Source organism: Asterias rubens, chromosome 7 (assembly GCF_902459465.1).
Source record: "Asterias rubens chromosome 7, eAstRub1.3, whole genome shotgun sequence".
In the NCBI taxonomy this organism is placed as follows: Eukaryota; Metazoa; Echinodermata; class Asteroidea; order Forcipulatida; family Asteriidae; genus Asterias; species Asterias rubens.
Window position 1 is genome coordinate 423,096 of NC_047068.1, and position 72,089 is coordinate 495,184.

At 40.2% G+C, this 72,089-nt stretch overlaps 2 protein-coding genes and 1 long non-coding RNA gene across 4 annotated transcripts in view; 1 reads left to right on the top strand and 2 right to left on the bottom strand.

Moving 5' to 3' along the window:
• LOC117292092 overlaps positions 1-2,348 on the bottom strand; it is an 8,865-nt gene extending 6,517 nt beyond the window's left edge. Inside the window, exon 1 of the long non-coding RNA XR_004519251.1 lies at positions 2,210-2,348. This is a non-coding gene — a long non-coding RNA (uncharacterized LOC117292092). The remainder of the gene's footprint in view (positions 1-2,209) is intronic.
• Positions 2,349-4,582: 2,234 nt separating this feature from the next.
• LOC117292956 (centromere protein P-like) lies at positions 4,583-38,811 on the bottom strand. Of its 2 annotated transcripts, XM_033775136.1 has the most exons (11): positions 38,647-38,811; positions 30,754-30,842; positions 20,045-20,225; positions 14,326-14,414; positions 11,824-12,018; positions 10,864-10,915; positions 9,503-9,658; positions 8,739-8,960; positions 7,276-7,349; positions 6,311-6,402; positions 4,583-5,144 (listed from the first exon to the last, which is right to left on the bottom strand). In XM_033775136.1, exons 4-11 carry the CDS (start codon positions 14,379-14,381, stop codon positions 5,023-5,025), a joined length of 969 nt encoding a protein of 322 aa, XP_033631027.1. In that variant the 5' UTR covers positions 14,382-14,414; positions 20,045-20,225; positions 30,754-30,842; positions 38,647-38,811; the 3' UTR covers positions 4,583-5,022. The 2 variants fall into 2 exon arrangements, with proteins under 2 accessions (XP_033631027.1, XP_033631028.1); XM_033775137.1 differs by lacking the exons at positions 20,045-20,225; positions 30,754-30,842; positions 38,647-38,811 and having other exon boundaries at positions 14,326-14,462.
• A 32,259-nt stretch (positions 38,812-71,070) lies between these two features.
• The window catches only part of LOC117292957 (transcription factor Sox-10-like), a 6,450-nt gene continuing 5,431 nt past the window's right edge, over positions 71,071-72,089 (top strand). The window contains exon 1 of the mRNA XM_033775139.1: positions 71,071-71,560. Within this exon, the coding sequence (XP_033631030.1) occupies positions 71,172-71,560 (389 nt within the window). The 5' untranslated portion in view covers positions 71,071-71,171. The remainder of the gene's footprint in view (positions 71,561-72,089) is intronic.

Here is a 72,089-nt window from a genome sequence, read left to right on the forward strand (position 1 = left end):
TGGTTTCTTGTGATATATGATGCAATGATTTCCCTGGTGAAGTAATGCAAGTAAGTGAAGAAAATGACTTCCGAGTTTCAATGATGCACCCTGCTGGAAAAGAATTGGAAGTTGGCAAGTCCTAAAGATGACAAAACATTTTGTTTTAGGAATCAGATTATTAGGAAACTGGAGAACTTGCATAGTTAACAATCACATGCACTACAAATTTTGTGATATATGTAGAACAATTAAAATAAATAAATAACAAGAAAGGTGTGTTGACAACACAAATGCCCCGCTGAGATAGGAGTTGCTACACCAAGTCCTTTTTTGAGTTATTGTTTTAGCCAAAATGAGCTTAATATTTATCTGAGGGGGTCCAAAAACAATAGGCTTCGAGGGATCCCATGACCATTCCACAAACCAAGTTTGGAGTTGATACACCAAGTCCTTCTTGAGATATCGCTCGGACAACATTTCTTTTGTTTAAGCCATAACAAGCTTAATATTTATCTGAGGGGATTCAAAAACACTAGGCGTCTAGGGGATCCCATGACCAATCCACAAAACAAGTTTGGAAATGATACGCCTAGTCCTTCTTGAGATATCGCTCGGACAACATTTCTTTTGTTTAAGCCATAACAAGCTTAATATTTATCTGATAGGATTCAAAAACACTAGGCGTCTAGGGGATCCCATGACCAATCCACAAAACAAGTTTGGAAATGATACGCCTAGTCCTTCTTGAGATATCGCTTGGAAAACATTTCTTTTGTTTAAGCCATAACGAGCTTAATATTTATCTGAGGGGGTCCAAAAACAATAGGCTTCGAGGGATCCCGTGACCGATCCACAAACCAATTTTGGAGTTGATTCACCAAGTCCTTCTTAAGATATCGTTTGGACAACATTTCTTTTGTTTTAGCCATAACGAGCTTAATATTTATCTGAGGGGATCCAAAAACAATAGGCTTCGAGGGATCCCAAGACCAATCCACAAACCAAGTCTGGAGTTGATACGCCAAGTCCTTCTTGAGATATCGCTCGGACAACATTTCTTTTGTTTTAGCCATAAACAAGCTTAATATTTATCTGAGGGGGTCCAAAAACAATAGGCGTCTAGGGGATCCCTGACCAACCCACAAACTAAGTTTGGAGTTAATACACCAAGTCCTTCTTAAGATATCGCTCAGACAATATTCCTTTTGTTTTAGCCATAACGAGCTTAATATTTATCTGAGGGGATCCAAAAATAATAGGCGTCTAGGGGATCCCATGACCAATCCACAAACCAAGTTTGGAGTTGATACGCCAAGTCCTTCTTGAGATATCGCTCGGACAATATTTCTTTTGTTTAAGCCATAATGAGCTTAGTATTTATCTGAGGGGATCCAAAAACAATAGGCTTCGAGGGATCCCATGACCAATCCACAAACCAAGTTTGGAGTTGATACGCCAAGTCCTTCTTAAGATATCGCTTGGACAACATTTCTTTTGTTTTAGCCATAATGAGCTTAATATTTATCTGAGGGGATCCAAAAACAATAATAGGCTTCAATTCAAGGGATCCCATGACCAATCCTTGGGACCAAGGAGCAATTTTTTTGACGATTGCGTGATTGTTTGACTTTAAAATTTGTAAAAATATTGGCGGAAGATGTCCTTGGCGGTAAGCAACTTATACAAAATGTCACATTAAAAATTATATTCAAATTATTCAAACAAAAATTGTAATTCATTATGTTTTATAAACTTTTAGGATAACTTCCCGCATGGCACCACCACTTTTTCACTCTTTTTTACTCTTTTTTTACGAAAAGGGATATCTCATTGAGGTAAATTAGATACTATATTATTTCATATCGGATGAAAAAGTGGTGGCGCCATACGGAAACTTTTCCAATTTTTATCTCAACATTCCAAAAAACAATCTAAATTATTGAGGAACAGGGGGCCTACACATTTTAATGAAGGTACGAAGTGACGCGGCTGAGAGTTTGAAGTGACTCAGCTGATTGTCACTTCGTCCCCGCCCACGGTACGAAGTAACCGATTTGGTTACGGTACGAAGTGTCCCGAAGGTACGAAGTGTCCGACATCCACATGTACTGTACATGTAAATAGCTCTATGCTCGGTCCATGCAGAAAAACGCACGTGACAATTTTTTTAATTATTTTATCTTCGGACGGAAAGCCCCCCGAAAACAACAGTAAAATACAACTTTACCTTTTACACTGTGACCTCTTGACAACGATGAAAATGTTCCTGGTTATCCGTTTCACATTCTGAACTGCTCCCTGGACCAACGTGTCCTGAATTCAGCTCATGAAAACGAAAAACGTTTGTCAGCAAACATTTCACACATTTTTAGCCACACGCCATTTTCTTTAAATGCCGTGCCGAAAAAAACCCACAGCGCACGCGCAGTATGCCAGCTCAAACCTCGTCCCCTGGGTTATATCGAGCAGTACGATGTTGACATGTTGGAAATAAAGTTAACGAGGACGAGGTTGCACACACCACTTTTTTCCCCTGTCAAAAGCCCTTTACGAAACTACGGCTTGCAATCAGGCTCTTGCTTGGGCGCGGTATTTTTGGTTGCCTATGTGACGGAATTTAAGCCAGAGCCGGGATGCCTATGCAGCGGTTTCGATAACGCCTTTTAAAGTACTAAAATCTGACTGTCACAAACAATTATTTTGCATCATAAACTTATATTTTATGAATAAGTTAGCGTGAACAAATCTGTTTAAACTTTTAACAAATTGAACTTGTCTGTGCCCAACCCCCCCCCCCCCCCACCCCACATAATACTTTATAGACATCCTCTGTAGTTTTGAGATTTTGATGTGCTGAATGGTTTTTGACCATGGAGGAAATTGTCTTCCTCCATGAACTGACCTGGGGAAAAAGTGCCTTCGCAATTCTCATGAAATGGAAAAGATAATGTCAATACTATCCCCCCCCAAAAAAAAAAAAAAATTAAAAAATAGAATGACATTTACATAACACACAGATATTATTAATTTGGAGGTACTCAATATTTATTTATCATTCACAACTTGAATAACAGTTACAATAACGAAATTACTATTCAGGAACATTTACACCAACGTTATCTAGTTGGATATGTAAACAAAATAAACATACATAATTTACAACAATATTTACATGTTAAAAAAAACCTCTGATTAACTAGATACAAATAAAAGATAAAAACTATCTTCAGTTCATGATGACAGCATACCTCCAAATGCCTTACATGGTAAAGGATAATTATTTGGAAATCCCTCTTAAAATTTATGGCAATAAAAACTTTAGGTTAGAGACCTACATCATCTTTCGATTTAGTATAAAGCATTTTGAGAAACATTTCACTTTGAAGTACTGTGGTTATGTGCAATCAGTATACAATTATTACACGCTGTGACGGGATCCATGGCGTTTTGAACACCCGAAGGGGCCACCGAGGGTTTACAAAACCCATGGACCCCAGTCACACAGCGTGCAACAATTGTTTCGGTATACCTTTGTATAATTGTTATTCCTCTTCTCGAAGTTCTGTTGTCATCTTCAAACATTATTACGACGGACTATTTATTGTTTAATAAGCAGACGAACACGAAACAATTCCATCGAACCCGCGGTTGTTTCGTACACAGCGCTGGAAATCGACTAATGCTGGGAACGATCAAGGTGATGTACACCGGTGTACATCACTTTTCATGTTACCCGGCCCGTCGAGCCATGTAACATGTGTTTTTGTTGCGCGTTACATGATTCGTTCTTGACCAATCAAACTTCCCAATTTGTTACCGAGGTATAACAATTTAATTTGAATCCGAGAAACATTACTGTCAGTAACGTTTCTCTGATTGTGTATTCCTATTACGGATTACTTTACTCTGGATTTCTAGCACCTTTTGCGATTAAGCGCCATTTGTAATAAAATTTTCACTTGATGGTTGTTTTGTAAGCATCTACATTTATATAGGATTAAACAATAGAACGGTTAAAAAACCCAAAGTATACTTTGCCTTTAAAGGATTCACATACTTTTTCAAAATGTCCACAGAATTACATTAAAGGCAGTGGACACTATTGGTAGTTACTCAAAATAATTATTAGCATAACAAAAAACCTTACTTGGTAAGGAGTAATGGGGAGAGGTTGATAGTATAAAACATTGTGAGACTTGGCTCCCTCTGAAGTGACGTATTTTTCGCGAAAGAAGTCATTTTTCTACAAATTTGATTTCATGACTTCAGATTTAGAACTTGAGGTCTCGAAATCAAGCATCTGAAATCACACAACTTCGTGTGACAAGGGTGTTTTTTTTGTTTTATTGTTATCTCGCAACTTCGACGACCAATTGAGCTCAAATTTTCACAGGTTTGTTTTTTATGCATATGTTGAGATACACCAAGTGAGAAGACTGGTCTTTGACAATTTCCAATAGTGACCAGTCTCTTTAAACTTGGGTGTGATCCCTAGCTATATGGCAGATACAGGTTGCATGGCTTCTGACTGGCACCCGTACAAAGATATTGACAAAATAGGGAGACCACCAGCATGTTAATCCGGAGGTTGCAAAATCAAGTCCCCTCCAGTAAATTTTTCTTTGGTCTACCCAATTTTTTTTTTTTTTTCATTACTTGATACACAAAATATATATCTTGTATATATACACAAATTGGTGTGGTGGAAATACCACGGGTGAGAGTCATTACTAACGAAAAAGTATGAAACTTGGCTACAAGTTCAAAGGTATGTTGAAATGATGCAATTTATACCAGTTGGTAACCCCTAGGGTTATAGATTCCAAAGAGCTTTGGGAAACAGTATCCATAGCACTAGAGAAGTAGACCATTGAGCAGGATTTCTTTATTTGTAGAAACAAATATTGTCTGATTTTCTTCACCAGGCCGACATAAAAAGTCTGAATTCAGCCAAAAGTATGAACAATCTCATCCCTGAAATACTGAGGAACAAGACCTGTGGCCGAATGAAGATTTCCTTGAAATAAACACCCTGATTGGTCATGTTGTTGTGATAGCTTGGATGAAGGTGTCAATGCTTTTCTCAATGCCTAACCTCTGAAGCATCTGTTGGAACTTCTCGGGCGCCGTCGTCAAAACCTTCTGTTCGTCTAAACGTCTCACTAGGAGAGTCAGAGAGGAAGGAAAATGATTACTCAAAAAGGTTAAAAATGTTTCAAATAATTAAACAGCAGGTTGGCATGGAACAATTTTCAGACTATGGAAAGGTTTGCGGTGACACCATGAAATGACTAAATTTTAAATGAGTTTGGGTGGTTCTGAAAAGAACCGTTGGTTTCAACTCGACGTTTCGATCAGTATGCTTTGATCGTTTTCTAGAGAAAGCTTTCTCCAGAACAGATAGTCATTACATGGTGTTACCGCAAACCTTTCCATATCATTTCAAATCCTACTTATTTTTCAGAATAACGACCCAAGAGATGAAAAGAGAGAGGGGAAGAAAAGAACAAAGAAAAAGTAAGGGATGAACATTGAAGAAGGAGATGAAAGGGTTGGGGTAGAACAAAAGGGGCTGATTTAGACACAAGGGCTAGAAACACAAAGGACAAAATTAAAAGTGGGGAGAAGGAGAAAAAAGCACCTTGTAAACCCGTTTCACTGTGTTGTGTAACGCATGCAAAAGAACCCAGTGCACTTTTCGAAAAGAGAAGGGGATCGCCCCAGTGTTCCTGGCTGTGGCTGCTGTATGCGCCGTAGCACCTTGTAAACCCTTATAAGGTGCTACATAATTGGGTCTCAAAATTCATTACTGCAATTACCTATCTTTCTGAAAGGTTGTATATACTCAGCGCCTTGAGTACCTTGTTTGGTAGATACGTGCGCTATATAAGACTTCGATATCATATCATATCATATCATACTTAGGCTGGGATTGAGTCTTGTCTAATACACTTTACACAGTAAAAGTAATTCGACGATGACTAGAGCAAGCTAGTCACAACATTGAGACAAACTCAAGAACTGACTCCGTGGTAGTCGGTTAGTTACGATCCTAAAAAACTAAAGTAGTAGTCCCAGCCAATTTTCTATACCTTCCGCCCGGATGGTAGTGCAAAAGCAGGACAGTTCTTTTCAGAACTGAGAAGTCTCCCGAACATCCGATAAGTCTACTCCGCGGTAGTAAAATATAGAAAGACAGTTCTCTAAGAACAAACTCTACCTGGCAAGTAGATACACACATGGTTTTACCGCAAACCAAATTATATACAATACCTCGTCATGCAATGCCTCAAATCCTATCTTAAGTAATAATCTTATCAGGACTTACTTTGTTTGGATGATGTAACCTGCAGCACTATCGGTTGGTCAGCTCTCCCTGTGGTGGATACTGAGATTCCCCAGACCACGGTGTACATCGCTCTGTAATGAATCAAAACCCACATTACATTTGCAGATTAGCAAATTGGCAACAATTATGGAGAGTCTTCTACATCTACGTCTTTGATAATTCTCGTCAAAGCCTTTTCAGCGTCTAGACAAGGTGAGAAGACAATGAAGAAATTTCAGTTTTAGAAGTGGGAGGAAAACCCCAGAGAACTGTTCTAGGAAAAACCCACAAAGTCAAGTAGGGACTGAAAACCCCAATACACATAGTGCCCCCGGTAGGATTCGAACCAGGGTCCAAGGCAAGGCAAGACACCATTGCGCCAACCCGACTTGCACCGATCTCAAAGAGCTGACAACCCCCCTCACCCCAAAGCCACAAATGCAAGTCAGTATGAGTATTAGGTGTCATGGCCGAGCAGTATCGAGCATCAAACTCAAGTCATCAAGTTGATTGGAAGGACCCTGACAATCCCTCAAAGCGCCTCACCCAGGCTTCAATTATGGGGGGAAATCTACAAGGCTGCTGGGCAAGTAGCTCAAAAGATGAACTTCTAAAAATGAGAATCAAAATGAGAAATTCTAAGCACTTTGACATGTAAGAGAAGATTGATCTCAACATCTTAAAGATTCAAGTAAACTTCATTAATCAAAGAAGATGAAAGATAATTTTAATATCAAACTCAAAGTCTACATTTAAATTTAAATTGCTTTGGCTAAAGATACAGAGTGATTTATTTGTTTCTTCAATCAAAAAAACAAGACCATCGGACTTCAGTTTACTGGCACAAACTAAAACCACTGCCCTCGGGCCTGTGATCCAGTGTGGAATTTGAGCCCTGCCCCATCATATCAATGAAAGATAGCCCTGACGACGGTATGCAGGGACACACAGGATCAACAGCTTACCCATTGTGACTGCCAAATTTCATTGAGGAACCAAAGGAACCTTGAGGTAACGTCACTTCTTCTGGATACTGTCTCTGTGACGAGGAGGAAGGAGAGAAGGACATAATGAAACGATCACTTTACAAACACATTGTGAATCATCCTGGCTAAGTGATTTCGTTCACCTCTTTGGACGAACCCCTGTTCGAATCCCACCTCAGATTTTCACTCTCTTCCCGATTGTGTGTGTTTCCTCCATTTCTCACATGTAAATCTTAACATTTCTTCTCATTTCCTACTAATTATGTTCTTGATAAACATTGTGCTTTACTTTCCAGGCCTGATACTTCACAGAGGCAACGAAGGCGATTGCCTCGATGCCCCATGGTCATTGCCTTGGTGCTCTTGAAATGTTCCAGTAGAAATTTACAGTTTCCTCATAGGGTGCCCTTTACCGCGGAGAAAATGCCTTGGTGCCCTTGCCCTTTCAAAAACGAAACATACAGGCCTGAATTTCATATGTATATTGAGTCTCACAAAGAGCAAATGCAGGGGCCAATTTCATAGAGCTGCTTAAGCAAAAAATTTGCATAAGCACGAAAATAGCTCGCTTATTTTACACAGGTTACTGGCAAAAATGCCATGCCATATACATTACTTGTGACTGGTATTTAGCTGTTGTTTGCTTAGCATAACAATTCAGTTGAGTCTTGGCCGGTAGTCTGATTTTACTAAGCAAGGAATTTTTTGTTTCATATGCACCAAAGCTATAGAATGATCTTCCCCATCAGCTCCGTACACTTGACTCCTTTACGATTTTCAAAAGCCAGCTTAAGAGACTCATCTTTTCAAATCTGCTTTACATTTAGTCCATTGCACTCGTCATCTCTACTTCTGTGAACTCTTTTGTCTGAAATGTTTGGGGGGCTAATCATCCTTACTCGCAGCTAAGAGCTGAATTGCCAAGGACGCGGCTACGTGTTCGAGAAGCAGGCATGCAAGGGCGCCTTTGGCTGCCAGCTACATCAACCCATTATGACCACGGAGCACAGCCAAGATCGAGAGTGTTTGATTTTTTCCCGAGGGAGAAAAACCGGATGGTCTGGAAAACCCTTGTGGCACAGCTGAAAACTAACGCACAACTCAACTCACATATGGCCCTGGCCGGGAATCGAACCGGGGTCACCTTGCTAAGGCACCTAAAATGATGGCACTCCAAAAATGCCTGATGATTAGTTGATTAATTGACCACATGCTTTACAAAACACTTCTTATTAGTTCTCTGATAATACCAGTTGCCTAGTTTTTCCACACATACATCACCAAAATTCATTTAGTCAATTGTTAAATGGCATATTCTTAAACAAAAAAAATCCCCTGGAAAGTATACAGAGAATACAAATTAGAAGACAAGTAAAAATTACATAGATGCAAAATGGAGACATCCAAAATTGGTATAGGATTTAGGAAGGGAAACAAATTACCTTAAAGTGTTCAAATGCCTTCTGTCTTGCAACAAATCGCTGTGCGTACTGTCCATAACCCTTTAGGAATGGTTGAAGGGAACGACTCTTTTCCGCTTCTCGGACGAACTCTTCTAGTTCCCACAATGCCCTGTCGTCAATCTTAATAGATAACGATGTGATGCGATTTCTTGTTTCTTGATTGCTTGGTGATGGCAAACTCTCTCTGGCTGTCACTGAAAGCTGTCATTAGATAGAGAGAGATGATTCAATTAGATTAGATTTGATTTTTAATAATTAATAAACCACTAATGGAAACTGACTAGGTAAATTTGTAATAATTTGGGTTAAAACAAAAACAACTTGACTAGAGTGGAACTTAAACCAGCGACCTCCAAAATTAATTTACAGCAGCAATACAGGTTGAATGGATTATGACCGGCATCCCGAACAAAGCTATTGTTACAATCCCTGGGCGCCTAGTGAAATTTATGATTCAACTAGTCGCGCCTCAATCTGTCCTGACTAATTTTTGACTCCCAATATGCATTGCGGAATAGTGTTTGCCACAGGTGCAATATTAAAACAAATGTTTTTTTGTTTTATGCAAGTCGCCAGACACACAAGCCCTGAAGGCCACTTCAAGGTGTGGGCTACAATTTTTTTTTTTCAGAGGTCGTTGCCACCTATTTCTAAGGCTGACACAGGGTTACCCCCTTTTACAGCCCATACGGATGTAGGCTTGGGTATCAATGCTGAAAGGATTGGAGGATTGTTTCACCAACCGTTTGCTCTTCCACCTTGAAGTCAGCCTGGAATGTGAGCCCAGAGCACTCGCCTTGAAGACAGTGTTGCCTGGTGATCTGCTCACTATCCTTCTTGAGGACTTTGACTGTAGCATCTGTGTACTGGATACCAGTGAACGACCCTTGCAGGTGTAACTGCAAGAGGAAGAAAAAAACATCTAAATCATGGCTGCGCATTCTGAACCCAGCAATCTTGGAGTTCCTGACATAAGGACCGTTCGTTTGAAACCTTGCAGGGTCGAGACCGTGCGTTAATAGTACTTGTCTTCCTCTTGGTCTTTTATAATAAAAATAAAAATAATAATAATATCGAAGTCTTATATAGCGCACGAATCTACCGAACAAGGTACTCAAGGCGCAGAGTACAAACTTTCAGAAAGATTGGTTATTGCAGTGACGAATTCTGAGACCCAATTATGTAGCACCTTATAAGGGTTTACAAGGGTTTATCGCACGGCCACGACCCTGCCAGTTTAAACAAAGGTTCATGACTTTATACCACTCTTTTATTTCCCCCTTCACATTGAGCATCATTCTTAGTGAAAAACAATGCTTAAATCTGTTAACTACAACACCAAACTGAACCAGGTTGAACCAGTATTCGATGTAGTCAGGCAGGTCTGGTATTTCATCATTGAGAGGGGAAGGCCATTTATTTTGCAAAGGGCCCTTCCATTGGAAAAAGTCCAAAGAAAACGATTGAAGGGGGCACCAAGGCCAAGACTTGGGGCAACAGAGGCCATGGCCTCCTTGGTCTGTATGTAAATCTGGGCCTGGACAGGGTTCAATAATAAGGGAATCAATGTGTGGTGAAGAGGTTTTCAACTAGTGGTTTAATCCCAACGAGGCCTGGTTCTTGATAATTTTCCGAGACGATAATTTTACCGAGACAAAGTCGAGGTAAATTATCAAGAACCAGGCCTCGGCGGGTTTATACCACTAGTTGAAAACCGATTCAACACACTAGTCAATTCTTTGTTCAACCCCCAAAAAAGTAAAATAAACGCAAAAATTGTAATTGTTCAATGATTTCTTTCAACACAACACTTCTCCAGCTATGAAATGGTAAAGCCCTCCGCCGCCCTCGAGTAAACAACTCCTTATAAGGGAATGCTGTGCGCGTCGCGTGTATCGCGTGATGTGGCACAACTGTTTCAGCCCATGCTCTCGACCATAGGAATGAAGGTACAAGCTCGCGTGTCACGCCCATGTTTCAACACTTTTTACTGGTCATAAACAAAGGTTTACACACACACGTGACGCGCTCTCCACCAATACGAATAGCGAAACTGTCTGAGGTATTTATGAATCTAGAGTTATGTTGGATAGTATTGACTTACATGATCCTGTGTAGATTGATCTGTAACATTGCTTCCAAGTTGAAGTGAAGACCTATTATTTTGAGCAGAAACAAAGAAAAGATTAAAAGTTGATAAAATATCTTTTGAAAAAATATTACCCTCCTGTGCTTAAAGAAGCCTCAAAATCACCTTCCCTCATTATTTTGGCGCTGATACCTCAAACAAATGACAAAGGCAGAGATTTGAGAACCTTAATTCTTTCAACAGTGACCAAAATTCCATTATATTTAATTACTAGTTACATTAAGCTGGTGGTTTCTTCACATAACATGTATGTTAGTGACATATCTTGTCCCCAGCCCTAAACTTGTTTGAAGAAAATCAAATTTGAAGTTGCACTCTTTTTTTAAACTGCTTTTTCGAAGTCTGCTTACTATTTTTATTTTAGATTCAAGTCCTGCCCAAGTAAATTTTTCTTTGTTCAACCCCACTCATGCATTTGGAACAGTTTTAGCTTTAAAGGATTTGGGTACTTTTTCCAAATGTCCAAAGATTTACATTAAACTTATATATACATTGTTTGAAGATAATGAAAGTAGAAAACTTCCCCACAAATATTAATTACTGAGGTGCTGCAATTTTTGAAAAATAAGTAAAACAAGTCACAAAACAATTCTTGTCTCAGTGAGACAAAAATTATTTTAGCATGTAAAACAATATTATCCAGTTATGGTTATAACATACCATAACTGGTTGATACATTTTTACATGCTAAAACTGAGACGAACATTATTTTTGTGACATTGTTTACTCATTTTTGAAAAAAATGCAGCACCTCAGTATAAAGTAATATTTTAAGGGAAGCTTTCTACTATCATAATCTTCATACTGTGTAAGTTTAATGTAAATCTGTGGACATTGTGTTTTGTGTTTGGAAAAAGTACATAGACCCTTTAATCCGATCTCTCTTTTTCCCACAAGAAAATTGTTTTCACATACTGTATCCTATCGAGAGTCGTCATTTGTATCTCCAGCAATCTCTGCTCATCCTCCTCTACCTGCACCTCGAGGTGCGCGACCTCTTCTCGTAGCCTCTCTATCTCAGCGCTGTATCGGTCCTTAGACTCCTTCACTGTTGTCATGGCGGCCAGACAGTTGTCCAGCTGGTCGTCATGGTCACCATCGTCGTTAAATCTATATTGTATTATAATAATAAAACCAATTTGTTTAAATTCATAGCTGAATAATTTCATTTTTAAGTTTCCAAATTAAACAAGTTTTTTTTTCTGAATTGAGTTTCAGCAGCTAACAATTTCACTTTCAAAGAATGGCCAATTCTGATATAATAGGCACAACCAATAAACAAGACATCTGAATAACATTACATGTACTGCTACTGTGCTTTCACTTTTGAAAGTTTTCCAAAATAGTAAACTTAAAGGGAAGGTACACGTTTGGTAATTACTCAAAACAAATATTAACTTAAAAACTGACTTGGTAACGAGCATTGGAGAGCTGTTAGTATAAAACATTGTGGGAAACGACTCCCTCTGAAGTAACGCAGTTTTTTAGAAAGAGGTACTTTCTCACTAAAATAATAAAAGACTTCTAGCTAGAAGTCTTTTATTCCTATCTAAAAGCACACAAATTCGTCCAACAAGGGTGTTTTTTTCTGTCATCATTTTCAATCAACTTTCGGTCAACTTCGATGACCGATTGAGCCCAAATTTTCACAGGCTTGTTATTTTATGCTTATGATGGGATACACCAAATGAGAACACTGGTCTTTGACAATTACCAAACGTGTACACTGCCTTTAACCTGTGCTTGCGATAATCGTAACTCTAATTAGATATGTACATGCAAGTTTTGATCATTCCCCTTGAACCTCAGCAGTGTTTTGACGGATCAATCCTGTGACACAAATGACGCTTACGGTACCTTAGTAATTGGGTGGGTACACTTCAAATGTTAAAACAAAAACTGAGTTTCCCCAATTTTAACCTCAGTTTTGTCATTCTCTTACGTCTTATTATGAAACCCTTAATTTGAATCCATTGAATTTTCAGCCATTTCCGTCAGTTCATAAAAAACCCAGACAAAGTCATCAAGTTGCGCCAATTTTTTTTAAAATAAACTTTGAAGGCCAACTGTTCAGTGTTATAATTATCAATTTTCTGCAGCGTAGCGATACTGTACTATACTATGTAGGCCCTACTTCCAAAAAAAGACGAAAAAAAAGACAACCATTCTGTGAAAGGGGTGTTACTAGGGCTAGGCAGTGCTGCAGTGCTGCAGTGCGTGGGCGCTGTCCGTTTTCAATACCCGTATATAGTTTGCACGCACTGCCGCACTGCCTTGAAACACCCCTTTCACGGAATGGTTAAGTCTAACTCGGCCGCGGCTCGGCAGTTCATCAATCCAAAAACATAAAGCATTATGCATATTGGGAAGTCAAAAAAATGGGCAATGCGGCAGAAAAACAACAGTGAGTAACACGTTTTTTAAATTTCACTCATCAAAACGGCAATGCAAGCATTATGAATGTATAGTTCAAAGGAAACTTCAGTTAGTGGTGGCTAACGGTCGCAAAACTTTCATCTATCAACGCCGGTTTCAAAAACGTATAGCGTTAAAGACAGTGTACACTATTGGTAACTGTCAAAGAGCAGTCTTCTCACTTGGTGTATCTCAACATATGCATAACATAACAAACCTGTGAAAACTTGAGCTCGATCGGTCGTCGGAGTTGCGAGATAACTATGAAAGAAAAAACACCCTTGTCACATGAAGTTGTGTGCTTTCAGATGCTTGATTTCGAGACCTCAAGGCTCAAGTTCTAAACTTGAGGTCTCGAAATCAAATTCGTGGAAAATTACTTCTTTCTCCAAAACTAGGTCACTTCAGAGGGAGCTGTTTCTCACAATGTTTTATACCATCAACCTCTCCCCATTATTACTCGTTACCAAGTAAGGTTTTATGCCAATAATTATTTTGAGTAATTACCAATAGTGTCCAGTGCCTTTAGTAGGCCCACAATATTAGACCCCTAAAGGCTCACGGGGGAGCCTTATAGTTTCTAGAAGTAGAGACTACGGGCATGTGTCAGGCAGGGGGCATCCATTTGCCCTGTCTCTGTCTGTCTGTCTGTTGCCCCAGCTTCTATTGAGTATTGTCAATTGAAATAACTTAGGTTAGGGGGCTTAGCATGCTTAGTTCTATTCTAAATCTAACTTCCAAGTTCTATTATTTTTTAAATAGACAAAACTTAAGTGGCCTATTTGCCCTCTCAGAGATGAATCCTAGGCTTGCTTGAATCGATCAATGCTGGTACGGTAGTGAATAGTGTGTTGTTGTTGGGCGCTGGCAATCCGAAACGGCGACCCCAACCCAGTCACCGTACCCAGTCAGCGAGCATAGCGAGTGTTGAACCCAATTCGTGAAAAAATATTTAGGCTACATTTTATTTGGTATAAATTTCGCCTGTTTTGCAAAACTTACCCCTGAAGGGCTCTATTCGCCTCTTCGAAGATATCGGCATCTGACGAGGCTGCCATCGATTGTTTGGTAGGTCAATTGGGAAGGAAAACCTGTAAATGTAAGTGTAGAAAGAAGGAAAAATTCAGCTAGCGGGTCACCATTTTTGGAAAGGAGCGCTAAATTATCTATCGCCTCTTGAGGGCGCACTGTAATTCAACCGGTGTTTTATTGATCAGACGCTTCCTCGATCAGCAGAGGGGGGTGCTTTTATTATGTTTTATAAAAGTTTCTCAATTTTGTATTGTGTTCAGTAATGACAATCAACCGACTTAAATTATACCTAAGGGACATTTTCAATAATATACAATGGAACCAACCACTTGATGTAGCCTTGGGGTACGTTACACGTGGCAAAAGTTCAAGGATATCTCATGGAAAAATCGAAGAAGAAAAACGAGCAATTTCTTGGCCCATCAACATTTCAAACTCACTTTTCTTGAGTTTGGAACAATATGCTAGTTCCTCTGTTTTGGAAAGTGTTTCTTTTGCACGCAGTGTTCCTGTAACTTGTTGTTATTTAAAAAAAAACTTATGTTAGGCCTATTTGCAACGGCTGTTTAAAGATCGAACATGTTCGTGTGTAGCCCGAACATAGGCCAATCGCCAGGGCAATTCGCAAGTCTATGGCATACCATATTGGCCTGCTGGGTAACTGGTTGTGGGGAAACGTTCCGAACGTGTTCCCTAAACCGTGAGAAATTAATAAAACAATTGGTTTTGATTATCTCAGTCGAAGAAACCTTAGAATAAAACAGAAATAATACCAAATCAATCTGGTTCTGCCAACTAGTGGAAAAGGTGGGAAAATAAGAGTGAACAAAATGTGACCCAACTAAAACATGGTCCGCACTTATATGGGGGGGGGGGTGACTCAACATTGTTCAGGTCTCAGCTCAAACAGCCATCGAAGTCGAGTGTTCAGTGTTTTCAAACATGGGGTATTTCTTTTCTAGAGCTCATGATCATTTTGTAAGTCTGATTCACTTTGGCTCAAAGACTCAGTGCCAGGGCCCACACAGAGCTGCTTAAGTAGAAAATATTGCTTAACGAAACTACTAAGCAGAAATGAGCAATACCAGTCACAAATTGCACATGATTGTGACATGGTAGTTTGGTTGGTAACCTTGGTAAGCATAATGTTGTTCTCAGCTGGTTTTGTGCTATAAAGGAGTTCTTTGAAATTGGCCCCTGATATCATTGGTAAAAATATGGTTCCTTCCTCCATGGTTAATGTTAAACGGTTATTGTCATGGTATTATCCAGCAATTAACGCAACCGCACCACCACCACCTCGCCTTCTTTTGGTCCCAGACTTTCTCTCCCCTCCCCTGCTTAGGTTTCCTCTGTCCATCTACCGCCAAGTCCACTGTTTATTTATTGTGGTCAAGTTCCTAATGGCCTCCGGTGAAGTATGGCTCAACTTTGCTCTCTTTTTACCTTTCCTAAGAAATTTACTAGGACAAGTAAACGGTCCTGCAATGTTTTGAAATACGGGGGTTAACCACGCTGAGTAAATAACGCGTGTTTAATGTATGCCTCATTTGCCTTCATTAAATCAAGAGAGTTTTTTTTTCTCTCGTTATGAAATGGCAGTGCGACTATTGCGTTCGCTGGTGGGAAAATAAACACTTATCTATATAAAAGAGCCGCAGCGCTACCAACGTTTACCTACTGATGGATGACGTATTCATGGACTTTTAATGGACAGTTTCAGTTAAAAAAGTTATACTAGTAGGATAATAGCGTCAGTATGGTTGAGATTTGTGCCTTTGATGATACAAGCATGGTATTTGACACAGTCAGTGTCATGTACATGAGAAAGTTTGACTATGGGCCATCGCAGGTTTGAACTTTGAAAACAAAAAATTAATAGAAAAGAACATGCAACCGGCGGCCATTTTGAAATCTTCGATGTCCCAAATTTTTACAGGTTTGTCAAGTTATGCACTATAATGTAGGGATACGATACACCAAGTGACAATACTGGTCTCTGACAATCACCACTGCCGTTCAACCAACCCTTGTAGGCCTACAAACTTTCTATATGATATCACCTCTATTTCTACCTCCATGTTCTGACACAAAACATTTTTCAAAAGTTCTCCGAAACTTCATTTCAATTGAAATATTTTCCTCTAATTATATTTTTCTGTATAAAAAGGGTGCCAATAACATTGATCTCTCTCATCAGTGCGTCACAGCCGACAGAAACTGAGATAAACTTCTTCAGGTGAAAAACTCGGGTATCAAATTTCATAGACACGGGATTGTCTTGTAAAAACTTCTCGAAAGGTTCTGGGGCGGTTCCCTGTTTCACATGGGGCATTTACTCATCGGCACCTCCCCAAGCCTTAGGCACCAGCCTTAAAGGGGCACGTTCTGCCTTTGGATTGGGCTCCTTTGTAGGCCTATAGGGCTATGAAAAGACTTGTATAATTGAATATTGCATGAAAAAGGGCATTATAGCAAGTTTATTATTGTGATTCACTAAAAAAAAAAACCTTGACATTGTGTGGTTTTGTAACTGCATGACAGAACATGGTACTAATTTTGTTTTTACTCAATTCCGCTGGTTATAATGATTTCAATATGCACATTTTATCTTTCTTTAAAATCATTTTCACCATTTACAACATACTGTACACTGTACTAATTACAACACGTTTCAAGGAACAACGGCAACTAAAGATAAAGGTTTTGTGTACTTTCAGACAACATTATTTTACAGAGTGACCATTGTAACGCGTAAAAGCTTGGGTATCATAGCATCATATTATTGCAATGTAATGTTCCTGTTTGCACGAACATCGCTTCCAGATTTAGCACATGTCGGTTTTACTTTTCTATTGCCAAGTTTGCTCTTCTGCTGAATAGGCCATTAACCGTGCACTATTAACATCTTCAATTACTGTCTAGTTCCCTATCTGTGTATTTTAAAGATTCACATAGTACCAAAAAGGGACCAGCCTATTTTACCTCGCAGCCTCGGTTTAGTTACAATTGAATTGAGTGAGACGACATGACAACAAAGTTCCAATCGCACAATCCCTTTAAGACGGTTGAACAAGAAGGAACTTTTGGACCTGGACGATATACATATCCCGAGGACCTATTTCGATGTGGGGTGACGCATACACCTGGTTTCCCAATTGACCTGTCATACAAAATATTCCCGACACTATATCAGTTGAAATGATCTCTTCCGTAATCAATAATTTCCTGCTCGAGTTCCAACGGCATCCGCCGAGGAAATATTATGGCACAGTCTGAGGGTAAAGACACCGTGTACAGTAGCGTTCCACCACCACACACTCGAAGGGAGGAGGGGGGAGCGGGGTATTAGGGGAACCCCTTCAGGCTAAGCAAGGGTGATGTCATCCTCCACGAGATGTTTGTAGATGGGTCCATACTGGCAGTCGAAACAGGGGGACCGCACCGCACCGCACGGGGCCATCCCGTGGGGGTTGTCCACACTTCAACACCGTTGAACTTGAATCAACAGTCGGGGGGCCGCGGTGGTTGTCGGAGATCGCCAAACCAAAACGCTGCCTGCATGCTCGCATTACCCCCACCAAGCTCGGGTTTGTGTGCTCAGGTTTCTAGCGGTAATTTCTCCAGATTTCCTGACAGAGCCTGGAGTTATTGAGTGATGCCCGGGTAGCTTGTCATCACCTTTCGTTCTGCTGCTCCTCGCGTCTTAAGTCGGGCAGGTTTTTTAGACTCCCCCTTTTTATTTAAGTTAAGAGGAAATCGTATACGGGGGGAAAACTTTGGAGATCTTATAAGATTTATTTCCAAAGAGGAAGATTTCAGATGTAATGAGGCTAATACAACTTAAAGAGTTGATAACTACCTTTAAATCCAGCGGGGATCAAAAGTTCATTTCGGATTGGACGTTTATAAAATGTTGATTTCTGTCCTTCGGCCGGGCCGGGTCGTATAAGTGGGTCGTTGGGTTTTTTATTTTGAGAGCGGGGGAACGAGACAGTCAAAAATAAAATGTAAGGCCTAATGCGGCGACCTCCTGCGATTAGAGTAGAGGTGAACGTTTATACATTATTACATTAGGAAGTCATTGGTGTCGTAACAAAACTTTTCATAGACCTGCTTATTGCTCTAAGAAAAGTTTCTGCTACAAACATCTGAAAAGGTAAGGTCCAATACATAATGGCTATGCGTAGAAATGTGGCAATGTTTTAAAGTGTGACATGCCCCCCGCCCAACCCCACAAAGGATTCCTTGTTGAAATTAATGTCATACTTCTTCGATTATGTATGTCTTAAATTTAATACATTTTCTAGTGTACTAAATTACACCCTCTCAAACTTGACGATGGTGAACACAGATGAACAAGTTCTCTGGGGCGGGGTCTTCCTTGGAGGTCTGGGGTTTTCTACCTCCATGATTTTAACAGCAAATGTTCTTGGAAGCTGATGTAGCGTTAATGACAAGGATATATTTTTGTCTCAAGTACATATACACTATACCCCCTTCCCCACACATGTAGAAATTCCAAGTTTATGAATTATGAGTTGCAATTCAGTACATACGGGTGGTCCGAATCCACCACCACCAGAGTTACAATAGAAACACCATAGAGTGGCACTCAGTAGAAGTTGACGATGAGTAATTATGATTTTGTAAAGTAATGTCCCACCACCGCAACCGATGTAAAGATATGTGATTACAAGACCCATGGCCACAGTCTGGCCCAACGATGTTTTGATAGGTGAGTAGTCAAAGCTTTCGTTGAACAGGTGCCGTGAAGTGATGAATATATCCCCGTGAACTTTCGGGTCTCCACGCGCCTCGAAAGAATAAAACCCGTATAACTTTGCTATTGACTCGATCCATCAAAGTTAATGTTTGAAATATATTTTTTTTATGAACACAAACTTATGGTTTCTTTGGGTTTTTTGTTCTTCTTGCAGAGCTCTTACGGACGCCCGAGTGAGCGGCGTTGACAGAGAACAACCATGGGTTCTGCAGCGCCGTTGTACGGTGGTGTAGTTGTGCGTTATTATAGCAGCCATGAGCCTATTTCATGATTCAGAAATATTTCATCGTGCATTTCAAGATCAACTTTTGCTCTTGATTCCTGGCTGAAGTTCTTGATTCCTGGCTGAAATTATTTCAGGAAGTCTGTAATGGATTAATGAGCAGCGCCCTCTATAGTTAAGAAAACATAAACTTTTCCATCAAGGGATACGAAGGTACTTGCGAAGGGGGGGGGGTGAAGGTATTCCACCCATAGTTACTTATTCCAGTTATTTATTCCACTGTAAGACATTCCATCACTCCCACATTATAAAATTGCATAGAAAACTTCAACTCGTTAATTCAGCTTTCCTAAAATGCATGTTTTACAACCACAGTTTGGGCTTCGGCAAAGTTTAAAAGTATTCCATTTCCACCAATCATGAGAAAGATATTTGGCAATAGGGCCAGTGCAGATTTCATGGCAGATAATAAAAATAAAAAAAAATGCTTGTTATTCTACCCGTCGGAGCTTATATTTTTTCTCTCCAAGATTCAATTAATAGCCAAATGTCTTTTTTATGACATACTCTGACTGTATGCCAAAGTAAATGCTTGTATCAATATCCCCCCCCCCCCGCAATATTTCACCTGCTGTCCAACTATAAGAAAATCACAACTAGAAACAGTATCAACTCATTACCTGCTGAGGATGCTCCTGATCAAACCGACCGCACCATCCACTGAGACCCGAACCATCCAACGGACCACACATGCAATCGTTAATGGGTCGATTGAGCAGATATTACGGGGCGGTTTGTGGAAGAGTAGACTACCAGGTCGTGTGGCGGAACCCGGGACTGCTTGTCAGCTTCATTTACCACCTGTCGGATTATTGAAAGAAAGACGAACAGAAAGAGAGAGAAAAATGGAAATGTGAAACTAAAAATACTTGCAATTTTGTTTCCATGATTCTAAGCAGGTTCTAAGTAAACTTCAGGGTGGCCTAAAATGATACGGGTACCAATAGCCTTTCAGTCATTTTAGCAGTGGGTTCTTTTATCCCCGAATAACCACCTGTGAAATAACGAGGACAATCTTAAACAAACACAAGTGGAAGTTGGACACGTGGCCGTGTTATAAGAATGCAACTCAACCAAAGTTATGGATAGTGTTGTTTCCTTAAATGGGTTTTAGAAATGTCAACATTACTCCTGTTGTGTTGTATTGAGGTACCATGCATTAAAGGTATAGTTTGAGTAATTGTCAAAAACCAGTATCCCCACATGGTGCATCTCAACATGCATAAAATAACATACTTACGAACATTTGGGCTCAATACTAAACTTCTTTTACATGGCCATTGATTTTGGTTTATATACATTTCCTGCAAAAAGAAAAGGGGGGGGGGGCGGGCGTCTAGAACTTTTGCCTGAGATGGAATGAAAATAATTTTTGCCTGCTTTGTAAACATACATTTCTTTTCTTTCGACTGTGCCCAAAATTGTTCCTCAGTGTTATTTTGCCCAAAGTTGAGCCCCTAAACCCTTGGTCATTGGACCAAATGCTATTCAAAGATTATGAGTTTTTTTTTTTCAAAACAAGTTGAAAACCTGCAGATCACAGGCGTCTCACATTATATAAGACACAATGAACGAGAAAGGTTGTCGTTAGAGCAAGGGTTGACTCTAGACTAAGACCCCAGTTTCAACTACACTATCGCTCATACAATCAAAATATTAGCACCAAGTTATTGGCGTACAGCCAAATCAACCCCCTTTTAGTTTGTGTTGTTAATACATTTTCAAAATCGGCAAGTTTTAAGGATTTAGTTGGCAAAAGAGCCAGACACATTTTTGCTAACGGGTGAACTTTATACACATTTTTAACTAATTGGATAACACCGCAAAAAATATCACTCTATTGGCATCCATTGACCGCAATATTGGGCACAGTTTCCTCCAAAACTAAAGCAGAGAGAGAGAAAGAGAAAAAAAAATCAAATTACAAGAGTTTTTTTCCTCTATTTTATGAGGGGAGCGGTCTCTGATGAGCCGCGCGTCTGCGGGAACGATCCGTAAATCAAACTACACCGAGAGTCGCACCGCGCCAGGGAACCAAGGCGGGGACTGGCCGTCAACTGACCCGGCACTGAGCCCCCATGGCTCCGCACCCTCGTGCCGCTACGCTCCCCGTGGAGCCGTTAAAACAAAATATATTTCACTATACAATTCACGGAAGAATCACAACTCGTGAGCTAGGTTGGGGCCTGTCGCTTGTTTTTGCGCTTGGAGGCTTAATTTTGAAACTTCCGTCTGAATGGACAAAATATAAGTATTATAAATATTGAGAGTTTCACAAAAAGATGAGCCTGTTGGGAACAAGAAAAAGCCATTGTTTACAAGCTAAAAAACACAACCTCTACATTTTAATGTCCGTTTTTCACCTCTGTCCTTACTCTATGGTTTGTACTTCAACAAACCAGGGGCTACCTTCGTGAATAAACTTCCAACGAGCTTGAATCAGACAAAATTTTCGGACCTTCGCCATAATGTGTCAGTATCTTTTTAAAAGTAAATTATGACTGATTTTTGTAAAGAGATATCGACATAACACACTTTTCATTGTAGGATATAAGTAACTAAAAGAATAATTTCCAAGGGCTTTATGGGAAGGTTTCAAAAGTATTATTAGGCCTGCATGATTGAAGGAAATAAAAAAAAGATTGTTTTATTTTAGTCTGAAAGCTTATGATTATGAAGCTCAATTAGAACCACTTTTTTTATTTGCAATAAAAATTCCCAACTGAAGTGAAGCCATATTCGAGAAAACTGTATCTCAAACCTAACAATGTAACAGCTGATTTCGGCTTTTACAACCAAAATTTAGGACGATCATGTTTACATGCTGGAAATTGGTCAATACTATGGAAATATTGACTACTCGGAGGGGCACAGTTAAAACTATAATAGGCCCAAGGTGATGTCAAAACCATGACTACGCCCGAAGCGAAGTTCCATTCATTATGGTTGATAAATATTAAAAAAAAACTAAAACAAAAAAAACCACACAATTAAAAACCATTAAAAAAATATGAACACTGTGAGCATTTTCAACAAAAGCCCAAAATAATAAAGACAAACATAGAACTAATCACACAACTATTTTAGCCATATTTTCACAATGTGTAACGGCTCCTCTGATTTCAGTTTTCCTGAATTGACCAGTGGCGTTAACGCTAACAGGCCTGCGCCATACGTCGAATAATTATGAGTTCATAAGATAGATAAAGAAAGATTGGTAAAAGAAGTGGTTATAGAAGGTTAGGATTACCTTCTGGTACTGCAGAGTCATCTGGATTAGTTTACCAGCAGATTGGGTTACCTGCCAAATCATCCAGATAACTGGAATTGGAGTTACAAATCGGTTTAAAGGGGCTGTCGCGTCGTGATTAAACCAGGGCCCAATTTCATAGTGCTGCTAAGCACAACAATGTGCTTAGCATGAAATTAAGTTTGCCTTGATATTAGGATTACCAACCAAAATGTCCACGTAATTTTCAGGGTAAGCAAACGACAGGTGAATACCAGTTACACGCAATATGCAACAAATGAACACTTGGTTGGTAATCCTGTTTTTATATAGGAAGAAATTTCATGCTACGCAATTTTGTTGTGCTAAGCAGCTCTAAGAAGTTGGGCCCTGGCCTGTGGTTGTACATGGAATTATGAACTCTCACCTAGTTACTGCATGTACGTGTATGATACAGGACAGGGTGTACGCATGCAATAACTGGGTGAGAGTTCAATAATCCATGTACAGCCACAGGCCCTCTGCTTTGATCACCAATTTGGTTTTTCCGTTAAAAAAAACCCATGAAATTTCAATAGTGAGTTTTATCGTAGGCCTATGTTGAATATTTTGTAATGTGTTATGATTTTATTATAAAACAATTTAGTTAAACTACCCCTTTAATAGTCGCTGCCTTGAAACAAGATCAAGTGAAAAGGCCCCAAGTTCAAAATGCACCTCTTTTCTTTAGCCTCCGCAGAAAGCACAATATATAGGTTTCCTGTTTACTTATTTCTTATTGGTGGGTTGCATACAAGAGGCTCGGGTTTTTAGGGTTGAAATTTAATCCGACTCCGGTATAGTTTGCCTTGAGATCACAAAAGCCGAAGTAGCAGAGAACATGTAGAATCAAAAAGATTGTGAATTTCTGAATTTTTTTTCGTTTGGTTGTATGTATTTCAACAAAAGAGGCGCCACTTTTGCGTACCACAAACGTTTTGTTTAAAATAAAATAGCATTTATTTTGTGCCTGAATACTTAATTTGTACTTATTTCGCAATATTGCTCGAGTGATCTGCCTAATGTGCCGCTAAAACCCCCAGAATATAATCTAAAGTGGTCGAACATCCTAAAACCACTTTGTAAAAAAGATGGCTTCCGTTTCTGCGGTTATGTTTGTATATTCTTGATTGCTTGTAAACTATAGGTCAACAAAAAACCAAGGGCTCGTATGATACATCTTGTAGATGACTCAAAAGATTGGTACCAAAAGAAGGAATCATCAAAACGAACAAAGGACGAAGGTTAGGACAAAAGAGTTTTCTCAGTTTTACAGCAGTTTCTTTAATTATATTTTTTCTCTGAACGAATTTTGAGAAAACAAAAATGCTATTTCGAAATGAAAAACGGGCAACTGCTTTCGCATAATGCCTAACCCGTATTTACTATCTGTAATTATTAAAATTATTATTTGTTTCATAAGTTCAAGCCCAAAAGTTCATAATTATGCAGCACACAATCTCCAAGTCGCGAAAATTATATTTAACGTCTCCCAAATCACTGCTGCTTATTTCTGACACAGTAACCGAAATAAGCCAGTACAAAATTTTAAAAATCCCAAAACACACATCGTTTTTGTTAGTCTTGCAAAAACATCGTACACACCAACCAGTTTGATTATTTTTTTCGTATTTTGGTTGGGTGCTTTGAATTGAATTGAATTGAATGACGTGTTTATTGGAAACGGGAGGGAAGATAAGAATTGAGTCAAATATCATCAACCCCTCAATGCACGTAGATAAGGTACCGGTTTAGAACACACCTCGCCTATAAAGGCCTCTTAAAAGGTATGCAAATAACAACCCCTTGCCTGATTTATCTGATTTATCTAGGTTTTTATTGAAATCAACTTTGACAACGTGGTCTTTTTCCAAGAACAAACTTTTCAACATGATTCCATTTTTTTATGAAGGAAAACCCCCCATTAAATATTGATTTTCTTTCTTATCCCAAATATTTATGCAAGCAAATCCCAGTGAGCTGGTTGACTTATGAAATGTTTTCATATTTTGCTTGAACTCCGGGGTAACCGATAGACTGGCGGATAACAGGTGATTTCTCCCGGGGCAGTCGAGGTGGCCAACGGTAGGGTAGACACTCAACCGTTACGGAAGAACCATGCAGTCTGAACATGACGCAGTGCTCAAAGACGGCGTGTGACACCAAAAAAAAGGCCCCAAAAGGTAAACACTTTGCCCGGTATTTTGTTTTTCTTAAAACTTAGAAGGGACTCTAAAATATCTATAGCTTCTTTTACGTAGGTTGTGCCGATGCAAGGATGTATTATTTACAAAATAAAGTAATAAACTACTACAGGGAAACTAACTGTGTTAATTGGTAAAAGTATAAAAAAATAAACCCATGAAAAATACAACAACAGTTATTTATCTATATATACATTTGCATTATACTAAAGGACTGTTTTAGATTATTAACGGATATTTGCTAAATGGATTTAACTATAGCATAGAGTAAGGACAGAGACTCTATTGCTCTATGACTATAGTAACTTTACGAGATCTAGGCGCTGTCTGAGGGTGTGTGTGTGTGTGGGTGTGTGTGGGGGGGGGGTCAACCTCAAATTTAGTCTGCGCATCGCCTGGCCGGCCATGAGCGCATGTGTTAACGACTCTGCAAAGGCCAGAACATGGCACTTCTTGAAATGTTTCCAGAGTTCGTTTGACAGTATTCCTGCCACATTTTTGGAGACTCCAGTGTGAAAAACAAACTTCTCACATCATGAGCTACATTTGCCTTATGGGTTCTGTAAAATGTCACTCCGATTCTATCTACAATTTCCATAGGATACAAGGTGTCTGAACATCGGACTGTTTGCAACACCTTAAAACAGGAGAGGGATAAAAACAAGGCTTGACCTGATTTCCGAATTGTCCCTATGTATAACCATGGACGCTGGAAAGTGTGCTGCATTAGTTTGGTCTTTATCCGTTCCCTGTATGTTATATTGTAGGGGCAAATATTAAAGGCGTAGTGCAGTGCATTATAGGTTTTTCAAAAAAATGACGAGGCATTAGCTCATGTTTGTATCCACTGGTTGAATTTGTATGATAATGACTATTACAGTTGGATTCCACTGACGAGATGAACCCAAAGTGAGAACTATTGTTTGAAGCTTTGCACGGTGTATATAAGAAACTATAACAAATAGTAAACTTGCAGATACAACTATTGCAAAGTTCGACTGAGGCACTATAGTCGACCATTGGTTGATTTTGCCTGGTACCCAGGATGTATTGAACGCATAGGTAACCATGGAACATTGACCAGTGGTTGACAAATGGTCGCCACCCGAACTTGCTCTATGGTACAACTAGGTGTAAATCTCTTTTGCGGGTTGGCTCTTAAAAGAGCCAGTGTGGTCTCGATGTTTTGAACAGTATAACCTGCTTGTCAGGAGACTTAACGAATAATGACATTCTATTCAACAACCCGACGATGAATACATTTAAGAACCCGACGTGAAACGGGTGCTTGGTCTTTATCTTTCCTTTAACATACAGCAATCACCTGCGATCAGACCATCGGGCCACAAACTTATTGGGAAGTTATTAATTGCCTCTCCATTAAGAGATCCAACGAAATATAGAGCAAGTCCCAAATGCCACAACTTCAAATCTTCAAGTGCAGGACTTCCCCTCACGTCCAGAACTAAAATAAAAATTGGAGGCGTAATTTCTCCACAAACGGTAATTTATAAACGGAGCCCACTCCACACGCACAACCCTAAACGGAATTCACATTATAGACTTTCAATAATGAAAGAAGCAATTTCTGGCAGGGGATAGTTATGTGTTTATAGAGTTAGCTCATATTCTTGATGAGATAAATGACTTTGTATTCCTAAAGTGATCGTTAATGGTCCGAGACAAAATTTGATATCCATGGCCCAATTCACCTGGTGACGTCATCACCGCTTAGGCCATTTTCGGAGTCGGGGTAAAAACACAAGTAAAAGAATGGCTATGGTGAACATTCCTCTTTCAGAAAGAGATAAAAAAAAAACACCACAAAACAATTAATTGAACCAAGAAAGGCGGACAACAGCGGAGTAACCAGACGTTTTCATGGGGAGGAGGGAGGGGACGACAAGCGGGCAAAGACGTAATTTGGGTTTGCAGTGATACATCTTTTCGATCTCATTTGGGCAGGGTTATAAGGGTTTTTAGTTGAGGGGTGGGGCATCCAGCACTGCCCCTCTTTATGTATGACGGGTGAACACGTAAAATAGGAGCTAACTCCCGTTAATCAAGTCGGAGTAAACCTTGATTTAATAACATATAAAATGGCGTGAATAAAGATCTCATAATCATAACACAGTCCCAAGGGGGTAGACATGACGTATTGTTATTGACGGCAACCGACGACAGAATTATGCCCGCCATTTTTAATGTTTCGTTGCACCTGAATCCCATACAATCAATCTAATAATAACAGCACTGCCAGTCGACGCTTCAATCCCCACCATAAATCTGATCCTTATCGACTAAAAAACGCTGGTTACGGCGACTTATGTTCCTAGGGGAGAATGTCGCTGCGGAGTGATATAGACGTAAGTTCAAGCCGTCTGCTGATGATATTGTATTGTGTTTTTTTGTTTCCTTTTCCACCTAAAATGTAATAAAATGTTGGAATTTTGATTTGATCGTCTCCTGCGAAGCGAATCTTTACCACACGAGGTGAAGACGCCAGCAGAAATGTGAAATTATGCACTATGGCACTAAGTTCACGCCTTTTCAAAAACTGAACATCGGGACCTAGGAGAAAATTTTATATGGCGTGGATGATGTGGTTATTTTCACAGCAATCTAGGCATATGCGGTAGTAGAACCATGGACAGAGTCCTGAAATGGTAAAGCAAAACCAGATCATTGATCATTGAAGCTCACTTCGTCCAACCAGCAAGCCATTTCAGAATTTGTTCTGTTTCTTCAAACTCAAATAACCATTACCCTGAGTTTTGACATCATTTCATTTCGTTGCACTCTCTAAATGTAAAAGAGTGAAAAACACCACTCTTTACATTTCGAGTTGTCCCTCATATGGCTCTTTAAAAAGAGTGGTGGTTATTTCACTCTTTTAGAGGAGTTTCACTCCAGGACAGAGTGAAAAATCACTCAAAAAGATGCAAACTTCAATCTAAAAGAAAGGAAGACCACTCGAAAAAGAGTTGTCCCTCATTCGGCTCTTCAAAGAGTGCCTTTTCACTCTTTTGCATTTAGATAGCACCCCGTACAACCGTGTGCCACTGGAGTGCGCATAATCAGTGAATATTGTAATCAAAATTAACTCGAAAACCCAAAACACTAATACTGGAGTCAACATCAAACAACACAAATAATATACGCAAGGACAAAGTACTTTTCAACTTCCCACAAATTTCCTTTAAAAGTACAGCGTTCTCCTCTATAGGTTTCGCGGTGATAGCTGCCGGCGCTTCGGACTTCCACCGTGACGAGAGAGGAAGTCGACCGGGAGATCCTCCCAATTTCCTCGGGGCGTTTTCTGGTTAGCATACCCAGCCTCCCTCGGTACCTTCCTCCATAATCCATGATGGTGGAATCTATCTACCATGAAACCGCTATGGAGGTGTCCTTTTGTTACCAAAGCCCAAATTACTACAGTGAGAGTCAAGTCGTGATTCTTTTTCGAAACAGACACCGTTTCTGAATTGGGTCGGTTAAAAACGTAATCGATAAGAAAATCTGACCAATTTTGTTGTATAGGGCGAGATTCTGTGTCAGTTAATTGCATGAACAGTCAGGGAACACGACATAGGTGAATAGACCGTGATGCGGCCATCTTGTTTTCCTTCCATTCAACTTTAATGTAAAACTGAGTCGAGGAAAGTATAGCCTGAATCCATGAGTGACAATTCTCAAAGGTCCGTTTTCGACTCCCCCCGCCCCCGTCGACTTCGGCTATGAGGATATTGTGCCGTTCACCTTCCGATGGTTCTTGCCGATGCAACATAAGAGGGACCGGTTTTCTGCGTCCACGTGGTTGCTGGACGTAAGACGGAGACTCAGCCCTTGCTGAAGCCATAACACAAGCCCCTGTGCCGAAGACCGCGGCTTTGGCTCCAGGCTCCGTCTGTGTCTTATTGAAGCTCCGATACCAAGAGCGTACGTTTAAAGGAAATTTACTCACGAAATCCCGAGTAGAAGCCTTGATTCGCAAAGCCCGTAAGTAAGGCCAATATTGGTCAGGGTACAGGCCTCCCTTCAGCAACCCAGGGAAACACAGTCCCCCATGTAACCGAATAAAGCTCGCCTCGGGTTAAGATGGATTTACGTGGATTTTCTCCTCGATACATTATTGAAACTTTCATAGCCAATCCCAGAGGTGGGTGTACACTGTACAAGAGACTTTGACGAGCGCGGTACGTACATGAGTCAAGGTCAGAGGTCAATATGTCTTTAATCTCTCTGCTGATGATGGACAGTGCCTAGATCTAGACAGTTATTATACTATTGCAATGCGTTGTGTACCACTCTGATTATAATGGTTGAATGTAAACCAATATTCTTCAGAAGACGGTCGGAGCACACTGATCGAAACGTCGAGCAGAAACCGGCTCTTCTCAGAGCTACCACTACCCACAAAGACAAGATTTACTATACGTGATGTCAGCCGGCTTTCTCAACATTGTTCACTTTTTGCCAACTTGCATATCACTGACGTACTACCGACAACACTAGTGCGTTGAGCACTATAGGCCTACTCATCATTTCCCAAGTCATGTGAACAATAAAAATCCACTGGCAAATAACTCGGGCGAGGTTCGAATCCACAACCTTTGCCTGAAGAACTAATGTTCCTGGCTCAAACTCAGAAAGGGCTTATTATAGTTACTGGTAGTGGTACTTGTGTTTTTAGTTTACAATTTCGAGCAAATCACCACCCACCCCCACCACGCCCCTTAAGAGTCCCCACACGCTTATGCCCAACTACTAATGTGCAGAGGAAAATATTATTTTTTTCTAGGCAATTATTCCGGCCATTAATTATTTAATGCAAAACTCACAGCAAGATTCCCTCTCAAAATCCACACTTTGAAAGTTTTCCTGGATAAATAAGTCAAACTTATTCAACGCTGGGGCTGGTTTTTTTTCTCGAAAAGTCAGATCTTTAAATCAATACATTAATGGAACGAACATACATTGGCCAGGTTTGCGAACAAGCCACAACAACTGATGAAAAAAAAACTCACTAGTATCAGAAGTCAGAATGGAATAAACAGATGAAGAAATTGTGGAAGAAAAGAAGTGGTATAAAGTGAGAGCCGCGGGTGGGGAGCGAAAATGGTCCTAGTTTCTATTAAGTGCCGAATCCCGTGATAATTTAGCCGTTTTTATTATGTCCGGTCACGGTGCGAGATCCCAGTTGCACCCCTACTGCTTCCCCCTAAACTTTCAATTCGGGTTTAATTTCTGTCAGTTGTAGTTCTACGCTAACATTAATTTCCGAATTTGATTTGTAGGCAGTGCTACACCCCCATGCTGTGCCTGGGTATACATTGGTATACAGGTATTGTGAAAGCTAAGAAGCCTTTGCACAGTAGGAACACTTTCCAACCAAGTGTTTTGGGGGATCGTTTTTCCTACTAATGCGATTGCCAGATTTGTTAATATTTGTCATTGTGAGGGTTTATTTATTTCTTCGTTGTTTGGTTTAAAAAATCAGCACAAATAAGGCGGAATTGGGTATAAATTATAATATCAAGGGATGCTGTTTAATAACCGGATGCGATTTGGCACTAATAGGCTTCAAGGGAGTCTGCTTCCCCGCCAGGATAAACGTAAAAACAGAAAGTTACCTAAACTGGAACATTGTTCTAAAGAAATAAAGCGAACCATAAATTCAGGCCACATAGAGTTTTCGAAACAGAGATCACCTTTTTCACATGATCTGTTGGTCTAGCATTTTGGACAAGTTCGAAATTTAATACTAGAATATTCTGGTATAATGAAGGGTAGAATTGGGTAATGAGGTATTAGTCGTAAGGATTTCAATATCAAGTTTGCACAGTCTAGAGCTTACCTGAACGGGATTCCTGGTCGGAATATTTCTTCTGCACTGAGAAATCGTCACTGTCGTGCTGCTTTCCAATTGAGATTGTTGTCCTTGTTCTAAAAATAGATTAAAAAAAGTGAATTTTGTTAAACACAAAAACCAGGAACACAAATTTGAGGATCTAAATTCTAAACATCAGAAAAACATTGCTTCCCGGTCACAGGGACCAGACTAATTTCTGGGGATGACCCGGATTACGTGTTGAAATTACTCCAAACTGTGCTTATAAAACTGCTTGGCAAATGTTGGAAAAACTTTATAAGCTGACATCTGGACTTAAATATCTATAGTGGGAAAGTTGATAGAAAATGGATAGCGGGAAAACGGGTTATGAAAATTACTGGTTATTGAAACACTGGAAGGGAACATCTGTTTTAAAGGGAAGGTACATGTTTGGTAATTATTCAAAACAAATATTCATTTAAAAACTGACTTGGTAATGAGCATTAAAGAGCTGTTGATAGTATAAAACATTGTGAGAAACGGCTCCATCTGAAGTAGCATAGATTTTGAGAAAGAGGTAACTACTCACTAAAATAATAAAAGACTTCTAGCTAGAAGTCTTTTATTCCTATCGTAAAGCACACAAATTCGTCCAACAAGGGTGTTTTTTTCTCCTCATTTTCTCGCAACTTCGATGACCAATTTAGCTCAATTTTTTCTTAGCTTGTTACTTTATGCTTATGTTGGGATACACCAAGTGAGAAGACTGGTATTTGACAATAAACAAACGTGTACCTTCCCTTTAACTGGGGGTAAATTGGTCAGGAAAAAAAAGATGACCAATATTTACACAATGAAAATCGTCACATCGGCATTCAAGATATGCAGCTCAGATGGTCAAGATGCAAGCAGCGCCTCTCTGTGAGGAATGAAGACACTCAGAGACCGACTGACCGAATTCCTGGTGAAGATCACAAATCCATTGAACACTGGTATCTTTATACGGTACAATACTAAGAAATTGTCATGGTTTGATAATGACCACTGCAGAAATTTTGACGTATATTCCATACATATACTCCGGAAATACAGATATGTGTATTATTATTAATTAGGCCATGTCCGAATTGGTGGCTTCGGGCTTTGCTACCAATGGCCACAAGTATAGAAAAGGCCTATATTTCGAAGTTTCTGCTTGATCTTGTTCTTTCTTGGTCTTTTTTGATACTCCACCAAAATTAAGACATTCAGAAAAAAGGGCGAACGAGGGAGAAGAAAAGAAATCGTCCCAAGCCCAAGGTTCACCGCCCACAACCATGAGCTTCGATGTCCTACATGTCATCAAGATTCCATTCTAGACCGTACTACACCAAGCCTTAGTAGCGAGCCCCCGTTAATGAAGAGACGGGGCCGGGCCGACCGTGACTCCAGGGCAGACCGGGGGCCGTCGATGATCGATTCTGACTGACGTATCCTCCCACGGGCACCCATTCTGTCACTCCGGTAATTACACCCTTTGCTTGTAGCACTGGTATTATATTCAGTCGATACTATATTGAAAATATGAGTGACAGGAGGGGTATTAAATGAAGTTATACGAAGAAATCGATATTGGAGATGAGGGTTTTGGTTTGGTGAGTTGAGTAGGTCTTTAAAACATAAATCGAATAGAATACTAAACAAATATCAAGTTAACATAATCGATACAACATTTTATAATTTGGGCATTATAATCAATACTGGAGTTTAAAGCACAAATTTGCCCTAATACTCGACAATTTGAGTCTTGCTGTATAGAAAGAGTGAGTTGAACATATAATTGTCATTAATTATTAATTCAAGAGCTATTTAATTTATGATTCCTGGAAAATTAAATCTATTCACACAAAATAACATTTCTGCAGTTTTGGTTCATTTTTGCCTTTAAGTCGTCCAAGCATTGGGAGAAATGAATGGAGTGAATTGGATGGGGTGCATATAAGACAGTCTCTAAACAAAACAAATGGGAAAATAAAGAGAGTTCCCAATTATCTGATTCGGCAGACATAATTGGGTTTTACTTATCGTTGAAACGGAGGACTTTATAACAAAAGGGGGTCTGGGTGTTCCGACGGAGCGAATATGTCCTTGCTTCGCTTTCGTGTAAAGAACCACTGGGAAAATCTCTCTCAAACAATGGGAAGTATCTAAACAATGTGATAACACAGAGTATTCCTCGATTTCAGGGGTTAACAAATATAAAACTTTGGTTTGTGTGTCTGTGTGGGCATGTCTACTATTGATAACCGATGACTTTAACAAAAGGGATCCGGGAAAAAGTCACACCGGGGACAGTCCTCGGTAGATTTTGTGTACAAAACCAATGGGGATGTCCAAACAATGGGAGAACAAAGAGAAGTCCTCGGTCTCTCGGGGTGTGTGTGTGTGTGTGCACATGAGGATTTGGATGGGGTTGATAAGAAATACATTTACTACAACAAAATCGCAACCAAAATGCATTGTATCTTGACAGGTATCTTGTGTTTGCTTAGCAGATTATGCACACTGCTCAGAACTTACATCGAACCAACATGACAATTACGTCTAGTACTAATAATCTGCACTCGAAAGAGCATGGGTGTATTTAGTTCAACGGCCGGTAGGGTAAAATGTGACTGTTGGAGCCTTCCACACAGAGAAATCTCACGGGATCCAAGTCCACAAATCACGGGAGAGAAAGTTATAGACTTTCCCAAAGGATCCCAGATCACAGTAAAAAACTATTTCATTAAAATAGCGGCTGTAATTGCTGAAGAAAGCCAATTAATTATCGGCATTGATATAGAGCGTTAGAAAGAGCGTGTGGCGAGTTGGTCAATGTTTTTACGGCTCCGAGTGGGGAAACCTTCGACCGTCACGCCGCTAGTGCTGAGTTACAAGATGTCGTTGTGGAACTTGCCCGGCGCCAGTCTACCTGCGGTGGTTACAGGTCTTTAAAGGCACTGGACAACTTTGGAATAATTACTAAAACATAATTGTTGGAGCGAAGAGCTAATAGTGCACACCAGACAAAATACCATGTCACTTGTACAATGTGACCGGCGCATCCTGCATATTTTGGTTTAGCAGAAAATGTTTAAAGGCAGTGGACACCATTGGTAATTACTCAAAATAATTATTGGCATAAAACCTTTCTTGGTGACGAGTAATGGGGAGAGGTAGATGGTATAAAACATTGTGAGAAACGGCTCCCTCTGAAGTGCCATAGTTTTCGAGAAAGAAGTAATTTTCCACGAATTTGATTTCGAGACCTCAAGTTTAGAACTTGAGGTCTCGAAATCAACCATCTAAACGCACACAACTTCGTGTTGCAATGGTTATTTTTCTTTCATTATTATCTCGCAACTTCGATGACCGATTGAGCTCAGATTTTCACAGGTTTGTTGTTTTATGCATATGTTGAGATACACCAATTGTATTCGCTAGTCTTTGACAATTACCAATAGTGCCCACTGCCTTTAAGCAATATTTTCTGCTTAAAGGCATTGACACTATTGATGATATTGAAAATTTTGCATAAAACTTACTTGGTAACGAGCAATGGACAGTGTCAAACATTGTGGGAAACGGCTCCCTCTGAAGTTAAAGTTTTTGAGAAAGAGGTATAATTTCTCACTCAAATGTTTAAAGACTCCACACCTGAAGCCTTTTATTACTATTAGGCATGTGATAGATTGTGCAACAAGGGTGTTTTTCTTTCATTCTCTTGCAACTTTGATGACCAAATTTAGTCAAAATGTTCACAGATTTGTTATTTGGGAGTGTCGTGTCCGAGCGATTAAGAGAACCGAATTCAAACTCCGGTGTTTCTGATCAGCAGAAAGTGGGTTCGAATCCCCAGCCGTGACACTTGTGTCCTTAAGCAAGACACATAACCATTGCTTCGTCCTTCGGATGGGACGTAAAGCCGTTGGTCCCATGTGTTGTGTAAACGCATGTACAAGAACCCAGTGCACTTATCGAAAAGAGAAGGGGTTCGCCCCGGTGTTCCTGGCTGGATTGGCAGCATATTGCGCCACAGCACCTTGTAAACCAATGGTGCTTTAAAAGGATTAGGTCTTATATCTCAAAATTCGCCCCACTCCTTGCAGTAATAATACCTGGCGCTTTGTATCCTTTGGCAAAAGGCGCGTTATAAATACGGTTATTATTATTGATGCAAATGTTGGGATACACCAAGTTAGCATACTGGTCCTTGACAATTACCAACGGTGTCCAGCGCCTTTAAGAGAAAAAACCCTCAGCCTTTTATGATTTGTCCCGCTTAGAAGAAAACCTATTAAACGTCTGAGTCTTTACCAGTGGAAAGCGATTTATGAGCTTTACGTGATGGGGGGAACGGTGGAACCACTCGCTTGAAATACGAAACTATAGAAAGAGATTAAACTCCAAAAAGGGGATCAGTCATAAGGGTTCCGTGGATCAACTCGATTAACTTAAGCAACCGGTTAATAGAGCTTAAAGGCAGTGGACACTATTGGCAATTACTCAAAATAATTATTAGCATAAAACCTTACTTTGGTAACGAGTAATAGGGAGAGGTTGATAGTATAAAACATTGTGAGAAACGGCTCCCTCTGAAGTGGAGTAGTTTTCGAGGAAGAAGTAATTTTCCACGAATTTAATTTCGAGACCTCAAGTTTAGAATTTGAGGTCGCGAAATCAAGCATCTGAATGCACAACTCCGTGTGACAAGGGTGTTTTTTCTTTCACTATTATCTCGCAACTTCGACGACCAATTGAGCTCAAATTTTCACAGGCTTGTTATTTTATGCATATGTTGAGATACACCAATTGAGAAGACTGGTCTTTGACAATGACCATTAGTGTCCATGTCTTTAAGTGATTTTGTTATATGCAAAATGATGTCAAAATAGTCAAAGTTTTAAATGAATATTTTCATAAAATAAACTATTTTTGTATAAGCATACATGAATGATTTAGTTAATGTATCAGGAATAATGAAGTTCATTTTAAGTGGTGCCATGATTGGTGATGTATTAACCACCACAATGGCAAGAGGAGCAGACCTGTGAGGACATGAGCAATATGAGACTTTGGAACGCTAGGTGGCAGCAGACTTTCTGAGCATGCGCACATTACCAAGAACAATTGATTTTACCAATGCTGCCACCAAGCGTCCTAAAAGTCCCATATTGCATGCTGGACTGTGACATTTAGAAATCCATTTAACCGGTGGAAGCCGTTTGCATAACATTGATCAGGAAAATATAAACCCATTATTAAACGGTAGCAGGGTCTACTTCATCAAGTTTGTAAAGTAATGAACTTTAAAGGCAGTGGACACTATTGGTAATTACTCAACAGGCTAATGACCATAAAAACCTACTTTGTATTGAGCACAGGAGGGCTGTTAATACTATTAAACATTACGAGAAACACCTCCCTAGTTTTAAGTAAAGAGGTCATTTTCAACCCCAAATTTGAATCTGAGCCAGGCTTCATTAACAAATTCATTAACGACTGACAAATTAAAGGTCTGGGCTCTCAGTTCACACCTCCCGTCAAGGTAGCTGTGGCCGTGACGTGACCGTGGCGTGACCGTGACGTGAACTCATAACAAGGCTAAATTCCGATTTCAATGCAACCGCTGCAGGTAACACAATATCAAAACCGTGTTTATAAGAGTGATCAAACGGGCAGAAGTTAAGGTTTTTAAAGGCAGTTGACACTATTGATAATTACTCAAAATAATTATTAGCATAAAACATCACTTGGTGACGAGTAATGGGGAGAGGTTGATAGTATAAAACATTGTGAGAAACGGCTCCCTCTGAAGTGACGTAGTTTTCGAGACAGAAGTAATTTTCCGCGAATTTAATTTCGAGACCTCAAGTTTAGAATTGAGGTCTTGAAATCAAGCATCTGAAAACACACAACTTCGTGTGACAAGGGTGTTTTTTATTTCATTCATATCTCGCAACTTCGACGACCAATTGAGCTCAAATTTTCACAAGTTTGTCATTTTATGCATATGTTTAGATACACCAAGTGAGAAGACTGGTCTTTGACAATTACCAATAGTGTCCACTGTCTTTAATCTGGCAAGATTGGTCAAATGTATCATTAAAGGCACTGGACACTATGTAATTGCTCAAAATAATCGGCATAGAAATTCTGCTCACTCTGAATTAACGTAGTTTTTGAGGGAGATATATTTTCTTGCAACTTGGAAGACAAAGAAGTCCAGTTAATGTTCATAAGTTTGTTATTTCATGATATGTTGGGGGTACATACCACCAAGTGAGAATACCGGGTGTTTGACCAGTAGCGAAGGTGTCCAGGGGTGGATTTCACAAAGTTAGTCCTAATGTAGGACTAGTCCTAATGTAGGACTAGTCCTAGGCAATGCTAAGAGATAGGACCAGTCCTAAGTTAGGATGAGTTACTGGTCCTAACTTAGGACCAGTCCTATCTCTTAGTATTGCCTAGGACTAGTCCTAAGTTAGGACTACCTTTGTGAAATCCACCCCTGTGCCTTTACAACAGTTTACATTTGAATGTCAAAGACAATGTATTTTAAAAGCTGATGGGGGGTTCATGTACCGGTCACTACCAAAAACCAAAAAATATTGATTGGGTTGAAAAATGGATGACGTGTGCAGAGAGACGCACAATTATTGTAACTGCTTTGTAACTATCAAGAAATAAAAAATAAACCACAAGGGAAACTGGCTTTTCTAACTTGTTATGGGCCCACACCGTTTGGCATATATTTCATTATAGAACTCCTCAAGGAATGAATGTGTACAGCTTCTTAAATCATATTTTACAAGCCCCCTTTTATACGATATTGCTAAACAGGGATTGGGTCTAGACTTGATTCTGAGCTTTATTAGTATCACAAGAAGAGCAAGCTAAGAGAAAGATTTCGTCACTAGTTTTTGTAAAAGTTTATACAGAGTTGCTCCGATCGGGCGCCCGTCATAACGCAGCTGTCGGCAAGTATCAACTTTGTCCAAAATATGAAAATTAATATATCGTCGCCGGTGTCACGTTGACGCGTCGTCTGCCAGGAAAGTGTCACGGCTGTCACTTTAGTGTGACCTGTGTCGTGAATCACACTCCAGTCAAACCATGGGATATGGTGCCCTGAACCGGTCAACTGATACAAAATATCATAAATGATGATTATGTTGTGTGTTATTAAATATTAAAGGTGTGGTGTTTTTCTCCCGGTTGTTTTCCTTCTAATTGTGTTCCTGTTTAATTTTCTTGTTTAAAGGGTCTATGTACTTTTTCCTAACACAAAAACCAATGTCCACAGATTTACATTAAACTTTTTTTAAGATTATGATAGTAGAAAGCTTCCCTTGAAATTTTACTTACTGAGGTGCTGTAGTTTTTGAGAAATGAGTAAAAGTATTAATTTTCGTCTCAGTTTTAGCATGTACAAACGTATTAACCAGTTATGCTGTGGTTTTGGTATAATATCATAACTGGTTAAGGGGATTTTACATGCTAAAATAATTTTGGTCTTTTGAGACCAAAATTATTTTGTGACTTGTTTAACTCATTTCTCAAAAACTACACAACCTTAGTTAGTAATATTTGAGGGGAAGCTTTCCACTATCATTATCTTTAAACCCTGTAAGTTTAATGTAAATCCGTGGACATTTTGAAAAAGTACCCGAATCCTTTGTAATTCAGCGTCCAGCGTCCGTAATAATGTGACTGTTGGGAAAAATTTGCGCAGGCTCCAACACACACAACAATGTGTGAACCAAACCGAGACTGGAAGGGAGAGCAGTCTGGTCCCCTATCAATCACTGATTATTCATTATGAATACAGGGAGCGAGACCGAAGCCTCAGTGCTCTCATGCTCCGTAACAAGAAGGAAAGCGATCATACATTACCTTTAAGGTTGGTCTACGTGACCAGCAGTGATGGAGTTTGGAGAGTGGAGAACATCACATGTCAGTATTAAGTCGCCTGTGATTTTGTACACCATGCTGAGCAACCGCTATAAATCATAACTCTGCATTTACGTAAGTCAATCTTCTGCCTCAATCAGAGAGGGAGGGGGGCACTACAAACAAGAACATTAACAATATGTTAACTATAGCAGACCTTCAAATGGAAAATTGAAATGATTTTGTCCGGTGTTGTGTTTATTTTTGACCTACTTATGAAGTATTTTATCCTCAGTTGATAATCTGCGACTGGCAGGCCTGGAATTTCATATTAGAAAGAGCAAGGCCGTTTTGATTGGGTAAGAGCACTTCCAGTAACAAATCTTAAAGTCTGTGCGAATATTTTGAAGGGCCACCAAGTAAAGGCAAAGACTGGGGCAACAGCTAAAAGTTCATGCTTGATGTTTGCATGACTATGTACAACAAATCAACAAAACTGAATTATAAAAAGCTTGGTACCCTAATTCCTTCACGCAATCCCGTACGGGCCGTAAATATACCAACCGCCCATTCAGTATTGCGACTCAAGATGCATTAAATTATGACATAGATGTCAGTTGCATTGCCCAGATGTCATAACTCTTGTAGACTACGGTCGGCACTGGGGCCAAGACGATCAGGTTTCAATGTCGTCTTAGACGTTCCACCGTCATTTTTCATAAGTTTCCCCGTCGTCAGACGGACACTTGTAATGTAAAGAGTGCTGTTAGAGCAGGGCCTAACTTCATAGAGCTGGTTTAAAGGCACTGGACAACCCCTGTAATTGCCAAAGACCAATATCCTCACATGGTGTATCCCAACATTATGCAAACAATAACAGATCTGTAAAAATTTTGACTCAATTTGTCATCGATTTTGCAAGAGAATAATGACAGAAGACACCATTGTGGAACAAATTTTGTGTGCTATTAGATGCCTATTAAATTAATAAAAGGCTTCAGGCCTGAAGGACTTTTGAGTGAGAAATTACTTCTTTTTCAAAAACTACGTTACTTTAGAGGGAGCCGTTTCTCATAATTTTGTTTATACTATCAACAGGGGCCAATTTCATAGAGCTGCTTAAGCAAAAAAATTGCTTAAACACGAAAAAAGCTTGCTTATTTTACACAAGTTACTGGCCAAAACTTCATTCCATATCAGTGGTTTTGACTGGTATTTAGCTGTTTACTTAGCATAACAATTGAGTGGAGTCTTTGGCTGTACGGGTTTTACTAAGCAAGGATGTTTTTGCTTAAGCAAATATTTTTGCTTAAGCAGCTCTATGAAATTGGGCCCTGCTCTCCATTGCTCGTAACCACGTAAGTTTTTATGCTAACATTTATTTTGAGTAAATACCAATTATAGTATTCATGCCTTTAACATTTTGTTGTTGTTGCTATGAGCAGAATACCATTCATAAGTTATAATGTGGCATAGCTGTTTGGCTGGTAACCTTATTCTAGAATATTTGCAATATGCTTAGCTACTTATGGTGTAAGTAGCTTATGCTTGGTCCGGGTCTTCGGTATACAATATTACACAGCTCTACTTGCCGTAAACGGACAGGTTGGTGGCGCTTACGGCAACGAAAGGCGCAAGGGTTCTCAGCCAGCCATTAAATTGTCAAATTTCATGAATAAATAAATTTACGAGTCACGTCTCTACACCTTTGCTGAGCAGAATTGCACCAGTGGAAACTAGGAGATACATACCATCATTTTCTGAGACTAAGTTTCTGCTAAACACTAAGCGTAAGCTCATGAGATTTGGCATAATTTTTGCTTAATCGTTCGGTTTATGGTTTGAAACTAAGTAATTTGCGGTGTTGCGCATCAATTTCATCTTGTAATAGATTGTACATGGTGCAGCCTACGGGTGCCTATATTGTATGGTACACTCCATTCAGAAACAAACCAAAAATCCAAAGGAAATCGAAATAGTTCGGTCGGGTACTCGAGAAAAACCACATAACCGTTTATTTTTAGCCTGTATCTCACATTTAATCACTGTCTTTGAAGTTAAAAAAAAAATGTACACAACATTTTGAAAGTAAATCATATTAATGGCGATAAAGGGAAAATGATATGTGGTTTAAAAGTCAGTTACAATCAGCTGATCTCATAAAAAGCTGGAATTATAATAACACTTATTCTCGGATTAAGTTTTTAGTCAAAATTGCTCTCTGCCGGTTATTGCCAGTTGTAAATCCATCAAGACACTAATTCAACACCGAGGCCCCTCCACGGGAAGGAGACCGGAGCAGCGAGGCCGAGCAAAGAAACACCGGCGGTAGAATCAGAGAGAAACACGGCGGGGATGGTGAGCCCCAAATCCCCTCTCTCGTACACCGCACTTTCATCACACCTTCAAGAATGTTACAACTTTTCTTCTTGGTCATCATATCACCCTTCCAGAGAGGGTGATGAAATCAACTTTAATGCGAGAGCTGAGATGAGGGAAGGTTGTAAAACTGTCCGCTTAAATTAGAAGCTCCTCTCAAAGTTGGACCAGGCTCATGAAGAGTTTTGAAATAAAATGACATGACCTTTTTAGGGGTTGTTACTAAGCCCGGGAAGGGACAGTGGTAAGAAAAAAATATGCAGGGGCTAATTCGTTCGCACGGTTAAGTAATCCGTTCGAACGAATTAATAATCCGTTCGAACGAATTAATAATCCGTTCGCACGGTTTAGTTATCCGTTCGAACGAATTAGCAATCCGTTTGAACGAATTAGTAATCCGTTCGCACGGTTTAATAATCCGTTCGAACGAATTAGTAATCCGTTCGCACGGTTTAGTTATCCGTTCGAACGAATTAGCAATCCGTTTGAACGAATTAGTAATCCGTTCGCACGGTTTAATAATCCGTTCGAACGAATTAGTAATCCGTTCGAACGAATTAGCAATCCGTTCGAACGAATTAGTAATCCGTTCGCACGGTTTAACTAAGGCATGAAATGGCGCTGCACGCATGCGTAAGCAATCCCCTCACAACAACACTTTGCTTCAAGATGTCCACCCTTGTCTTTTCAATTAGCAATGCATCTATTGACAAACTTATCAACACGGTCATCATCAGAGTCAGAACTTGTGTTGCGGCCCTCTGCCATCTTGAAGCAAAAAGTTGTTGTGAGGGGATTGCTTACGCATGCGTGCAGCGCCATTTCATGCCTTAGTTAAACCACTGAACGGATTACTAATTCGTTCGAACGGATTGCTAATTCGTTCGAACGGATTACTAAATCGTTCGAACGGATTATTAAACCGTGCGAACGGATTACTAATTCGTTCAAACGGATCGCTAATTCGTTCGAACGGATAACTAAACCGTGCGAACGGATTATTAATTCGTTGGAACAGATTACTAATTCGTTCGAACGGATTATTAGACCGTGCAAACGGATTGTTAATTCGTTCGAACGGATTACTAAACCGTGCGAACGGATTACTAAACCGTGCGAACGGATTACTAATTCGTTCAAACGGATTGCTAATTCGTTCGAACGGATAACTAAACCGTGCGAACAGATTATTAATTCGTTTGAACGGATTACTAATTCGTTCGAACGGATTACTAAACCGTGCGAACGGATTATTAATTCGTTCGAACGGATTACTAAACCGTGCGAACGAATTAGCCCCTGCATATTTTTTTCTTACCACTGTCCCTTCCCGGGCTTAGTAGGTTGTATATTTTCTCTTGATCAGTATTTTTAAGCCGGCGGTGACCCTTCGGCGATGGGGTTCAGGGCATTGACCGAGAGGCAACCTCAATCCCAGGTGATATTTCTCTAGAGGGATGTGACGGTATGGAGCTCGACGATCAGATCCCTGTAGTAGATTTTTGAGGACTTTGTGATTGATTTTTTGTTTGGTGAAAGTATTCTGTAATTTAACTAATAAGTCTAATGCTGTTTCATCGTGTACCCCACTCCCCTCCCGAGTAAAATGGTCAGTGGCCGACGGGACATTTTTGTGAGGAGAACAAAATAAAGTAGACATTTTGAGGGGGGGGGGTCTCATGTATCTAAAACCATCATCGCAGACATTGTCATAATGTGAGGTGAAGGGGAAAGCGGGTGCAAATACATGTTATTTAAAGTGTGGAACATTTGTTGTGTATGTATTTTTTTTTTTTATCTTACTGGGGGGGGGGGGCTATCCCATGCAACCCCCTCTCTTTAGTTACGGTTACGACAGTGGCTTCGCATGTTGTCGATCCCATGAGGAGGGGGCAAGATTTTTGAGCGGAGGAGGGGAGGGGAGGGGGGCTGCCCTATCCACTGGTTAGTCCACTCACTGAAAATGATTTCACACATCGTGGTTACTGGATCATAGGTCTACCCTCTCCGTATCCTCACATGCCATTTCAACCTAGTGCAATCAACTTTACCCTCTGTCTTATACCGTTGTATCATAAACAGGACTATGTGGATTATATGGTGAAAACGCATTGAACAGACACGAAAAACTTTTGTATTTTAAAGTCTCTATCAATCTCATGTATATAGCGACTCAAAATGTAAGAAATAATTTCAGGGTGTATGCCCCCACGTATATGAAGCTCACTTCACTCATCACCTTAATACCCGACGGATATGTCGTTCCCTTGATATCTCTTTATTGCCAGGGGGCTCTTTGTCTTCATTATAGCTTCATTTGACTATCCTGTCTCATCATATAGGACCCTGCCCCCGCCGTGGACTGCAATATTATAATATAATAATAATATCGAAGTCTTATATAGCGCACGTATCTACCAAACAAGGTACTCAAGGCGCTGAGTATATACAAACTTTCAGAAAGGTAGGTTATTGCAGGGATGAATTCTGAGACCCAATTAGTTAGCACCTTATAAGGGTTTACAAGGTGCTACGGCGCATTAAGCAGCCAAGGAACACCGGGGCAAACCCCTTCTCTTTTCGATAATTGAACTGGGTTCTTTTACATGCGTTACACAATGGGACCAACGGCTTTACGTCCCACCCGAAGGACGAAGCAATGGTTAAGTGTCTTGCTTAGGACACAAGTGTCACGGCTGGGGATTCTAACCCACACTCTGCTGATCAGAAACACCAGAGTTTGAATTCGGTGCTCTTAACCGCTCGGCCACGACACTTCCACAATATTACACTCTTCAACTTTTCATTCGTGCGACCGAATTTTAATCTTTTCCGCAATAAAAGATTAGGAAAGTGCTCTTTATTGAGCGTAATGTTTGAAAACTGTGTCTGTACGAAGACTTGAATTTTGACAATCAATGTTCTCTGCATTAAACATTCCCCTTTCGCTTCGAATTCATCCAACTTAATCGAGGTCTGCCCACATCCATTGTCACACAACTACCAAAGCGCCCGCTAGCGGCAAATAAGTCTCATTTAGGCTGCGTTACACTCTATTTGTTAGCTCCGCTATTGGGATATGTCTCCAAAGTATTAGAAACGATCTACAAGGCTAGAACAAGGTGAAAGTGCAAACCGTTACCAGAAGTGGTTACTACTCTCTTATTCGCTCCTATCCATACAATCGGCAACTGTAACATTTGGGAAAAGGCCAAAGGCCAAATGATTTAACATACAACGACAGAGAACAACAGAATTGAGATTGTACCATACACATCCTGCCCCACCCCAAAAGTGTTCAATGGTGGTACCGAATTTACTCCATTTACAATCGAGTTTTAAAGACACTGGATACTATTGATAATTGTCAGAGACCAGTCTTCTCACCTGCTGTATCTCAACATATGCATAAAATAACAAACCTGTGAAAATTTGAGCTCAATTGGTCATCATGTTGCGAGATAATAATGAAAGAAAAAACACCCGTGTCACACGAAGATATGTGCTTTCAGATGCTTGATTTCGAGACCTCAGATTCTAAATCTGAGAGGTCTCGAAATCAAATTCGTGAAAAATACCTCTTTCTCGAAAACTACGTTACTTCGGAGGGAGCCGTTTCTCAAAATGTTGTATACTATCAACAGCTCCCCATTCCTCGTAACCAAGTAGGTTTTTATGTTAATAATTATTTTGAGTAATTGCCAATACACTGCCTTTAAGAGCAATTTTATTTTGAGGAAGCCGTCTAACAGAATATTTGTTCATTGCTATACTTGCTCCTCCATGCTACTTCCTACCCCGTCAGTTCTAAACCCACTGCCTTTTTCACACAGTCCCCATATTGGCACATTAGCGCCTATTACCACCTCTTCAAGTACCCATCCGTCAAATCCTTACAAAAACCTCTCCAAGTTTCTCACCCAAGTCGCGATAAATAGAGGGGTTCAATATCAAAATCAGGCCCCCATGACCGGACTCACTGAGCCGTACTAAGGTGGCAGACTTTACGTCGCTAGTGCCAGGCCCTTTTTTTTCACCAACTTGCCCACGCCCTGAACTACTGTCGCGAGCCCTTCATCTATGGTCCCATTGGCGATTTCTTATCGTTTATTTATGGTTCAAAGTGAAAGTTGGAGTTGGGTTTACGAACTGTTGTGTGAATCATGATATCGTTCACTAATAAGATTATAAATCCACTTGGAATGTTCAATGAGTGTATTAACTATAGACTGGTCCAGATGTGTTAATAAGATTTCACCGTACCATGTCTAGATGTTAACTTGATGGTTACTATTTTCTGAGAAAATGGGCTTTTCTTATATGTGGGCATGAACAACATTGGTAATATTGAAACAAAAATATACAAATTTGAACATTACTTATACATTGTAAGACGATGTGAAGCTAAAATGCATCAGTTGTTTAAGAATTTATTATAACAAAGAGTCACTATTTTTAGATTTACAAATACACACAATGTTTTTTTTCTTTTTCTTTCATTATTCTCTTGCATTACTTTGATGACCAATCATTGAAGCAACATTGTCACAGAAAAGGTGAGTACACAAAGAGTTTAGACAAGTCCTAACTTAGGACTAGTCCTATAGGAGATATAGTAAAAACATAAGGGTAGTCCTAGTAAGTTAGGACGAGTAACTCGTTCTAACTCTAGATAAGACTAGTCTAATAAGACTAGTTGTGAAATTCACCCAGTGCCTTTAAGCTATAACACACATCTTGGCACTGCGAATCAGTTCACTGAGTCACGTCTGGAGTGCTGTCAGTTTTTAGATCATTCTTTTGAATCCAACACAAGTTTGTTTTTCCCTTGAGAACAGTATAGCAATATTATAGGCATATATACAATCTGCACCACGAACCCCACTTTTCGCAGTGACAAAATGGTTGAAATGGAAATCTTAATTCAACACTTCTTCTATTCTGAGTGTTTGCCCACTGCGTAAAATCTGGCACTTTGCCCACACCCCGCAGTGCCCCCAAATCGGTACTGACTCCTAGCCAGTTTATGGTTAGATCAGACTCCTAGCCAGTTTATGGTTAGATCAATGCAAATGCAAACATCTTTCGTCATTGTAGCAGCCAGCCAGTCATTGCCAAAGTTCGTCACATCTACCTCCATCGCCACACCAAAACCTTTGTGAGGGATGAACCCCAAAACTGCTGTGAGGCATGGGGTGGGGTGGAGGAGGTGGGGGTGTCATCAGGGGTAGCCCTCAATCCACGAGACGGCTCATCGTGCCTCGATTTGGCTCACATACTGTTCATTGATTGAACATGAAAACAACAAAAAGAGCTGCACTGTTGAAAACATTAAAATCGTATCTGAAAAAATTTGGATAACAACATCGACAAGTTTGACCTTTCGGCAACCACCGCCATCCCAAAGCTGCCGTTTCGGACGCAGCATACGGATGTATATCATTATCACCCATTGTATTTCACAATCAAGATTTCGTTTCGTATATATATTTTTTGCCGAAGCTGCAGGTAGTTTCTTCCCCTTTAATATAAAACTTTATGCCGCAGCTCCAATTAAATCGACGATGAATCGCCTGTCACGACCCTTGTTTTGGGTTCGCTAATCGCCCATGACTCTGTTTATCCATACCAAACGGTGGTTTCTGGCCCACTCTGAGCGGGAAAACAGCCAAGGTTGCAGACGATACCAACTTCCGGGGCATGGTTAGTCATTTGATGCCGTTAATTCAGTTCTGGGTTTGGATATGCTTGGCTCCATATTGGAATTAATTTAAGTTCAAATGATATTGTTTCCTGTACAAGACGAGTTGGATATAGTTTCTTACATAAGGAAAATCTTAAAGGCACTGGACACCTTTGGTAATTGTCAAGGACCTGTGGTGTATCCGAACTTGTACATAAAATAATAAACCTGTGAAAATTGTAACTTAATTGGTCTTCGAAGTTACGAGGAAAAATGGAAGAAAAAAACACCCTTGTCGCAAAAGTTGTGTTCCATCAGATGCTTTTCAAAAATTAAAAGATTTTAGTAAGGAATTACTTCTCAAAAACTACGTTACTTCAGAGAGAGGGAGCCGTTTCTCTCAGAATGTTTTAAACTTATTGCTCGTTACCAATTAAAGACAGTGGACACCTTTTGTAATTGTCAAAGACCAGTCTTCTCACTTGGTGTATCTCAACATATTATGCATAAAATAACAAACCTGTGAAAATTTGAGCTCAATTGGTTGAAGAAGTTGCGAGATAATAATGAAAGGAAAAAACACCCTTGTCACACGAAGTTGTGTGCTTTCTGATGCTTGATTTCGAGACCTCAAGTTCTAAACTTGAGGTCTCGGAAATCAAATTCGTGGAAAATTACTTCTTTCTCGAAGACTACTTCACTTCAGAGGGAGCTGTTTCTCACAATGTTTTACACTATCAACCTCTCCCTATTACTGGTAATAAAGAAAGGTTTTGTGATGATAATTATTTTGAGTAATTACCAATAGTGTCCACTACCTTTAAGTTCAAAATGATATTGTTTCCTGTACAAGGCGAGTTGATTGCATTGGGAACATCTTAAATGAATATTACCCACATATCACCAACAAGTGGGTTTGAGAAACAGTTAAAGGAATAAATAGTGAAACCATATTTACTGATCGTTATCATAAAAAACCCACAAATCAAATCATATAAAAAGAAATTAAATATGACCCAAATAATATGGTGAATAATTTGAATTATGAGACTTCCGATTGGGATTAAAGACGCTACCATCTGTCTACGAAGGACAACGATGGTCCTCTGATTATTGGAAGGTTCTGACCCAATGGGTCGCCAAGACAGAAAACAAATGTGCTGACCTTGGTGGCATATACCCGACTTATTATGAGGACATAGGCAATTTTATGCCGGGCAGATACATTTGGAAAGCCATCAATAAGGTGGAAGCTGTTGGAATTACATGGTGGTTTGGGTACCATACATGCCATAGAATGATAAACCACTACATTTCCTATTTAGACCTTTATCATGGTGAAGCCATCTTAAATTTCTCCCATTGATATTAATGTTACCAAACCGAGGCTGGAAGAACAAAATAGTCTGGTTCCCATTTGCAAAAATGATTAATAGCATTCATTATTGTTACAAGGTATATGACCAAGATGTGGTCAGCATGATAATGGTCTATACACGTTCAACGTGTCAACTGCATGCAAAGGCTGGTACAATCCCCTTAAAAACCCAGAAACCCAAGGTGAATCCATTTCCACTGCGCTCGATCGATCTCAAGTTAATCCCTAGACTTTGTGGGTCTGCCATCCCCTTATCCGGTGGGGCTAAACTCGTCACATTAAAGAGCTTAGCTCCAATATGACGATAAACATTGCCAATCCCCTGTACGAGTCTGTAACGTGTGAAAGTGTGGATGGTTTTATGGATAAGGCCGGTGGCTAGATTTTCGTCGTGTGACGATTACATGGGTGGGGGAGACTCTATTTTACTTTGGAGACAAAACAGCAGTAAATGATCCATTAAAATGTACAGTATTTATGGAGCCCAAGAAAAAAAAAAGTATCAATGTTTCACAAAGTTTCCAAGACCTAAAGTCTTCTTGAGTTTAAGTTGGAATGCTGTCATCTTTGAAAAGGGGTCTACAATTACAAACATGGCTCCGAGATGTAAGTTAGTATGTTATAAATATTAGTCAACAAATAGTTAAAGACACTGAACACTAATGGTAATTGTCAAAGACCAGTCTTCTCACTTGGTGTATCTCAACATATGCATAAAACAACAAACCTGTGGAAATTTGAGCTGGATTGGTTGTCGTAGTTGCGAGATAACTATGAAAGAAAAAACACCCTTGTCACACAAAGTTGTGTGATTTCAGACGCTTGATTTCGAGACCTCAAAAACTTGAGGTCTCGAAATCAAATTCGCGGAAAATTACTTGTTTCTCAAAAACTACGTCACTTCAGAGGGAGCCGTTTCTCACAATGTTTTATACTATCAACCTCTCCCCATTACTCGTTACCAAGTGAGGTTTTATGCTGATAATTATTTTGAGTAATTACCAATAGTGTCCACTGCCTTTAAGGATTATGATTCACGGCATAAGTGGCAATAATTATTATTACTTGAAAAAGAAAGCGGTTACAGTCTTGTTCGACAGATGTCAGGACCGGGATTCGAACCAACAACCTGATGAGTCTGCAACCAGATCTTGAGCCCACAGCAAAGATTGCTCGGACCATGGAGCTGGAACTTGGACAATGGGATCGGTTGGGGCCCAGTCTCGAGTTCCCGATATTTCCTTTCTTTCTTAGCAAAGCTTTATAAGACAAAAAATAGTGGAAAAACTCAAGTCTTTCAAGACTAACATTGTTTTTATCAAATCCGGAACAAAGAGAACGAACAAAACAAGTGACAGACATGCCATAAATACACATTTTGACCTATTTTCATCTTGCAACGTTATGGTTATGGCTTCAGTTGGTGTAAATATTGCCATTAATTCGGAAGTGAGCATCTTGGGACCGAGGCACCGTGACGAGGCGACGGCGCCTGCCGTGCAGGGACCCGTGAGTGCCGGATGAGGAGCGTACGCGAGGCACGCTGGTGGGCGAGGCCCGTCCCGGGAATATAATCTACGCCTTGGTTGGCCTGGCTTCTGATAAAAACAAGATCCACGATTTTCCAAAAATACGGAGAGTTGAAAACACGATGACGTGATTCGTGCACTTGACTGTGTCTCACTCACAGTATAACCAGAAATATTATGTACTAGGTGGTTGTGGTATATGGGTTGGTGTGTGCGGGGGGGGGGGGGGGGAGGTGATGTCGAAGGATAGAGCAGACATGTAGCTTTCTAAATGCAACACATGAGGAAATGGCCGACCATACTTAACTTTTGAGTACAGTGTTTTTCGGTTTTCTATGGCACTGTTTTGAGGAAATCAGCTGATCAGCTGATCAGCTGAAAGGTTGTATGCCTGACTAGATAGAGGTATTACTGGGGGAAGGGTAGAGGCAACGGGGAAGGGGGCGTTGGGGTGGTAAGCTCAGTTACGGACTGAAACATAAAACAAAGTGAATTAATAACCATAAGGAAACACAGGCGAAGGCACACTATACACAGGCATTCCTATAACACAGAGAAAATGTGGCATTCCTATACAGAGAAAATAACTATGTTTATCTATAGGATGTAAAATAATTTACTCTTGCAAAAAAAAAAAAACAACAACAATGCTTTAAATTCCTTGCCATGTGGCACTGCTTGGGTGTAGGATCGGTCACTAGTCTATGATGAGTGTTGGTCAGGCCAAAATTGTTCTGTACGTACGGATTACAGATTCGTACGTACAAAATACTAACTCGTGGTACGTGCAAGTTACTATTCCGTACGTACACATTATTAAAACGTACTTACGATTGGCTAATTCGTACGCAACGATTCATACTCTGTACGATACGGTAATCTGTGTACGTACATTGCATATTAGTAAAACCGTACGTACGAATTCCTTATTTGTACGTACCCAATAGGAAGTAGAACGTACGAAATAAAATGGTCCTTAGTAACACACTTTGATACAAAACACATGTATAGGTGCCTCCCGTTAATTTTATCCACAGTTGTGGTACATGTAACCATAGCAAAATAAAACCCCAAAGTGTCCCGTACAGGACATCATGATACAAAACGCTCACAGCTGCAACAGCTCGGCCAAACCAGCAAGAAATGTGTTCTTCTATTCAAGACGACTTAACTCAAATCCAGATAATAAAAAAACCTAACCAGTATTATTATTACAGGCTGGGCAGAAAATGTGTGGAACCGTTTGGCAGTACGAGGGGGGAAATTATAACAATTTCCGGGTTTTGTTAATAATATCATATTGGCACATGACAAAAAGATTGGTGGTGAGACTGGGAAGAGGGTGGGGGGGGGGGGGGGTTAGGAGGCGCACCTGTTGGGTAGATCATGGGGTATATTTAGGGGTAACATGACTGGCAGGTTGGTAGTGTACAGTAATTTTTCATTCAGTCATCATTACCACGTTTGCTGACTTTTTTTTCACGAGGTGGATCTGTGACGATGGAGGGCCAGTAGTACCGAATCAGGGACCCTTTGCCTTGCTGACACTACTACACTACTACTTATAGTAATGTCAGGGCAAGGGGTCCTTGATTCGGGACAGTCTTAGCATAGAGTATGGTCTTAGTGACCGTCCATATTCGGACCACTACCTCCATGGTCGGACTGAACATAATATTTAAGTACGTGTCCATGGCATAGGTGTATACATGAAGTTGGAAGGGTGGGATGGGGGGGGGGGGGGGGGGGGGTTGAGCGGGGCCAGAATGAACGGAGCCATTTAATTGTGAATTGTTTCGATCTCAATGTGAAGGGGGTGGGGGCGGGGGCGGTAGGGTAAGGGTTGTCAACTCCCGCCCCGTGCCCCTCTGGTTATTACGCCACTGGTCCCTAGTCAAACAAAGTTAAAATTATCATAGAAGGTGTGTAATGGTTTGTTGAGCATTTTATATTATAGACTGATTTTGATAAACATTGAAGAAACCTGCCATACTGAGACAAAATGAAGCTCTTCTGGTTATAACCTCCTTTATAGATCTTGCATATGAGGTGCATGTTTAGGGTTTGTGCTTGCTCACATTAGCTGATGTGGAAAGCCATCGTTTTCGAACCTTAAGGTCTTGTCAAAAATAGCTCTCCAGCTCCGGCTTGATGGACTCCGTGAGTAAAGCTTGAGAACTGTACACTAACTTTAGCACCCGAAATATCAAAGATTGCCCAAGTTTCTAATAGCACCGTTGAGTCTAAATTAGACAAATGGACACCAAATGGTGTAGACCCTACAACAATGAGGAAGCAAACCTATATTAAGACCAACTGGATTATTCAGAAAACACCCTTCTCAATGTGTTCAAACCACTGAGCAAGAAACCGATGGTTATTGCTTTCACTTTGTAAACGTAGTCTGCTAAAAACATTGTATGTTTTTCCCCTTTACACAGCGGGCACATGTTGTTGACGAGAGCAGAGCCTAACAAGGTCTTCAGGGTGAATCTATGGTGAAGAAATCAGCAGATTTATGTAGTTATAGCGACAGAATGTGTCTTAAAGTTATGAAGCCTTAATATTTTCAGTCATTCTTGTTTGTTTAACTGCTCAGCTCGTGCTGCCCTGAAATGCGTACAGACCACCTTTTGACACAATTACCTAGCTAAATAATAGCCTGGACCTAAATGTAGCCCCAACCCTGTATACGCAAATGGAGCTTCAATTACATGTAGGTACAAAGCCGGGGCTACATAGGCCCGTGCTATATACGTAGGGCTCAAAATCGAGGCTACATTCAGGTCCGGGTTATGTTTAGGACTCATAGGTGCAGAGTTTGGATAATACATCTAGGTCTGGGCTTCGTTGTAGCATGGTTATATAGAGCAAGGGTTATAGTTACATTAAGTTGAGCTACATTATTTTTTTTTTAAAAGAATGATGACATTTCACAGTGCATTAACTTGCTTTGTTTACAGCGTGAATGGTTCAGGTTATAACCTATTACATGTACATATTCCCTTTAAAGTGCACAGTGTAAGTTTAAGTATGAGTTCCACGCGTCTGATATCGGCACTTGATTGCCGAGCATCAACTGTCCCAATTTCCGTAAGGTCGCAGGTGCGTTCACCGTCACAGTTGGGCCTAAAACCAGGTCGTGAACTTCCTTCCACTAGTTTTGTCTCAAAGGTATATGATTGGATGCGTTTTACGGCAGTATTGCCGAGGGCCAAGACGACGCCTGAGCTGCGCTCCGGCTGCCTCTCTCGATCAGGGAACCGCTGAACGTTGCCCGAACTTCCGAATCGCTTCTCACTTGCCTTTTAGAGTCGATACAAACAACGCTGTACCCTTTTGATGGGTCCGCTGAGCCGAAATTGGTACACGTAAGCATAGACGTAAGCGCAAGGGCTTTGCGAGTGTAAAGAGATCTGGGACAGTTCTGCAGTGTTGCAGTTTTGGAGACTTTTGCCATCAGTTATGAAGTAATGCCCTTGAAGAAAAATACAATAATACAATCATGTTTGATCATGGAGTAAGGACAGGACCCCAACTAGATTAAGCTGTTTACCGGAAACTAATGTTTGCACTAATCAAGTTAGCATAAACGATCAACAAGATTTTGACACTCCACAATTTTGACACTGTTGCATCTGCTAATACAAGACTGCTCTAATTTTGCTAAGCATAATATGAAATAGACGCTGAATAAAGGAACGTTCTCTCAATCAAGATTGTCAGCGTGCAAGGATTTATGATTTTTTTTTTTAAAGAATGAACGCCAACTTCAAAATCACCCGCCAGTTCAGGACAAGCAAGATTTAACTGTGAGAACTTGTCTTTCCAATTCACTATCACGCTCATCGGTAAAGTATACGATACGTGAACAGGGGAAAAAAGAACTAGCATACTATCATTAGCATTATTATCAAAACGGTAAATCGAAAAATACACAAGAACAACAGAACTGCCTTGTAAAAAGCAAAAATGTACAGGTTATAAAGAACTATACCATTCAGTATTTGTGGTTAAAATAAAGCAAAACGAATAGCGAATAAGGAACTGCATACTGGCATTGTATGATTCATGTCTACTATAAACTAGTAATGTCCGTCCTTTGTCATCATTACCAACCCAACGAGCATCGAACGGAAGCTTTTGCAACAAATTGGTACTCTATTTATTTTTTTGCAATTGACTTTTTAAAAACATTGTTACTTTATCTCTGTAATGTTTAACTCAGATCGTGTAGTACATATACATGATGAAGAGGGGGTAAAGAGCATGGTTTGCCGGAATCAATCATTCAGTTGAAACCATTCCGAAGCAGAGCCTCGTCCCACCCACCAGGCTCCACGGTTCATGGGCCCGGGATTTTATACTCGAGGGCTGGTGAGATGTCACACCTGTTGATGGTGCCGACTGCGATGTGAAAACGGAACAAGTAACTGAAAACTATATCTTTACTCTACCGTGGGCATGATTCGCATTCAAAAGATATTACATCGGCACCGTGCAGGCTCAGTCAATGTTCAAATTTGTAGAATAATGTGCATTAAAAACCAGCCGAAAATGGATACCATACCAAGAAGTAAATTAGGCCCTATCAGTTTGTGAATAGTTTGGGAACGGTTCGTTCTATTTTGTTGCGTCTGAAAAGCATCACTACAGCTGTGTGTTAGAAAAACAAATGAACATAACTCGCCCTGGCCCTCGACTAAGCCAGGATTCGAACCGGGTTCCCACAAAAAATACATATAGCAGCAATAGTGTCATACCTTAACGTGAGACCATTGTTCTATGGTCTCAGAACATAGAACAATGATCACCTTGAGATTATTTAAGATGTGGTGGACACATTGTTACTGCACTTGTTTGGGTCAATTTGGCTGTAGACACCCAAACCGAACAGTGCACTCCTATGGTGTCCGCCATGTCTAAAAAAGGGCTAACAGAGCAATGGACAGACCAAAATGCAAACTTGCACAACACCATGGCCAAGAGGATGACACCATGTATGCCATTTGAGTCAAAGACCTACGAAAAACCACAGTTTTCTAAGTCATTTCAACAAATCTGTTCCCTCCAGTGTCCATGATGGAACAATACGAGCGGGATGTTGCTTAATATGAGCATATGAGGCGTCTTTTCTATATAGCTGCGAGTAATTACAGCATCTTGCTGTATGACAGATGTCATGAGGATGAACAGGGACAAATTAAAACCCACCAGGGTCTCGCCGAGCTACAAATGAGCATCCCCTACAACTCGAACCAGGCCTGGTTTCCGGCCACTAATTAAAGCCCCCGTCGGACAAAAAGGTTTTGCTGCAAGATTTGTGTATGTTGGTATTATTAGGCCTACTAAATAAGAGAAGGGGAAAATGAGATAATGTGATCTGCGGTTCGTCTGTGCATGGAGACAGGAATACATCAGCACAAACAGTTCCAACTTTTTTTAACCGATGATCTATGATCGGAAAAGGGTACCAGAGAACGGTAACCTCCAGCGTCGCTCTGATTACAGTTTAAAAAGAGCAATTTAAGATCCGTGTATTATCGCTGACGAACCGAAGCAAGAAAAAAAGCCGAAAACTGAAGTTTGAAGCCAAAATTCAAAGCCCGATGCTGCGCAGACAAAGCCCAAACCCACGATTGAGCCGAATCCAGAGCAAGAGCAAACTGCCGAACCCCAAAAGCCAAGACCAGTAGTGGTCGATGTGACGAATCTTGCAAAAAAACACAAAAAACACAAAAAACAACCAGCAATTGCCGTTGATACCAAGTAAATTGAAAACACTAACAGAACAATGGCGGCATAATCTAATTGGAATGTTGTTCTCTCGAAATTCCACTTTTTTTTTTGACTAAAACTCGGTAGATTTGGGAGTTCAATGGGTTCGGTATACACTAATCACTTTGAGAGCACGAATTAGTGCATCCTCCAGGTTAAGGTTTTTCTCAATCTACTCTAGCTGAAGGTGGTCTTTAGTGTCCGGCCCTGCTAGCTCTGGGGTTCGTCCTTGCAACTTGCTCGAATTACTCGGTAATTATGATCAAGACGACCCTACAAGAGTCATTAGTGTTTCATTTCGACGCTGTGAAAGCACCAGGGTTAACTAAGCAAACACGGGTATCCTATAGGGAATGAGTCATCGTTGTGAGTTGTTGGCGGATGTGACGGGTTGGGGTTTGAAGGGGGAGGGGCAGAGGGTTAGGACCGTGAAGCTCCATGGTTTCAGAGCCCGTGAATACAAATATTTGAAACAGATTTCAAATTGGACCGTCCAGTTCAGGCAACGATCAAATTAGGCCCGAGCACCGTCATTTTCGTAGGCTAACTGGTTCGGGTATAGTTTTGCAAAACCAACAGTGCACTCATGTCCACCGTATCTCAAAAGTCGGGACAATAATTCGCCATTGGAACCGTAAGTTCACGCCAGTCAAAACGTCTAAAACAAAATAATCTGCCAAATCAAATCCACTCCTGACAACAAACAAAAATGTTCATGTACGACGACTCAAATTGGCTGCATTTTAACTTCAAGTCAATTTTGGTTTCAGCTTATACAATCTTTGCTCTTTACGTGCTTTATGACAACACCTCACATCTCAAAATGTCATTCTGATATGTTGATACAGCACAAGATGAAATTTACAAGACAATGACAGTGGATAAGTCAACAGCAAAGAAAACAGGTTTATAACTCAGGAATATAAAACTCAGGATAAGACCATTTAGCAACAACAAGAAAGCTTCGTAATAGCACCCCACAAATGTTTTTTTTACCCAAAGTTCCAATGTCTCAATCCGAAGTTTATGAGCAGACGTTTTATTAAGTGGGCTTTCTCCCTCCTTTGGACACATTTCTAAAAAGAAAAACTGCTCACCACTTAAAGGAAAACCACGCAATTTCGGTGCATGTTTGTGTGAAATCATTGTATTCTACTTTTACAACATCTTTCTACCCATATCCATTTTAAAAAACTTGGTTACAAACGCTTTTCAAAGACCAACTCGACCGATCCAAGGCAACGTGTTCCTTTAAAGGCAGTGGACACTATTGGTAATTACTCAAAATAATTATTAGCATAAAACCTTACTTGGTAACGAGTAATATGGGGAGAGGTTGGTAGTAAAAGACATTGTGAGAAACGGCTCCCTCTGAAGTGGAGTAGTTTTCGAGAAAGAAGTAATTTTCCTCGGATTTGATTTCGAGACCTCAAGTTTAGAATTTGAGGTCTCGAAATCAAGCATCTAATAGCACACAACTTCGTGTGACAATGGTGTTGTTTCTTTCATAGTTATCTCGCAACTCCGACGACTAATCGAGCTCAAATTTTCACAGGTTTGTTATTTTATGCATATGTTGAGATAAGGCAAGTTAGAAGACTGGTCTTTGACAATTACCAATAGTGTCCACTGGCTTTAACTCATAAAACATTATTTCCGTTGGTGATAATCTAAAACAAAACTTGGTTCATCTTAGCGACTTGTTCAAACGTCCCACAAAATCCAGGGACAATGCCAAAACGACACGTTTTATACGTGCATTATTTTAGGCGCCCCAAAAAAGAAACCGTTGTCAAACGCCGTGAACCTTTGTCATCAGTTACCCCTGGGGACGAGCTTGTCCGTGAACTGCGACAATGTTTATCTTAACATTTCGACCCCGGTGATCTTGAACGTGTATTACACCGTGTATTAACCCAGTTCGGGGGGTTTGTCCTGGTGTTAATGCGAGTGCGTAAGGAACAGACTTCGACCCAAACCTATAGTCAGGTTGGATGCAGGACATTAATTCGGCATTGGAACCATTAGCTCACGCCAAACGAAACGTCGACAAACAAAACAATCGCGGCCATTTCAAATTCTAGTCTACAGACAGCTATTTTTGACTGAGGATTAAATAAACAAAACAAGTTCAAGTCACTGTGATAAATATTAAAACATTAAATATTTTTGAACGACTATAGCTACCATGACATGGTGAGCCTTTCGGGCAATGCAATAATCGAAACTCCAGTAGAAATTTGCTGGCCTGAAGCCTACTAAAGAATGATCAAATGAATTCTTCTTTAAAAGATAAAAAATAACTATAGTTCACATAATTTCTGTTCCGAAATCACTGACCCTGTTTGAGAAAGAGAAGGAACCTTGCTGTCCTGGATGCTCTTCACACTATTTTAGTGGCGCCAAAAGTGTGTCCGCAGTCACAGCGAATGCACCATTTGACAACGGTGGCATAAAGGCATGGCATGGAGGACGGTGTAGCAGGAGTGCAGCTGCTGACAGAGAAAAATCAGAGTACGGGCGGCACTCCGAACTTGTTCTGCCTTCTCGAACGTCGTCAACGAACAGTTGCATTTCGAAAAGCACATGCAACAGTTGCATTCTAATAGTAATACAGCACATGCAACTTCTCTGTACTATTCTGCAACCACATTCAATGTATAAACGAAACACATTCTGCAGGCTTCGTCACAGTCCGCCATTTTGTTTTTTCTTGCACACGCAAACCAAATCGACTCAACAGTCTGGTACCTTTTTATGACATGCTTTATTTATCGTTACAACAAGCTATAAGGGAACTCCTAACAAATGTGTCGTGACGTCATAAAGGGAACTTCTTTTTATAAAATTAATGAAAAATATGGTAAGAAAAAAATGTCACTTATGACTGACAAAGTGGAGCAAAAGCTGAGAAAAGCGGCGATGTAAAATAGAACACTGGTTATGGCTCGGACCAGCTGAGGACGAGGCAGCCACGGACGCAAGTCTATGCCAAATGAAGAATTTCCGTTATGATGACATTGGGGAGTCTAAAATAATAACACACATGGAGTAAGTTTTTGCAAAAAAAAAATGAAAAACAAAAAAACAAAGGCAGGAATAAAGAACAAGTCCACGGCTTTCCGATTGTTTGATATGACAAGGCGGCCCGTCCAGTCATAAGGACCCCCGGCTGGGTACCATAACAAGCCCGGTGGGGAGCCTGGGTGACTCGGTGATGAAGCTGCGCTTCGTCAAACGGAAAAGTGCTGATTACAATTTCATTCAGTTCAGACTTTCTTAAAAGAACCGCTCCGCTGAAATGATTTCACATCTATGATTATTTACTTTGAAAAAACCCCAGTTTGTTTATGTTAGTTCCGTGTACATGGTCTGTCATGGAATAGGAATATACCAAATCAAAGGAGAGAGGAACATAAGTAAAACACCAAACCAATTGTAACTTCTTCTCAAAAACCTTATCTTCGTAGATAGCCAAGTTAAAATGTGTCCAGTAATGATATTTTAATTATACGCATAGCACACTGATGATAATAAGTTCCCAGTTCCTAGTTCACAATTAATAATGTCAATTAGAAAAGTTTCTAATTCATGTCTCGTCATAAAACAGTCATTACGATTTTGTATAAACACCTTTCGTTTTGTTGAGGACATGTTGCGCTTTTTATAACTCACTTCCCAACGAGGTTAATTTCATCAATAATAATAACAGTCAATATTTTTGAACACACTGATCAGTGCCACGCGGCTAGGTCCCGCCGCCCTCACCTGCTACAGCTTACCGAGCCAGCTGGTTATAAACGACTTGAACCTAACTCGGGCCACTTCGCTCCAAGTCCGCACAAGCCCAACACGACCCTTCTCGGCGTGAGCCAACCCACCTGACCAAATCCATCCCGTCCCGGGCGGTACCTTTGATACCAACACGGTGATTAGTCCCTAAATCTGCTCCTCATGTCTTCATAGAGTCCAGTGAAGAGTCATCGAGATGGTTAATTTTGTTTCCTTAAAGGCACTGGCCACGTTTGGTAATTGTCAAAGACCATTTCTCACTTGGTGTATCCCAACATATGTGAACTGTTTGGGCTCCATAGGTCATCGAAGTTACAAGTGAATATTGAAAGAAAAACACCCTTGGTGCATTAATTTGTGTGCTTTCAGATGCATAATAACTAAATAGCTTCACTGAAACCGTTTATTTGAGTGAGAAAATGCCTCATTCTCGAAAACTACGTTCCTTCAGAGGGAGCCGCGTTTCTCACAATGTTTGATCTAAATCAGCAGCTCGCTCTATTGCACGTTACCAAGTAAGTTTTTGTATGCAAACATTATTGTTTTGAGTAATTACCAAGTGCCTTTAAAGTCTCAAGTTATTATTATGATTTTTTTCTCCAAGTTACTGTCGGTGGGTTGTAATTGAAATTATTACATTACGCGACAGGGTGCCTATAATGCGAGGTAATTGGTGGCCCGCTAGCGGTCTTACTGATAGGGGCCGATTTCACCGCTTGCGGCGGACTTGATCGGCAGCCACTGACAAATTATGGCAACAAGTGTTCGCCTCTAACATGCCGTCAAAACTCAAACATAATACCTGGACACCGATGCCTTGTGTTACTATATCGACGTTGGTATCTTGCTAACAGGCTCCATGTGCTGACATGCAGTGTTGTGTCAAGTTTTTCTGGAGGATTTTGACCCCAGAAATTAGTTGCAGACCCAACAAAGAAAAACCGAGCGTTGAAAACACTTTTCAAAATGGCGGTGTTGTGTCAGTTGTGTGCAGTCGCTGCTGGAATGAGACCACGGGTTACCTAGAATCAGGAGGTTCCTATATAAAGGTACACGAGTGGGCGGGTACCAGACTCGTATCAGAGCAATAGATTATCTTAGCTGGATATTTCGGAGAAAACATTAGAGACAGGTTATGGCTAATATAATAAACAGTAGGCATAATCTATGATGTCTTTACTATGACAAATCTTCGAAACTCACTTAGGTAACTTTTAGCAATGTTTGCATGCTGTTAAGTGTAATTAATATTGGGTTTCTAATGATATTCTAATCATATTTCTATGGTTAACTCATTTGGAACTGTGAGACCCTTTTCAGCTACGGAAAAATTGTATTATATAACAGTGGCGGAGTGAAAATAAACATCGGTGACATAACTTGATATTACTTTTTTTTTAATTCCAACAATGAATGGAAGTTACATCGATCAACTATAAATGCAACATTGATATATAAAGGATATCATGTTTATCAAAAACTGATTTCAGATCAGAAGCTTTCTTTGGTTCGTTTTGGGGTTTTCGTTGGGCCAAAGGTCATTTTCCTGAGAATGAAATGTCCAGACACGATACTTTGCATGTCTGTTCTTATTCACGATAGTGTCCAGGGTATGTTTATTTGCATTATATAATGTAACCCACATCCGAAAGACGCGGCTCGAGCCACATATGATGTCAATACGTTGACTGGTCTCCCACCATCCAATTACTGATTATGTCTCAGTTTTATCTACGACAAGTCCCTTCTCAAGGACCTTGCTATTGGCTGTGCTTCGTTACAACCTCTTCCATTTAACTGCATCTTATGGCGTATTTGGTAGTAAGCATAATGACTTTCCTTTCAAGCCTCCGTTTTACCATGGAGAAGGGGAACATTTTATTGATCTGAACGGCAGAAAATAACAAGATGCCTGTCTCAAGGAACATTTTGTGTGAAAAGACAACACGAAGCGATGCGAACAATAGTAACGTAACTGTATATGGAGTCAGGGACCTACATATTGGGTCGATTTCACAAAGATAGTCCTAACTTTCAGGACTAGGACTCTTTTATGAGTTAACTTAGGACTAGGACTCTTTTAGGAGTTACTAAAAACGTAAGTATATTGCCCTAAATTCAGGACGAGTTACTCGTTCTAACTCGAGATAAGACTCGTCTTAACTCTTTGTGAAATTTACCCCAGGCCTCCAAACAAAAAAATAGAGACTTCATCGGAAACCTCGGTGCGATCGGTTAAAATCTTACGGGGACGATTGTCTTGTTTTGAGAAGGCTGGCTGTTTTGTTACTAATTAAACCCGCGAGTATAGTTTGCTCAACCATAGAGCAAGGAACAGACCATGAAGGTTTAAAGGCAGTGGACACTATTGGTAATTACTCAAAATAATTATTGCCATAAAACCTTTCTTGGTGACGAGTAATGGGGAGAGGTTGATGGTATAGAACATTGTGAGAAACGGCTCCCTCTGAAGTGCCATAGTTTTTGAAAAAGAAGTAATTTTCCACGAATTTGATTTCGAGACCTCAGATTTAGAACTTGAGGTCTCGAAATCAACCATCTAGACGCACACAACTTCGTGTTACAAGGGTTATTTTTCTTTCATTATTATCTCGCAACTTCGATGACCGATTGAGCTCAAATATTCACAGGTTTGTTATTTTATGCATATGTTGAGATACACCAACTTTGAAGGCTAGTCTTTGACAATTACCAATAGTGTCCACTGCCTTTAACTCCATTGCCCAACTATCTAGTCGTCGATAGAAGTGCTTCATGATCGCATGATCTTTCTGACCTTGGGGGAGTAGCCTAAACGAGATTAAGGTGGGGCAATCATTTGCCACTTACCAGTCAACCAAGATTACGCAAAAATATCAAAACAACTGTGAAATCCTTATCAACGGATCAAAAGCGTCCTATCTGTTTTCCCCCCAAGCTTCGCTCTCCAATAAAAGACAACCGGATGTGATGGACCTGGACATGTTCATCGTCGGTTAATAATACTTCTGGCAGGGGCCACACACCGTTAGAAATAACCGTGGTCTGTCAGTGACGAGTGTTGCAAATTTACGATGGGTTGTCTCTTATTTTTAAAGGGAAAGTCAAACAGTTGTCTTTGAAACTCTAAATTGTTAGACCGGAAAAGGGTTGCTTTTAAATGGTCGTGAGAACATCCTAACAACATAATATGAAATATACGAGTTTGGGATTAACGTCTCAAAAATTGGGTGAAGTCTTATTGACAGCTTCTGTCTAAAAATTGCCAGGCGATAAGTTTGATTTTTAACGCTCCTCCAAATATTTTATCATTAAGAATCCTTTCCAATGGTTTTCATAGCGACCGCATAGTGAGTGTACTACTGGTGGTTTAGGCTCACCAAGAATTTGAATGCAATAGGTTATCTAGTCAAAATCAGGGAATATTGCTACACATGGCTTTACTCATTGCCCCCCCCCCCCCCGGACCTCAAGACTCCCTTGCTCAAGCCCCCAGCCCACCCCTAGATTTACGGGTAATCGTCAATACGCACATACCCCTCTTTATGTCGGTAACATAAACCACTTGCCAATGTCATTATGGGCTATATAATAACTTGAATAATACTCATGGGGCGAGTCTTGAATAATGCAATAATGCACGCATGACGAAACTTATGCTCTCTGCGGACAAATCATGAGAGCTGGGTGGTCGGACTCGATTTCTACATCGTGACTTATTAAGATGGATGGGCGAAGACAGTAAAGTTTATTATGGCAATAGAGGGTGTTATAAACATATTTTGGTAAACATGTTTAGGTACTGGCTCGGGAAGTTAAGCCTGAGTAAGTGGTGATTTTGTACGTTAAGCATTTACTGTGACAAAATAAATAATGTGTGGGAACTGTTTGGGATGCATTTCACACACAAACGAAATATATTGACCACTTTGTTTTTCACTGATTGATACCAGTTTAGCTAAAATAATGTTTGTGCTAAATCCATGTTACTTCTGACAACACACGACTATAGAAGAACAACAGAGCCTGACTATGCAGGCACAACTTGTACACATCAGCTCAGATGCAAGAAAACATCAAATCTGTTTTAAGGAGATTGCATCGTCTGATTTTTTAGCAACCTTCATTTTATAACGAAAAGGGGCACAACTCAAAACCTCTACAGCTGTTATTTTATTTATATGGAAATTATCACACAAATTCTAAGAGTCCCTATGATGTGACCAATGCCTGCCAGAAAGGCTTGGGATGTACAAAGTCACTCATTTTGTAAAAAATATTACATGGTCCTTACGAATTAATGTTATTGCTTTTCATTTTGTCTAGATCGCTTAATTATGTGTACTTTTAAAGTTTGTTGAAATCTTAAGATACAATTCGGTCGTTGGACTGTACTTTTTTAAAATGTTATTCGATCCATAAACCACAAACATTAAAAATTAAACCTGAACTACAACAAAAGATTACAGTTTCTTCATAAACACACCGGTGTGCTTTATAATTAAGCCTTATTCGTTAAATATACGGTTGAGTAATGGTCAATCACCGTACTAACTCGATTTTTCTCTTAAATGAAGGTAAATGGATACATGTAATTAAAGCGACACTTGCCAACGATTAGAAAGTAAATATCCACGATTATAAGTTTTTCCTCTTAATGACCGAACTGACACGCTTAAAGCTCATTAGGTTACCTTTTGTTTCTTGGTGGTTTCCTCACCAGTTTCAATGTTCCTTTTGTTGTAACTTCACGAATCATGAAATCGCACGCGTGGCATTGGACCTGCATGTGGGTGTGTGTGTGTTAAGTGCTTTGGGAGACCGCACGCGCAGGTGTCGATGAAAAACGGTATACAATGATCCAAGTACAAGATTGATTACAGATTCAACAGCGTGTTTGTTATTTGTCTCAAAAAAACGATTTTGCGAAACTTTGGTTAAAACAAAGGATATCCGAAGTTGGTCTGAACATGGTCTGAAAAGTAAGTAAAACAAACCATGGAAACAACATCTTATGTCTAATTTTAATGTCAATGCAAAACTTATAATTGCAACGACACGAACCGAATTTCTAAGACGAAACTTGGCTTTAGGCCTAATGTAATAGTTAAATTTGGGCACTTATGCTGGTAATGCATGCTACTATTTCATATGTTTAAGTTTTAAACTGCTAGGGATCGGACAGTGACAATGCAACAAAGAAAAACATTTGATGTCAGCCAAAAAGAATCAGCTCCTTTCCTAACAATACATGAGAGCAAGTGAAGATAAAGGCCTACTAATGGCAAGCGCTTTTTCTAGAAGATTCCTTCGTTTTCTACATGTAGATTGAGCCAATAGCTTGACTTCCATTTGACTCATGTATCAAGATCGAAACAATTTGCAATTAATCATCCCAAACCGGGACCGCCCTGAGCATCGCCACCCCCCCCCCCTTTACCCCACACCTCCCATCCCCTGAAAAGACCCAGGTTTTTACCCGTTCCTTTCCTCCAGATCCAAGGGCCACAGAGAAGGGTTTCCGCCCGGTTGAACGCGATAACTCACCCGTCAAATAATTAGCTGTAGGGCCACTTTGCAAACACCAAATAAACACGAGGAGGAGAGCTTAGATAATTACCGACAATAGTATAACTTGTTAAGCCCAGAACCCGGCCGAGCGGAAAGTCTATTGACAAAATAGCCCTCCAGTGAAAAGGAAGAAAGAAAAAAAACTCTTACTGGGTGTTCTTGGCAAATAAAAGAGTTTGACTAATTTGTAGGAATAACTGTTTTGGTTTTGATTTATACGGGGGAGGAAATTTGATTCTCCCCTCGCCTATCCTTAAGCTGAAAAATCACAGCTGCATGAATTGGCCGTCGGGTTAGACTACACTGGATTATGAGCGAAGAGAGCAAGCTGGCATACCGAAACTGGTTAAGGTAACTTTGTAAGTGCACTCGTTCTGTACTCTGTCATGGGGTAGAAACTTAATCACAATGTGTATCCAACAAGTAAGGTATCAAGAGAGATTTGTTCACTTACCAACAAGGTCTTCTGCATAAGAAGATTGTTGAGGAAGGCGAGGAAGAAAGAATTACTCTGTCAAAGAATTCATCACAAAGTTTGGAAGGTTGCTAGTAGTGCAAAATAGCTGGAAAACAACAACAAAACAGACTTGTAAACAATTGTTGTATTCATTTAAATTGCAATTCGATATTACCGTCATTGGTTTGTGTTTGTATGAAGAGTCCCTTCATCAGTTGGTAATCCTGGGCATTTAGAGCAATACTGGGAGCAATTTCATAAAGCCCTTTTATTTGGTTCAGCAAAAAAGGATTCAGCAATATGTTCTGCTTATTTCCCATTTCTATTTACCAAGTAAGGTTTCATGCTAATGATCATTTTGAGCATTTACCGATAGTGTCCACTGCCTTTAAAAGAACACGTTGCCTTGGATCGGTCGAGTTGGTCTTTGAAAAGCGTTTGTAACCGTTTGTTATAAAATGCATACGATTAGAAAGATATTTTAAAAGTAGAATATAATGATCCACACAAATTTGCCTCTAAATTGCGTTGTTATCCATTTACTTTGCGAACTAACACGGTCGGCCATTTATGGGAGTCAAAAATTTGACTCCCATAAATGGCCGACCGTGTTGCTTTAAAGCAGCTCTATGAAATTGGACCCAAGTTTGTGTTTGTAGCAATTTTTAACACAATATTGTGTGGGTGTATTTTTTTGTTCTCGTCTCAGGAATGAAAAAGTACCCGATGCTTCAGGGTTCTCATGGTGGAGGGAGTGTAGAGAGGAGAGACTTTTTTCTTCCTTCAACCATGCTTCAACCGGGTGGTCCGGGAGAGTGTCGACTCCCAACCGGGGCTGTCGTGTCCGAGGCCACGGTGATACCACGCGTTATTACGGCACGTTTCATTATGTAATTATCGCCGGCTTCGGACATCCAAGGACAAACATTTCTCAAGACACTTCCGTTGGGTCTTAAGCGGATCTCGGTGGTCGGAGCTTGTGTGTTTCTTTTTTTTTTTATGTGGAGCAGACAGGCTGAACTAATGATGGGGTATCGTGCTGGGATGTTACTTTCAAACCATTTCCCCTACCCTCAGAATGCGAACATCAATGGTTTACTCAGTAAATAAAGTATACAAGTTAATTTGCTCTGACAACAAGAAAATAGTTTCAGCTTACAAACATCAACATCAATGGCATGGAAATACTAAGCAAGTCAAGACTTAGCAATCAACCCACATTTCCATTGGGGGGGGGGGTAGGAGGGTACAATTTATTTGTGTATTTGGTTCGATCTTATGGGTGGGGGCAGACAGGGTGAAGCTCAAGCCCCCATGTCCCTTTTGTGTTTTAATTCATTGACTATAATCAGAAGGAGTTCTAGAATTAGAGATAGTATCCTTTTGACCTACTGGCCCTTTTTTGCTTTTTTAGATGTTACCATAAAAGTCTCAAACCAGTTGAAACTGCTGACGTCTTCCCATAAATTGAAATGCACGTTCGGATTTACATTTAAGGAGATTACTGATTAACTTCTGTCGGTGTTGATTAGAGTAGTGGGCAGTACTCGAGTCGCGTTTATTATTACTGTGGCATACAACTTGATTTGACTTGGGTAAAGTTGACTTCTTGCTGGTTACAACATCGAGGACGAACCCCAATTCATACCACACTGCTCGTCCAGGACGGGGAAGGTCCCCGTGATGATTCAAAAGAATTAGTCACTAATTTAGTCGCTAAACAACAACAAAAACCGAGCGGTCAATGAACGGTTTTCAAAAACGAAAGTCCGCGAACACGAGACCTTGAACAAGATTTGGTGATGAAGACAAATAACTCTCAATGGGGAACACTTGAGTTAATCAAGCTTCACAAAGGATTACGAATCAGGAATGAAGATATACAATAAGACACTTGAGGGACCATAAGACATGTATCATAGCATCAGAGCATCTCCTGTCAGGTCTGAAGACAGGGTCCCAATCGATAAGGCTCATATATGAAAACGACCTTTAGACGTAAAATGTGTCACCTTTTGGTTTCTTAGATGTTTGATGTTTGATGATTTTATACGAAAGCACACAAATAAAAATAAATCCACCCCTTTCCAATCTGATATTTACGGACTCACAATCCGTGATTCACAATATTACGGATTCATAATCTGTGTTACGGATTTCTGAATCCGTTAATAACGGATCGTGAATCCGTAAAAACGGAATGGTAATTTTGGATTGGGCTATTTGGGGCTTTCTTTATATTTTCATAGGTTAGCTGTAAGGCACATTTCATGAAAACATAAGCGATTTGACCACATCTATTCCAGCACGCTGGCTCTTCTGTTGAGCGTGTACAGGAGGCCCCTTATATATATAGCGACGGCGTGATATCTGAAATGAACATCGTTCCCCAAGCCTTTCGTGCAACAAAAGAGAACACTGAAGTTAACGTAATTGAGATCAAAGTCAACTACCAGCCATGCACACATACTTCTATATAACGAGGGTGAAAATCACACTAATGATGTCAAACAAACAAACAAACAAACAAACCAAACAGTACGCACGAATACCCGGAGTCCGGACGAAACAAGAGATGTGACTTCATGAACAATCCATGCACCAGAACATTTACCAACGCTCAGAGACACCCACTGCCGGCTTTAAACACGGCTTTGAACTTCCCGCACGTCAATAATAGAAATCATGGACAACCCGTGGAGTCCATTTTCGATTTCCAGCGAAATCAACCCCGGCCCCAGCGAGTGCCGTGTGCGCCAAATTACAAATTGTCAGTTCGGAATTAGAGAGAACGTTTACGTATCATTCAGCCGGCAATAAAAAAAAATATATGTTCGGCTTACACCAAAGCGTCGACAAGTGTGTATTTTACGGTGTGCGGCTGTCTGCTCCTTTGTAGGCCACTTTGTACCGTGTACCGACTGAGGGAAGCTCACACCGTGGGCACTAGATGAGTCAAGAAAATTGTAGCAAGGCATTTAGCTAGGGGAGTTTGTAAATGGTATCCCCATTAGTATGTGTGATACACCTGTATTCTTCAGCCGTCTACCCTACGGGCTTGAATAATCGTTAACGGTTTTTTCTCTCTTCTTTAAGTATCTAAATAGCTTCTACTACGGGTGTAAGCTATGACCCAACAGATTAATGCACAAAGTGTTGCGTTTTGCTGCACGTTGTAATCCGCCGATTTCGCTGTGTAATTTTAGCCGGTATGAAAAGCACGGCACGCGGTGGCCCACGGTCTCTGCAAACTCAATGCACACCCGCTCGCAAGGTCAAACGTGCAAATACACTACTGACCCATTTAAAACTCCCATACACTTGCGTTTTTCTAGGTTTTCTTTTTTCCCCTTCTTTTTCTTCCTCCAGTTTTTTGTTTGTTGCGAGAGATTACTTTCTTGACAACCGAGCCGCGCGGTCATGTTCCGACGGGGTGACTCAGGCAGGGTGACTGTCGTTATATACGGGGGCCGTTTGGTATGGTGTAACGTGTCATGAATTCAATAAACAAAAGATTCCACAGATGTATGTGTAAATGAGCAAGGCAATTTGCAACAAAATGGGCAAGAAAAGTGTACCACTTTGGGCCGAATGACGCATGGCTAACGTGTAATATATACATAGAACTAGGCTGCTCATTGCTCTTATGGTAATAATTGTGGTAGAGTAATTCGCCATGCATTGCCGGACTATTACACGCTGACGTCATATGTTGATAGGGTGAGGTAATGCATTGGGGTTCGCTGTTCATATATCCCCAAGCTGTCAATGGCAGCCAAACTGGGTCGTGGGAGTTTTGGGAGAGTCCTGGGCATGATGCAATGGTGCTTAGCAGAGAGCACCAGACACGCAAAGAAACAGCTAAAATGCCTTCGACGCACACACAGTCTACAACTGGTTCCCGCAATACTGCTAAGCTATTTTATATGACAAACTATATGTTTTTGTTTTGCTAAGCCGATTTATGTAAGGTTTTAACGACAGCTGTAGCAGTATTTCTTTAATATTTACGACACGCAGGGTTTGGATTGACACAGGGGGAAAGGCTGAACTTTGAAGATGATGTGGCACGTCAAAAAGAATGCCAATTGACATCGAAACAGTAGAACCCCCAGACACAATGCATTCACTACCAAAGCCCAGTGAAATTGGAGGTAGTCGCATAGCATCGTCTGAAGATGCTATGTCAGATTTTTGGCCGATTTGACCCAAACATTTTGATTTAAAATTCAATATTAGGTATTCAATTCAGGTATTTTGATGGGGGTCAAGAAAGTTACAAGCTTTCATTTGAGCCATTGCTGGAAAGGTCCGCCAATTATTAGTAGCAGTGAAATAAAGTGCTCAAAATTAGTTTTTGTCGGGATCCCGACAATATATCACGTGACCAATTCTTATGCGTTTTAAATTTTTGTCATGATTCCTGACCATTAAAAGTAAAAGTTGTTTTCGTTAGAGCGGGTGATACTCTTTGAAATACCATTCACTCAAACAAATCTATTTTTTAATTAAGAAATAACCGGAAACCCCCCTCCCCAGTATTATTACTCCCGTATGGTAGTTATTACCATTAAGAATAGTAGTTTTCTGATATGTTCTCAGAGAACCAACAGTATCGAATTTTAAAGGGTTGTTCAACTTCGACAATTATTCAGAAAACATCACTGAATAACAATTTGTTTATGGGTGAGATAAGTCATAGCTATCTCGCAATTTCTAGTGGGTCATACAGCTTGTAGATTAAAATTCTTTGATCTATTTTAGTGCATCTTGTAAAGCATTAACCTACATATTACCATTTGTAAAACAGATAATGGAGCCCGAATAATGTACAATCAGGGAGACACCAACTCGACCTCCTTCATTTCCAGACAATATTTGTCTTCGCTCTTCAAAGAAATTCTGTCAGAATCATCAAGCTTCTTAGGGAACCTCCTTGGTCAAACATGGCAAACACATCTCTTATAAGATATGATGGAAGCAGGCAGTAATATTGCGTGTCCACAGTCTGTCCACAAGTTATCAAGGAATGTTGGTGTTTACTGCGTTAAAGACATGCGCTACAGGTTTTAAATTTTACACAAATTATATCTTTTTTTAAATATTTTTTTTGATAAAGGTCAGTGGTACACAAAGTTGGCTTGGTAAGGACTGTCTCATGAAAACCATTTCCACATTAAATTCCGCCATTTCTAAGAAAGAATCAGTGAACAAAACCTTAATGACTGTTAGCAATGAAAATATATTTTTAGGCAAAAGTTATTTAATATACTCGAAAACGGGGCCATGAATTAAAAAAAATGGGTTACAGATTGGTTTAGGGATCAGTGTTTCATTCAAGTTGGCTACTTTTTATGAGAGGTTGATATAAGTTGCTCTTCGAAACAAAACCAATCTGACGGTGCTATAAAACAGACGGAAACAAAATTGTGTTTAAGTGAAGATGCATCTTATATTATATTATATGCACAATTTGTTCACTTTTTAAAACTAACATACAGTTTGGCTTGGAACGAAAGCTCCAAATACAATCAACACACGTGCATTGCAATCCGCTACACGTTATACCGACCCGGTGAAGAAAATCACGTCCACACGAACACACGACCAATCACAAACCACTTCTCTGTGACCGGCCAATCATAACCCGGTGTGGGCGGGGCCTAAAAGGTACACAGTGTCTGCAAGACGGGTAGTGTGTGGAGAGGCATAGGGGGTACAGCACAGTGCCGTAAGTCTAGGCTTCCCTTAATTATATGTCAATAAACGATTCAAAATATACGAAAAAAAAGTGGGTGAGAGAATTACAAGGGGGTGCTGAAGTGGTTTGGAGGAGTGCCGGTGACTAAACATCGTCGCCTCATAAAAGCCGAGTTGCCCCTCGAGCGTGAGTCACAACGATTGTTATCATTCACGGAGTAACACTGCCGAAAGTTTTAGTGTGACTACTCCAAGTATTTAATGCACAAGGACATCATCATGAGCGTACAGATTTCGGATATGGAGAGACCTTTATCTCGTGGAAGTGACGGGCCGGTTAGCCCGGGTTGCAGCGAGTCCGGCTCGGAGTCTTCAGACACCACGCTTCACGGTGATGGTACCCCATCAGCGTTGGACCCCCGTTTCTCGCCGTCCATCCGCGATGCAGTCAGCCGGGTGCTCCAGGGTTACGACTGGTCCCTGGTCCCGATGCCGACCCGAGTCAGCGGTAACCCCAACGCCAAGCCCCACATCAAGAGACCGATGAATGCCTTCATGGTGTGGGCCCAAGCAGCCCGCAAGAAACTTGCCGACCAGCACCCACACCTACACAACGCCGAACTCAGCAAGACGCTCGGCAAATTGTGGAAGTGAGTAACTCAGAATGAATTTATGTGGTTCTGTGTGTCACGAGGGTCTTGTCTATAAATTAATTATCGTGAATTCATAGTAATACTAACATTCCAGAACACCTGTGTGTATAAAAACATGTGCGGTGACAACTTTGTAACATTCCTTTCACAATTTTTAAATAAACAACATGAGTACTGACTTTTTATGATTTAGAAGCTAAATTGCAATAAACAAGGTATACTGTCAGTCAAATACAATGTGGGTGTATTGACCGCAACCGTTGGTGCACTATTTCAGAAAGTTTATCAAAATATAATATGCCAATTTGAAACTTGCTGTTTATGGTGGACCACACCGCAGTAATGCGAAATATTAAAAAAATGATGATATGTTGTAAATGCGTTACGGCAAATTTTAACTGTTTTCAGAAAGTTTATCAACTAAAATATATGCCAATTAGAAATTGCTGTTTTATGGTGAACCACAGAAATGCAGAATCTCAAAAAATTGATAAATATGAACCGTTGTGAATACGATGGGGAAATT

Bases quoted from the DNA above. Each gene is read 5' to 3' on its own strand.
- LOC117292956 (XM_033775136.1), bottom strand. From the start codon at position 14,381: ATGGCAGCCTCGTCAGATGCCGATATCTTCGAAGAGGCGAATAGAGCC. The intron at 12,019-14,325 runs GTAAGTTTTGCA...AATACAATATAG, and splicing joins GCGAATAGAGCCCTTCAGGG to ATTTAACGACGATGGTGACC. The intron at 5,145-6,310 runs GTAAGTCCTGAT...TGACTCTCCTAG, and splicing joins GGTTACATCATCCAAACAAA to TGAGACGTTTAGACGAACAG.